The sequence below is a fragment of the Geotrypetes seraphini genome, chromosome 2 (assembly GCF_902459505.1).
Source record: "Geotrypetes seraphini chromosome 2, aGeoSer1.1, whole genome shotgun sequence".
NCBI lineage: Eukaryota > Metazoa > Chordata > Amphibia > Gymnophiona > Dermophiidae > Geotrypetes > Geotrypetes seraphini.
Window position 1 is genome coordinate 496,592,320 of NC_047085.1, and position 71,933 is coordinate 496,664,252.

Sequence of the window (71,933 nt, forward strand, 5' to 3'; positions counted from 1 at the left end):
ATTTAAAATGAATGCATATAGTCTAGTCAAGTTGGAATGTTTGAATGTAAATTTGGATAAGTCAGTAGTTCCGCAACTACAGAGTACCCTCCCTTTTGTTTGGACAGAGTCTCATATACAATATTTAGGGATAAAAATCCGATCTGATCTCTCACATTTATGTCAATTAAACTATGGGAAAATATTACAAGACTTGTCACTCATAGGAAATGGCTGCCGTGAGCTCCCGTCTTAGTCTCGAGAGACTACAGGAACTCATGGCAGCCATTTCCTAAGAGTGATCTGCATGGGGCAGGAGCATAGGAAGATCGCTCCTGCCCCAAAAGCCCGCTAAATCACCAGGTAAGGTCCAGGATGCCGGGGGGGAAGGTGGGAGGGAGGCGGAGGTGGGTCAGAGCCGGCCAAAAAGTTATTCACGAATTTTCAACATTTGTGGGCCAGCTCTGCTCCTAACCCCCGCGAATACTGAGGGAGAAGTGTATTCCTTCGATGCCTCAGATCATTCAGGGTATAAGGCATGCATATTACCTTAGTCAATTAACAGCTATATGTAGAAATCAAGTAACTGACTTTCAGAAGAGATGGGAACTGGTGGAGGCCTGGTTTAATAATTATAATGGTGATTAGATATTCATTTTTCATATACACAGCAGATATAAATTCTCAAAACTGACACATTTCAATCACTATATTGAAAATAAAATCATTTTCCCTACCTTTGTTGTCTGGCGACTATTTTTCTGTGCTTTTAACTATAGGCTCCTTTTACGAGGTGCGTTAGGGCCTTAACATGCGGAATAGTGCGCACTAAATTGCCCCGCACGCTAGCCGCTACCGCCTCCTTTTAAGCAGGTGGTAGATTTTCAGCTAGCGCACGCTAATCTTCTGTGTGCGCTAAAACCGGTAGCGTACCTTCGTAAAAGGAGCCCTATGTTTCTAGGGCCTTCTTTTCCACTGACTGTTTTTCTCTCCTTCTTCACTTTCTGCCCTGCATCCATCTTTGGCATTAACTTAGCACAAAAATTGAATGTTTTCTTCTCAAAATCTACTTTTCAATGTCTTACCTTCCCATCTCTCTCCTTCCCTCCCAGTTTCCATGGTCTCACATCTCTTTTCTTCCCTCCTTCACCCCCAATAGTCTCTCCTTCCCTTTCTCCTCCCAGTGGTCCGACATCTCTCTCCTTCCTTTCCCTCATTCCCAGCCTCTCCTTCCCATAATCTGGCATCTCTCTCTTCTACTATTATTATTATTATTATTTCTTTAGCGCTACCAGACTCCACTCCTTCCCTTCCCTGGTCTGGTATCTCTCCTCCCCCTTCCTCTTTTCTGCCCCCTGCAGTCCAACTCCCTTCCCTTCCTCCTTTCTGGCCCCCCTCCCAGTTCAACATTTCTCCCTCCTTTCTACCAGTCCAGCATTTCTTTCTCTCTTCCTCCTGAATGCACCTTCTCCTCTGGTCCTTCTTCCCTCCCCCAACCAACATCTCTCTCTCCCTCCATGAGTTCAATTTTTCACTCTCTGCCTTCTCCCCCTTCCCCCCGAGTGTAACATTTCTCCTTCCCGCCTTTCAGTGGCATACCTAGCATATGTGGCACCCAGGGCCCATCATTTTTTTTACACACCCCCATCTGTATGAAAAACATGATTTTTAGTAACAATCCACACGTCACACAAGAGTGTACCTAGGAAATGGCAGCATCTTACATACTGCAGTGAGCAGTACGTCAATAAACCCATTGTAAAACTAAACAAGCCAGACTAGTACAGATCAATCCTACACAGTCAATCCTAACAGAAAACCATATCTTTTCGAACACAGAACACAGAAAACACCTTCACCTAGTATGTAATCACAAACTAACCTCTCCCCCTTTTACAAAACTGTAGTGTGGTTTTTAGCCATGGTGGTAACAGCTCAGATGCAAACGCTAAAAAACACTCTACAGTTTTGTAAATGGGGAGATAGAATAAAAATATGTAGACAAAGATTAAACTGAAGCACCAAGAAGCTGGACTCTGCATACAGTGCAACACCACAGAAACAGCAATGCAACTCCCCTAAAGCAAAAAAAAAAAAAAAAAAAATAGAAATTTTTCTACCTTGTCTTCTCTGGTTTCTGCTTTCCTCATCTTCTTGTCACTCTCTTCCTTTCATCCACTGTCTACCCTCTTTCCAGTGGCTTACCAAGGGGGGCAGTCCACCCCGGGTGCAAACCCTGAGGGAGTGCTCCCGGCCATGAAGCCGTTGGCATCCGGTCCCCCCCCCCGACGTCCGGATTCTCCCCCCGCCCCTCTGCACCGTTTGCGGTGGAGAAGCAGCCTGCAGCGGGATCGCGATGCCAACAATCCCTATGCTGCTTCAGCGCTGCTTCCTCTGCCGCGGTCCCGCCCCTCCTCTGATGTCAGAGGAGGGGCGGGATCGCAGTGGAGGAAGCAGCGCCGAAGCAGCGCAAGGATCGCTGGCATTGCGATCTTGCTGCGGGCTGCTTTTCTACCGTAGGTGATGCGGGGAGGCCAAGGGGATGAGTGGTCCTTCAGGGATGGGGGGGCGAGCGATCCTTCGGGGTGGGGCGGGCAGGCAGGCCTTCAAGGGGTGGGGATAGGCCTTCAAGAGGGGGGACAGGCAGGCAGGCCTTCAAGGGGGGGGACAGGCCTTCAGGTATGGGATGCAGACCTTTAAGGGGGGGACAGGCCTTCAGGGGAGGGAGGCCCTGGTGTAGAAGTACACAGAGGGAAGGGGGGGTTCAAAGAGATGTGAATATGCCGGACTTTGGGTGGGAAGAAATAATGGGTCTGAAAATAGAGGAGAGAGAGAGAGATGATGGACCATGGTTTTTAGGGAGTGAAGGAACAGAAAGGGAGAGAAGTGGAAAGGGATGGTGTGGAGGGGGGGATAGAGATATTGGATAGAAGGGTAGTTGGGAAAAGAAAGGGAGAGATGGTGGACCCTGGGGTGGTGGGGAAGGAGGGAGAGAAGCTGGATGAAAGGGTAGTTAAGAAAAGATGGATCTGTGGAGGGAGATGAAAAAAGGAAAGATGCCAGACCTCCTGGGGAGGGAAGAGAAACGAGGAGGACAGAGATGGCAGATGGATGGTTAGCATGCAGAAAGAAGGAAGAAGGAGCACCTGGCAAGCAGTTATCAGAAGACAAACAGAGCCTTGGACCAACAAGATTGGAAAAATAACCAGACAACAAAAGGTAGAAAAACTAATTTTATTTTCTGTTTTGTGATTACAATATGTCAGATTTGAAATGTGTATTCTGCCAGAGCTGGTGTTAGACCGCAAACGTGAGCTAGGATTTAACAGAGAGAGGAAAAGTCCTTTTTGTTTCTTTATTTTATTTACACCACAGCGCCAGTGTGGTTAGGAGAAGCCAAAGGGGGGTGAAAAAGCTATAAAATAAACCCACCAGGATGTTTGAAAAAAACACCCAATTGGGCAGGAAAATCGAATCGAAAAACCAATTCAATAGGCTGAATCAAATCGAATTTTTTTTCCTGAATTGGGCAGCACTAGTTTGCATTACTGTCTTAGACTGTAGGACCTGGGACTGGGGAGAGATGGCATCCTCAGTACTTTATAATGCAAGTGAAATGAGGATTTGGTCAGATTTTTGAAGGGTCTGCACTCTGCAGAAGAAAAATATTGTATAGGCCGTGGACATGAGACAGCAGGAAACGGGAACTTTTCTTCCTTCTATTTTTGTGAATGGCAAGGCTGAGGATGTCAGAGAGTTCAGTTAAAATATGTGCTTTATAAGAAAATATAATAATGTGTTTTATAAAGTTTATAAGCATTGCTGGCCTACCCGGTGAGGTGTTCCTAATGGTGGTGGTGGTGGCAGCGTGTCAATGTGTTGAGAGGAAGAGGTGGTCTGGGAAATTCTGCTGAGCAAACTCCGGGCCCATTTCACCCCCCAGTTAGTCCACTCCACTCAACTGGTTCACATACTGAGTGGGTCTTCGGGTGTTGTGCCTGGGTAGTTGTTTTGGGATCTCTTCCAGTGGTTTGTCAGTATCTCCTTGCGGTCCAAGGAAGGAAACTTTGTTAACCTTAGCATTGACCTTTAGAATATGTTTGTAACAGCGCTGCTTGTGTGGCATTAGGCTATGTAGTGATCGAAAGAAAAAACCAGACCTTTGCACATTTTTGCACTATATGGTGGGTGTATGAGGATATTCACATTTCCTGCACAGCTAAGTCCTTGTGAAGTTACCTTGTTCTTTCTGTATTTGACATCTAGCAAGGTCTCTGTTTGGAAGGAAAGATCTAAGCTTAAAAATGAAGTGGCCAGAAGTTATGGTAAAAACAGGTGGAGGGGCATAATCAAAAATACCGTCTAAGTCCCTTTTTGGCCTAAGGCCTTAAACGTTGAAAGCAGAAGCAGGGAAAGTGTCCATAACCAAAACATCCTTGTTTTGATTATGGCCTGCCTCTACCTTCAGCTGTTTAAACGCCCAGCCAACCACTACGTCTACAAGTACACCCCCACGACGTCTACACTTATGCCCCATAATGAACCAAAAAAACGCATAAGCCCAAAACATCCAACACAAGGGTTTTTAGGCGAAGGAGGAGCCAGTCCTGCTCTGCAGACGGAGGGAGTTGCAGCAAGGTCCCGTGATGACTGCGGCTGCCGGTCCACCCCCCTCCACCTCCCTCACATATCTCTTCCGAAGCAGCGGCAGCAGTAGTCATCATCGCGGGACCTTCGTGCACTTCAGTGCGGCTGCCGTATTTATGCTCTGGAATAAATACGGCAGCTGCGCTGAGGTGCCGTTTTCAGCAACGAGCTTCCGGACCCGTCCAGCTGTGCACCCCCTTGGAGCGTGCATCTGGGGCAGACCACGCCTCCCCTCCCCCGCGGTACGCCACTGCCGCCTTTCCGTCCTCCACATCCATCTTGCCCTCTCCATGAGTCCAACACTTTCTGTCTCCTGCACGCTTTCTCTCTCTCTCTCCTTGACTCTTCCCTCGAGTGACATCTCTCCTTCCCACCCTCAATCCAACTTGCTCTCTCCCCAAGCATCATTTCTCCCTCTCCTCCACCCCATGTCCATTTCTCCTCTCATCATTCTCACTCATCTTGCAACAATTTTCCTTCCTTCCTTCCCTCCTCCCAATCCCACTCACAGCTAATATGTTCTCTCCCCATCCACCATCTCACCCTCCCCTCCGGTGTGTAGCATCTTTCCTTCCCCTCCTCTTCTGCCAGGTCCAGCAGCACCTCTTCTCCCTTCACTTTCCCTGCCCCCTGTCTAGCAGCACCTCTTCCCATGTCCAGCAGTACCCCTTCTCCCTTCCATCCTCCCCCTTCCCCCTGTCCAACAGTACCCCTTTCTTTACCTCCTTCCCTGTCCAGCAGCACCCTCTCCTCTCTCTAGCGCCAGCTCACTGTGTGCTTTTAACTTCGCCATAGAGCTGCCGCGAGGATTAATTTAGACACGGTTTTCATCAACAACCTTGGGGCATTTGCTAGGCCGATCCGCCTCTGATGAAAGAGGAAGGTGAAATCATCGAAGCGGGTCAGCCTAGCAAAGGCCCCAAGGCTGCCTGATGATATCACGGCTTAACTAATGCTAGCGACAGCTGTGTGGCAAAGTTAAAAGCACACTGAGCTGCCGCTGTAGTCTGACGGTGGGGAGAGAAGACGAGGAAGATAAGAGACCCAGGAGATATGCGACGGCAGCAGGAAGTTGCTAGACATGCAGTGCCGGCTTCGTATTGTGTGTTGAGAACCTCTGGCCCTACAGAATGTGCAAGTCAGCTGGCACCGATGCCTCTATTCCTCCCCAGTATTCTGTGGCACACTTGAAATCTCAGGAGGCACACAGTTTGCGATACACTGTTCTAAGAGTAACCTTTGGGGGGATGCATGCTGATGACTAGAAGGTCCATGGGGATCAAGTTACTAGGACCCAGATACACTAAAGTCAGTCCCTCCAGCTTCAAGGCCTGCCTATCCAAAATGACAGATGATGCACAGGGAAGACTCCTCCTGCTTCCAATTTCTGAAAAGGTAGTGGGCGGGGGGGGGGGAGGAGTTCGGGGGAGCATCTACTGGCAGGAGGGAGTGGGCATCACTCCTGCCTTTTTTGGAAGGGGAAGGGGGAATGTAGGAGATGGTTCAGGGGAGGCCTCTTAACATTTTTCTCTCGCGTGGTGGGGAGTCGGCATAGCAGGAGGGAAGTGGGCATTCCTCCTGCCAATTTTCATTGACACGGTAGGGGGGGAGGAAGTCGCATCATTGTAATGGGCCAACCTAGTAAAGGCCCTGGGGCTGTTGATGAAAACTGCGTCTAAATTGGTAATCCTCGCGGCAGCTCTGTGGCCAAGTTAAAAGCACACTGAGCTGCCGCTGCTGTTCCAGGGGTGCGGAGAAGACGCGGAAGGCAGGAGTCCAGGGAGATACGCGGTGAGAGGCAAGTCAGCTGGCCAGCACTTCTCTTCCTCCTCTGTGAGCTGCAGCACACTTGGAATCTCAGGAGGCACACAGTTTGCGATACACTGATCTAAACATAATATAGTCCCCTGATAGCTCCATACACTTCATGTAGGAAACTAGGAATGAGGCTTCACATAGGATTCAGATCGGGAAGAGGCGACCCTAATGGATGGTCTCTCACCCTTTCATTGAGTATCTTAACTCCCTTAATTACTTAGCTAATGCTTTGCAAGGTTACAGTTTCATCATGCATTTACAGTGCGGATTATAAAAAGGTAACTCACTTGTGTACATATCTAATGTGATTCTCAAAGCTACTATCTCACGTGACATATGAATACATCATAACTGTTACAATAAAGTGATTCCCTTTTGTACACTTCTAATATGTCTAAAAGCTTATTATAGCATGTGACATTCCAAAGGTTATAATGCATGCTCCTTAAACTCAGCGCGTGATAGAGGCCTGCTTTTGCACGTAGGCAAAGTCTGTTTGCTGCCCATATAAGGAATACTTAAATAAGATAAGGGTAAACTTGTGTCAGGTTAATATGTGACAAGAGTCTTGTGACAAGAGAGGGGAGGGGGAATGCCTCAGCATTCTGTTACAAGGTGCTAACATTTTCCCTTTTAGAATGGCTACTTGGCAATTTTTTTACAAGGCTCAGATCAGTGTGCCAATATGGCCCTACAACTTCATCAACTTTTCCTGCAATGACTTTAACCCTTTTGAAAAGAATTATTCTGCTTAACCTTCAAACCAGAATGTCACAGCTTTCTTGACGTCTTCATCACTTGAAAACCACTGTACATGGAGAGATTTCTTCAAAACTCAGAACAGGAAATAATCCAAGGGAGCCAAGTCAGGACTGTAGGGTGGATGGTTCAACTGCAGAAACCCACATTCTTGCATGGCATCCTGTGATTACTGTGACATGTGCACTGGCGGATTGTCGTGAAGAAGCAGCACTGCTGAGTTTTCATCTTTAGTGCTTGACTCCCGCAAAGCGATCATTGTGTTGGAGTAACTCTCCCTGGTTATGGTTGTCTTGTGTGGCATGAACTCCAGAAGTAAAAAGTCCTTCATCAACCCATAAGACAGTTGCCATGAATTTGCAAATTTGTGCTTCCACTGCATTGACTCCATTTTGGACTCAGAATCTCTGTAATAGACCAACGTCTCATCTCCAGTCGCCAAATTATGAAAAAAATTAATTTAATCTTCATGGTGCATCTCCAAGTTCTTCTTACAGCACTGGAGCCACATGGCCTTCTGACATGGCATCAGCATTCTTGAAACCCTTCTTGCACTAACCTTGGATATGCCAAACTTTTCATGAACTGTACCTGCCGAGATGCCTACATCTTCAGCTATTTGGGAAGCCTTAATTCGTCTGTCTGAAAAAATTAAATCCTTGACTTACTTGCACATGTGCGTGTGTGGAAGTTGCTTGCTTTCCACAGACTGTCCAGTGTGAGGGTAATCTTCAATGGACTCTCTACCCTATTGTTCTTCAACTGCCGGTCTGCAGGCTGGTGTCAGTCCGCAGAAAATTTCTGCTGGTCCGCACAGGGCCGGCGAGATCGAGTCAGCAGCTACATTTCCTACCGACTGCGGTAGTGTTGGAAGACTGCTTTTCCTTCCAGCCTTGAGCGATCATGACAGGCTGCTGATGTCAGGGCCTTCCCTCTGTGAGTTTCGCATGTTCAGAAACAGGAAGTTGAAACAAAATAGGCGGGACTCAGAGAGGGAAGGTCCCGACGTCTTGATCGCCGCCCCTGCCGAGTTGCTGAAGAGGGCCGCGGGGAAGGTGCAGGTGGAAGCGAGAGAGCTGCAGGTACAGTGCAGGTGTAAGGGAGATGGTCAGCGTGTACGGGAGCAAGATCCTGGGGAGCCTTCGACAGTGGCTGACTCCCCTCCCAGCAGCTCTCGTACTTGTCAGGGCAGTGATTCACCGGCAACTTCCTCTTTCCTCAGAGGCGGCAACGGACCCAAGGCTGCCTAATTAAATCGCTGCTGCAGGCAAGTACTGAGAGCTGCTGGAAGGGGAGGAAGCCACTGTTGGAGGCTGGGAAGCTGCTGGATAAAGGGAGAGCTGCTACTGGACCTGGAGGGAGGTAGAAGGAGAGATGCTGCTGGGAGGGGAAGAGGGAAAGGGATGGGAAGAGAGTTACTGTTGGATAGGGGGAGAAGGGAAGGGAGGACAAAAGGAAGGAAACAGCTGGCAGGGAGATTACAGGAGGGGAAGGGGGTCAGGGTGGAATGGAGAGATCAGATGAGGGAAAGGGGAGAGAGAGGAATGAGAAAGTAGAGAGAGATTGATGCTGGAAAGGGGATCAGCATAGAAATGAGAGAGGGATAAAGATACTAGATCTGGTTTAGGAGATAAAAATGAAGAAAGTAGTGAAGCTGGAATGAATCATGTAAAAAGGAGAGAGGAGGCACAGGCTAGATGGAAAGGGGAGAGGGGCATAGAAAGAAGTCAGATACATATGGAAGGGGGTGAGGGCAGACAGTGGATGGAAAGGGCAGGTGCTGGATTGAAGAGACAGGGCAGACGCTGGAAAGAAAAGAGTGAAAAGATGAAAGCAGAAACCAGAGGCAACAAAAGGTAGAAAAAAATAATTTTATTTCTATTTTGTCATTATAATATATCAGATTTGAAATATGTATCCTGCTAGAGACATAACTGGGGACTGCTAAGCCCAGGCAGTGCTTCTTTAGCTTTCAGCTGACTTAGGGATCTCTTGGACCAGGGATCACTCCCCTAACACTATTCCTGTCATGTGTTACTGCAGTATTCTGTTAGCATGATATTTCTATGTAGCATTCTGTAATAACTTGGCTTGTTCAGTTTTCTTGATAGTAAAGGGGATATATGTGAAGGGGAGGGGAGACAGGGGTTTTGTTGGTCCTTGCTCTGTATATTTGTATTTATAAAATCACAATTGTACAGAATATTGTTTCTTTTTATACTTTAATAAAATACATTCAATATAAAATCATAAGTGCGGCTTGTGTAGATGGGATCAAATGGTTTGCGGGGACCGAGCTCGCGGAGTCGGGGGTGGAAATGTTTTGGGTTTTTTAAATTTCATTTTTAGTACTTTACCGGTCCACAAAATAATTATTTTATTTCTGCCGGTCCACGGGTGTAAAAAGGTTAAAGAACACTGCTCTACCCCACTTAAACTGCTTGCTTCAAAATTTTACTTTGTAGGATGATGGGATAGATTCACCATAAATTGCAGTCATGGATGTCCTTTGCCTTTTTCCCTTCTTTTGTGAGAAATTTTATCACTGAATGTGCTCCAAATCTAGCAGTTTCTTACTTGATTCGCAAGAGGACTCTCTTAACATCCTGTTTCTTGGAATGTTAGACTCGCACTGAAAAACCTTGAGACATGTCAACAACATGCACTGACTTGTTTCAATATGCTTGATACCTTCTTTCATACTCATGTAGATAAATTATAGAATGTCCCTGGTACAGGCAGTCCCCGAGTTACAGACTCTCGACTTAAGTACAACTCGCACTTAAGAACGCTGTTGCGGCTTCATTTGATTTCACTGAGCAGTATTTCCAGAGGCATAGACTCCTACGCTTCTCCCTGCAACAGATTCAGGAATGATGCACGGTCACATTAAAACGGTGTGTGGTTGTGGAGGCTGCATCTTTGAGGGAACACTGGCAGGGACAATTGGCCCTTTTGTCAGCTGGGAGCAGAGGTAAGCAGCAAGAATCCTAAAATGTACTGAAAGGTCACTTTGGGCAGCCAAAAAACCTAGAGACTTGAAGAAGGCACAGATAGTTTATTAGCATACGTATGCGACTCCCGAGCTCCAAGCTGGCTTCAGAAGTGCTGAAAACAGGACGTTACAGAGATATTTATACATTCTTCTGGCTATACAACTGAATTGTAGAAAAATCTTTTCATGTGTTACTTTTCTTAACAATCATTGGTCCTCAGCTCACACTAGCAGGTCACTAGCAAGTCACATATCTAGGCCCTGCAGTCTTTCTGTTGCATGTCGTTTATGCTGAGATAGCCATAAGAAGTTAGAATGTCCAAGCTAACACCCAGTATAGGCAGGCTAGAACATGAGATAAGTTAGGTCTGCAGCTAAACATAATTCAGCATTTTATTAAAGAGAAAACTTAGTTCAACACTTAAGAAACCAGTCCCAGACTCCTTCAGTACTTGGAAAACCAGTCCCAGACTCCTTCAGTACAAGTTCTGAGTTACATACAAATCCGACTTAAGAACAGCTTTAAAAACCGTAACTCGTTCTTAACCCGGGGACTGTCCGTATCCAGTAAACTCAAAGGCGTGGGCAGCTTATTACTTGGTAAAGTAGTCGCCAAGGATCTACAAGGTAGAAAGCATCTTTTAGGGCCTGTAGAGCTGTGAAAGACTTGGTCTTGGATGGTTTACAAGAAGAAGATCTATCAATATACAAGTCTTGGATTTGGTTAAAATCCCCACCCAATATCAAAGAACAAGAACTAAATTCAATTAGCGCTAGTTGAATGTCTCTAAAAAAATCTTTAACCGGTGATCTTTAACCGGGCCATAAATATTGAGAAGAACAAAATCCATTGAATGCAACGTATGTGGAAAGCCAAATTAAAACAAGATTCTATCTGCTGGAACTGTTTGAAAGAGGAAGGAACTCTTGATCATATGTTCTTCCATTGTACTTTGGTCTGTTCTTTTTGGTCCAAAATCTGGAACACCATACAATCTATCACCAACTGCTCAGAAGAGATTTCTATGGACATTATAATCCTTCGATCTCAACACCCCTGTTTCGCGCAATCAAACTGTCCTCCTAAACTCATTGATACCATGTTTGTGACTGCTCTCATGCATATTCTGAAAAATTGGAAATCATCTTCGTTATTAGATTATACGTTTTGGTGGAACTCTCTATGTATGTACTACAGATTTGAATCATATGCATATGAAAATAAAATTTCACTCCGTAAATCCATAAATCTGAAAAACAAAAAATCACCCTGGTCATTCTTAGATTCATATGTACACTCTATACTCCTGTCTTCTTCTCTCTTTAATATATATATATTTTTTTCTTCTCTTCCTCTCTCTTTCAATTTTTACTTTATCCCATTTCATTTTCTTTTGTCATACATCTCCACAAACAAATCCAATACTTTGAGCTTTTCTTAATAATATGGTCCTTTATAAGTAACTGTATATTAATGCAAAATGTTATACTACTCTTATGTATTTGAATTGCTCCTTGTATTTTTTAAAATACTGAATAAAAATTTATTGAACAAAAAAAAAAAAAAAAAAGAAAGCTTATTACTTGGTGTTCCACAATGGAAATCACCCAGCAGGCACATCCTAATATCATTTATTCAGAGGTAGCGGATTTTCAGGTTCCTTCCCGGGCGCCCGGAGGCTCCACAGAGGGCGCTCGTGCATCCGCGCGCCTTTTGCCGGCCAGGGCAGCCGGGAAGAGGAAATGAGGCCCTGTTCCTCCCCGGAGGTGGGAGCCATTAGCCGACTAGCGAGAAACGCAGCGTGCTGCCATCCAAGCTGCTCCGGGAGCTAAAGTAAAGCCGGGACCGGTCGCCTCTTTGTTTTTAACTCTATTTTCCCCTTTCTTCTTTGAACTCTTTGCCGGCTTGGGAAGGGAGGAAAGGAGGCGAAAAAGAGAGAGAGAGAGAAGACATGTTCCCGTCTAGGGTAGGACATTTTCTGCAAGGTGCCGCTGCATATGGACAGGAAATGCAGGCGAATGGTGCGGAGGGAGGGGACAGGGCCTGAATCGGGGGAGCCTGCACGGGAGATATCGACTGATCTTTACTGAAAAGAGGGGGTGGTGCGAGGAAGGGTGGGGGGGGGGTTCGTTTATGCGTAGTGGGGAGATGCGATATTACCGGACCTAGCTTTGTGTTTTCGGATGGAAAATTGTTGTCTTTTATGCATTTTAAGGCGTCGCAAAAGGGGAGGTGGGCAGGGAGGACAGAAAGCACCCTGAAACTGTCTCGCACCGTCCGAACCGGGGAAAAAAAAAAAGCTTGTGCAGCAGGCACGTCGGTGGATGTTTGTAGGGCCGGCGCGAGAGCTTGCCCTGGCTGCACGTGGGACCCGGGCTCCTCTCCTCCCCCATCGTCCCGAAAGCTTCTCGCGCCAAGCAAGCTCTGTGGCGGGAGCCGCCTATACCCTTGGCAGCTCGTGAGCCGGGCGCGCGGAAACATTGTAGCAAAACAGTGAAGCCATTTCTTGTGGTATTCATTAAAAAAAAAAAAAAAGATGAGCGGGAGTGGCGCCCTACACACGCTCTCACCATCCCGCCAAGGGGAGGACGGAGGCCTGGGGCTCATCTTCCCCCGCGCCAGTACCTCCTGTTTTAATGTTTTCCAAGCAACGTGCCCCCTTTTCCCACCCTAGCGGTAGTTCGATTATTCCCAGGCATCCTGTAACGTAGGGAGCGGGTTTGGTTTTCCCATAGCTGTATGTACTGGATTCTTTTAAGCGCCCCTCCCCAGTCAAGAATTGATCTATCCCAGAAGACAGCTTGAGATTCCCTCTACCCCTCTCTCGACATAACCCCCCCCCGACCCTCTGCACCCATCTCAACACAAAAGTGATGACCCCCTTCTTCTGCCTCCCACACACTGCTAGGAGTCAGTCTATTCTTAACCTTGAGCTACTACTGAAAAAAGCTTGAGCTAAATTTTACATGAATAAATGCAATAAAAAAAAAAATGCACAAATGTAAGCTGCCCCTAGTGGTATGCTATAGTGCCTCACTGGGGGAGGGGCAGACAACCAAATAAGGTCTTAGAAATTTATTTAATTGAAGTTAGTGACATTAAGGGATCCTTTTATCAAGGCGCGGTAGGGGTTTAGCACGCGGAATACCGCGCATTAAACCGCCTGCCGTGCTTACGCCTCCATTGACCAGGTGTTAGTTTTTTTGCTTGCCGCGGGAGTTAGCACGTGATGAAATGTCCGACGCGCTAACCCCGCTAGCACGGCTTGATAAAAGGACCCCTAAGCTTCCGACTTTAGGTTTTAGTTGATGTCTCTAACACACCCCTGATATATTAGAAAACCCCACAAACAAACAAAAAACCCCACCACATCCCTAATACTCTTACCCCATCCTTTGCCTGCCTTGGATTCAACATACTCTTGTAGCCTTTTCTTTGCTGGCTTCTTAACTTTACAAACATTTTGATTCAGCCAAAATAGCCATTAGAACTTGTGCTGTGAAAACACTGATTTTTTTGTTGTTGTTGTAATATCCTCAAAGAATTCTTGATTAGTTAGAAAATAAACCCATAAATGTATAATTCATTAATATCTTTAGAATAGAAACCCACACATATGATAGGTGTACAAGCCACAATAGCAATTCTCTTGAGCCAAATGCACCAAAGACCATTCAATTCCTATGGACTTTAGTGCACTTGCTGCGCAGGGAATCGCTAGGATAGCTCTGTAAAAGGAACCCATAGTACACTAAAGTCCTGACTGGTCCCAAAGTAAATTGAAGTTGATTTATCGTGGAATTTTAGGACTAATAGTTGTTGATTATCCCACTGTATTTAGTTATTGACCATACAACTGTGCTAAAGTAGGGGTGGGCAACCAGTGCTTATTGCAAGGCTGTGAAGTCAGTAAGCCAAACCTTCAATTTTTTTACTGTCCAAATTCAGATATTAGCCTTTACATTTTTTGTTCTGGATCTCAGATACTGGTTAATGTTATGTTTGCCAGTATTTTAGATCAGGATAAAAAGAGGAGAGTAAATAGTGGTGTGCCACAGGGATCTGTACTGGGAACAGAGCTATTTAACTTATTTAAAAATGAACTGAAACTACGAGTGAGGTCATTAAATTTGCAGATGACGCTAAACTGTTAAAGGTGGTTAAAATGCATGTGGACTGTGAAAAACTGCAGGAAGACTTTAGGAAATTGGAAGACTGGGCGTCCAAATAGACAAATGCAAAGTGATGCACATTGAGAAGAATAATCTAAATCATAGTTATCTAATGCTAGTGCCTACCTTGGGGGGGTCAATGCTCAAGAAATAGAACTGGGTGTCATCGTGCACAATACGCTGAGGGAGAGAGATTGAGGTCTAAAAAATCCTGAGGGTACAAGTGGATTGGGGTTTTTTTTTCTTTTTTTTTTCTGCATCATCAAGATTTACAAAGACTAGTGGTCAGTCAAAGTTATAGAGTAATACTTTTAAAACCAATAGGGGGAAATCATTTTTTCACTCAGAATAGTTAAGTTCTGGAATGTGTTGCCAGAGGATGTGGTAAAAGTAGTTAATGGAGCTGGTTTTAAAAAAAAGGTTTGCACAAGTTCCTGGAGGAAAAGTACATAGTATGCTGTTGGGGGAAGCCACTGATTGCCCTGGATTGCTGGGAATGCTGCTACTATTTGGGTTTTTGCCTGGTACTTGCGACTTGGATTGGCCTTCGTGAAGACGGGATACTGGGCTAGATGGACCATTGGTCTGACCCAGTAAGGCTATTCTTATGTTCTTATAAAATGATAAATTTGCCATACCATATAATGTAAGGTTGTTGTTGTTTTATTTTCCTGACACTGACTCTACCCAAAATTGCCTCAAGGGCACATGTGCATAATAAATGCATAAAACAAATAAAACACCAAATCGAAGATTGGCAGGAGGAAGACCCTCCCCTCTCCCCGGGCAGTAGGAGAGATGCCCACTCACTTCCACAACCCCTGCCACTCCTCGTACCTTCCCCTTCCTAACAGCTGGCTGGAGGTGTGTCTACTCCTTCCGGACAGCAAAATGGCAGGCCTTCCCCTCCAGTGCATCTGATTCACCAGAGAGGAGCCTAGGACTCTGATTGGCCCAGGTTGTTTAAGGCCCCTCTTATGGGGTCTTAGGCATCTGGACCAATCAGAACCTTAGGCCCCTCCCAGGTGCATCCCAGGATGCACTGGGGAGGGAAAGGCCTGCCATTTTGAAAAGGCAGGCCTGTTGGGTGGAGGGATTAAGCATGCCTCTGGCAGCCATCATTAACAAGGTGAGGGGGCGGGGTCATCAGAAGTACAGGGGGTGGTGGCGAGAGGGAGTGGGCATTTCTCCTGCTTTTGGGGGGGTGTCATGGGAGTGCTGCTTGGTGGCAGGAGGGAACATTTCTCCTGCTGAGGGAAGGTGTCAGGGTGTTGCTTGGCGGCGGAAAGGAGAGGGCATCTACCCCGCTGCTGGGGAGGTGTTGTGGGGGGCATTACTTGGCAGTGGGAGGGAGTAGCCATTAGGTGATTGCGATGCGGCAGGAGAGAGTGAGCATCTCTGCTGCCGATCTTCAATATGGGGTTTTGTTTTTTGGTTTTTAAATTTGTGTGAGGAGGGGGAGTCTGATCTGTTAAACCTTACTTTCCTGGTAATAAAACAGGGGAAACAAAACCACAAATACATAAAATAAGGAGTGGAATTGTCCTAATGAGACTGGTGAACACAAGCTGTTATGAAAATGTCCATCCGTGCTACAATATAAAGTATTATACAACTCCGGAACGCCCAGATCTTTTGGCTCCAAGCATTGCCGTATAATACTTTATATTGTAGCACTGATTTGTATATCCACATATCCAGAATATCATCTGAGATTACCCAGAAGACTCCTGAGGCAGGCCAGTTTGGCTGAAACATGTACATGTCGAGCCATTGAGTTATTGGATGAATAAAGTCATTTGAACCATTGGATGAATAAAATGACATTTTCATAACAGCTTGTGTCCACCAGTCTCATTAGGACAATTCCACTCCTTATTTTATGTAAACCTTACTTTCCTGTTAGTTCCTGAGCCAGTCACTGACCAGAAAGTAAGGCAACGACAGCTCAGACCTGTTGGCAAATTTTGGCCGCAAATGTGGCACAATAAGGTTAGAGAGTCACTCGGCGATTATAGAGAATTGCTTGGTGTGATCATTTTAATATTAATGACCTCATTGTACTACATTTGCATGGCAGTATCAGAGACTACTAGAAAACTCGGAAAAGACCCTGGTAAGCTGTTTTGATAATCTGCCACTAAAATACATGCATGTTAAACCAATTGGAATTGGTTTTGCGAGCCGTTAGAGGCAGATTTTAGTTTTGAGAATCTGCCCCTGAGTTTTCAAGATTTTCACAATAGAAATGCATGAGATCCATTTTGTACACCCTTCCACTGGTGTATACAAATGGGCTGTAGTCTCTGAGGCCTGGGTTCACCTGCTTTCTGTATTAAAAAGCAAGCGTGCTTGGCTCTTCATAAAGCTGTAGAACAGAGATGGTCAAAATGATCAGGTTTTTAGACTATATCCCTAATGAATATTCATGAGAGGATTGCATGCAAATATATTTCATAAATATTAGGTAAATACTGAAAACCAGATTGGTTTGCGGATATCCAGGATTGCAGATTGAGTTGTAGAAGATGTGGTGGTGGTGGGGGGGGGGGGTAGGCTCACAAGTATTGCAAGAAATAGTTTTTTCACAGAAAGGTGGCTGGATGCATGAGATAGCATGTTAACAAAAACAATATCAGAATTCAAGAAAGCTTGGCATTAATCATGGGGGTTGTGGGGGGAAAAGAGGGGAAAGCAGGAAATTGAAGAGGGCCTTGCCATGGGCAGATTGGGTGGGCCTTGCAGTCTTAATCTGGAGTTGGGATTGCTGCAGCACTTGCAGTTTTCTTACATGGACCCTGTCACCCAGATTTTGCTTTTCTTTCAGGTCTGTTCAAGTTGGAGGAGGAAATGACACTTACAAGCTCTTAGGATCTCCTGAGACCGGCCTCCTTGCCCCTTCCGTTTTGATGTAACAATAACTGCTGTGAGAGAGCCGTCCACATGTCTTCTGAGGGAAGCTTTTCGCACTGGAGGACAAAGACTAGATCATTTCACCGCCAGCAGCAGGATGCCGCTGGTGCTGCTTCTAGCGCTGCCTCTGGCGTTGCCTCCAGCTCAAAAACCTCAACCCCTTCCCCCTCAACTTCCACCACCCCCACGATGTTGTCTTACTCCTTAGCTAGGGCTTTTGTGCAAGAACTTCATTTGCCCTTCTCCTCCCGGAGTATCAGGTCCACCTCTTCTCAGTCTACCTCTTCTCAGTCCACCTCCTCTTTGTCCACTTCTTCTCTGTCCACGTCCTCTCTGTCCACCTCATCTCTGTCCACCTCTGCTGCTCCTGCTACTGCTGCCCCCAGCACTGCAACCCCCACCACCACTCCTACCAGTTCTGTTTTCACTTGTCAGTTGCGGCTTCCTATTACTGATTCCATGTCGGCAACAGGCAGGAAGAGGAAAGCCAATTTTTCAAACGAGGAGACAGAGACCCTGGTGCAACATGTGGTGAAGCACTTCAGCGCCCTGTATGGCTCCGAGGCTTTGCGGACAGAGTCCACCCGCAGGAACCAGCGCAGGAGCCAGCTTTGGAATCAGATCCAGAAGCATGTCAATGAACTGGGCTACACCCCTCGCAGCATCGACGACCTGAAACACAAGTGGCGGGACCTCCGGCTAGACGTGAAACGGAAGATCACCTCCAAACGTTCCACCAGTGGTGGCAGCAGCGGGACTCTAACTCCCAACGATTCCCGTCTCACACCCATGGAGAAGCTTGTGGCCTCTACAATTGGGCATCATTCTGGTCTTGATGGAGAGCAAGATGGCATCTACCTTGACCCAAGTAAGAGCAGAGGAGGGAGGGCCTTGGCATTTTTCCAATACTGGCCATCAGGGAGGGCAAGTTAGTGTGCTTGTTAATATGAGAGAGGCATCCTACCAGTGAAAACACCCTATACCACCCCTGTTCAGTGCTATGCCATCTGGGGAGAGATTTTCTCTGCTACAATCTTATTGAAAAGTAATAATGATGCACCGTATTGTGGTATTCAGAGATGCTTTATGACAAGTTAATGGGGCTCTTTTCAAAAAAGAAAAATATTCAAAAAGTGGCATAAAAGTGCAGATGGGTGTTTTCCTCATCCAACCCTTCCAATTCGCTATTTTCAAAACCTGTTTTAAAGACAGATGAATCTCAAGGGGGCATGTTAGAGGCATGGTATGGGCGAGACTAGGGCGAGTTTATGACATGGCAGAAAGACATCCAGAATCAAGCATTTTAGAATATGACCAGGGCATTATTTGGACGTTTGGGGCTAGACCTGTTTTCAACAACAAATAAGTGCCAAACAGGTGCCCAAACTGACCAGTCACTGACACCGCCCCCCTCCACCCAAAAATGTAAATGAAACAGTACATCTACCTATGTGACTAGGGTTACCATATTTTTCTCCTGGAAACCCCAGTCACATGACCCCACCCTGTTCTGCCTCCATTTCCGCCCTAAGCCCCGCCCCCACAAGACCGCCTCTCTCCTTCCGGACGAGCTGCAGCGGCTTCTGGAGGGCCCGGAGCATGCGCAGATGTATGCGACGTCATCCTCGCATGCTCAGAGGCCCTCCAGATGTGGCCAGAGCTCGTCGGGGCTTTTTTACACAATCTGAACATGTTTGGGTTTTCCCGGATGTCTGGTAACATAGTAACATAACATAGTAGATGACGGCAGATAAAGACCTGAATGGTCCATCCAGTCTGCCCAACCTGATTCAATAATAAAATTTTTTTTTTTTGGGGGGGGGGTGTTTCCCCTTCTTAGCTACAGTGTTTCTGGGTTCTGAGCAGTCCTATTAGAACAGCAAGCAGGTCTCTGAAGTAGCCTGGTGGTAGTGCAGCGGACTGCAGAAAAAGGAACCCAGACCCATATCCACTCTAGCTAATACACTTCTGGTGGAGCATGTGAGCCCAACAAAACCTACTGGATCATAATATATAGGTGATACCTGCAGGCATAAAGGCTATTTTAATAATAATAATAATAACTTTATTTTTATATACCACAATACCACAAACAGTTCAGAGCGGTTTACAATGTAAGAGACTGTACATATACAGCGAAGATACAATGTAAGGGAATGTACTATGCAGTTGAGAGCAAATTACAATGCAGGGACTGTACATATTTAGCATAGGTGTTAATACTGCGGAAAGCAAAGCAGAATTACAGTGCAGGAGTCTGTACATCTACAGCAGCGATATTTATACAGTGAAAGAAACGGTACGAGAGAGATCGGGGGAGGAGAGGTGGGAGGGTTTGGTTATTTGGAGGGGAGGGGTTCGAGAAATTTATCATAGAGGTAAGATTTGAGAGATTTCCTGAAGTATGAGTAAGATGGGGCAGATGAGATGAGGATGGTCAGGCAATCTGTCCATCTGCCAGCTTGGAATAAGAGAGTTCTATTAAGGAATCTTTTGTAGGTGCATCCCTTTAGGGATGGGTAGTAAACAGATAGGCATTGCGTGTGCGAGTGGTACCTGGGAACGCAAAGTGGTGAGAGAGATATATCGGGGATAAGCCAGTTAGGGTTTTGAAGCAGAGGCAGGCGAATTTGAAGATGATTCTCGCTTCTAGTGGCAACCAGTGAAGTTTTCTGTAGTAAGGGCTGATATGGTCTTACTTTTTGAGACCATAGATTAGGTGGACGGCGGTGTTTTGAATGAGTCTTAGACGTTTGATGGTTTTCTTGTAGGAGCCCAAATATATAATATTACAGTAATCCAGGGTGCTTAAGATTAGGGATTGGACCAGCAGTCTGAAGGAGAGGAAGTCGAAGTAATGTTTGATGGTGCGGAGTTTCCAGAGGGTATGAAAACATTTTTTGACCTGGGCATTGGTGTGGTCTTCGAAGGTCAAGCAGCGGTCTAGGATGACTCCAAGGATTTTGATGGTGGGATTAATAGGGTAAGTTAGACCGTTGAGTTGTAGGGTGGTGGTCATTAATTTGTGATTGGGGCTTGCAAGGAAGAGTTTAGTCTTTTCTGGATTTAGTTTCAGTTTAAACCGAGTTGTCCAGTGTTCGACCATGGTGAGTACTGATGAGATGTGCTGTTCTGTTTCTTGTGATAATGAGGAGGTGGAGATGACAATTGTAATGTCATCTGCATAAATGTAGGATTTCAGTTTTCGGCCTGACAACATGTGTCCCAGTGATGCTATGTAGATATTGAATAGGGAAGGTGATAGGGGGGAGCCTTGTGGGACTCCACAGGGGTTGGACCAGGTATGGGAGTAGGCTCCCTCATTGTGTAGTTGGTAGGTGCGGTTTTTTAGGAAGCCTGTGAGCCAGGTTAGTACCTGTCCCGAAATGCCTATAGAATCAAGGCAACTAAGCAGAATGTCATGGTCTACCAGGTCAAAGGCACTACTGAGGTCAAACTGGAGTAACAGAGTGTTGTTTCCCTGGGAGAATAGTTGGAGGAGGTAGTCGGTTAGTGATGCTATGACGGTTTCCATGCTGTAGTTAGTGTGGAATCCAGACTCGGAGTCATGAAGGATGTTGAATTTCTTGAGGTGTGACATGAGGTCCTGGTTGACAAGGCCTTCCATAATTTTGAGGAAGAATGGTATGTTGGCAATGGGTCTGTAGTTGGTGGCTGTGGAGAGTGGTTCTTTGGGTTTTTGATTGTTGGGGATATGAGGATGTGGCCGAGTTCCAGTGGGAAGTAGCCGGTGGATAGGCAGAGAGTGACCCAGTTGAAGAGTTCCACTTTGAAGGGGAGGAGCTATTTTCGTGATGGAGGGTGGGCAATTATCTAGGCAGTTGGATTTGGAGTATTTGGAGTATAGCTCTAGAAATAGGTTCCAGTCTGGGTTTTCAAAGCGATTCCAAGTCATGTCGGCGGTAGTACCTTCATTGTTTGGGGGAGGTAGATGGGTTAATGGGCTGGTGTTTGTAGTGGCAAGAGAGGCTTTTAAGTTAAGAATTTTATTGGCGAAGTAGTTGGCTAGGTTTATTGGGGAGGGTGGAAGATCTGTGGGGGAGCTTTTATATGAATTGAGGTCAAATAAGGAGTTGACTAGTCTGAAGAGTTTATTGCTGTTCAGGGATGGGGTGTTGATTGATTGGACGTAGTATTTGGCGCGTTTCTCTTTGATCATTCTTTTGTATTCAATAACTTTTTTTTGCCAGGAGTGTCTGTCAGTGTCTGTGCTGGATTTGCACCAAATTCTTTCTAGCTTGCGCACTTCTCGTTTCAGAGCTAGAAGGTTGGCGTCAAACCAGTTGGCAGATGAGCGGTGTTTTTTCTTGCAAGGTTTCAGTAGAGCCAAGTCATTTAGAATCTGGATGCTGAAGTTATTCCAACCTGGGATGAAGTTGGGTCTGTGATGGGTGTTGGGTTGTAAAGGGACCAGAATTCTTCAGGGTTTAGTTGACCTCTAGTCCATATTGTTTTTTCTTTGTGGGTAGTTCTTGGCGGCTTTTGGATTTGTTTTTTGAGCCAGCGTAAGTTAAAGTTGCATCGGAGGTGGTCTGACCAAGGGGTGGTAGTCCAGGTTTCATCTTTGAAGCTTATGCTGGGGGAGGCAGGGATATTGGGGAGGAATGAGATCAGGTCTAAGTGATGTCCTTTAGTATGTGTTTTGGTTGGGGGTGGTTTAGAGAATCCCAGGGATGTTAGGAAGGAGAAAAGATCAGAAACGTTGGAATTTTCTGCCTGCTCCAGGTGTAGATTTACGTCGCTGGCGAAGAATAGGAGCATCAGTCTTGATCAACAGGATTTAGCCCTCCTTGACAGCGAAGTGTGTAGAGAGCCTCATTTACATATTCTTCTGCTCTGCCTTCCCTCACCCTGGGCTGTGCAGGATCTCTTCAGTCTTTCTCTGTACACGCGAGGTTGTAGGAGGTTGTCTGTCCTGCCCAAGCTTCTTTTCTAATTATTGTTCAGGTTTTTTTAACCAGCTGCAGAGGCTCTCAGTTCCCCTGAGACATCTCTGGCTGCAAGAAAACACAGACTCAGGTTAAGAGGTCTGTAGCCCACAGGCACCTGCTTTGCTTGATTCCTGTGTGGCATGCCTGCTTCAACAGTTTGGAGGCTCAGGGACTGTTCCCTTGGGAGCAAGCTCACCCCGGTCTCGTCTGCAGTGGATATGAGCGCAGGCTGTATTGGTTTTCCTGGTTTAGGGCCAGCTGCATTTCCCCCCCCTCCCCATGGTGTCACATGGCCTTCAGTGGGGGTCTGAGGGTTTACTCCCATGAGGGGGTCTGGACGGCAGTCCGAAGAAACAAGCTGTTTGGATGTGTTTAGGCTTGTCTGAGGCAGAAATCCTAATATTAATTTGCCACAAGTCTTTTAAAGTCATTTCCTGTTTATTTTCTTCAGAGCCTTCCAGACCCTCAACCAGTGGTATGATTTGAGGCATTTTTTCATAGGATACTACCTGGGTAGTCTGGGGCTCTGAGGCTTCCTTAGAAGCACTAGTACCAACTTCGGGTGCCAGTTGAACAGGATTTAAAGGAGGGAGAGGAAGAATTCTTTCAGGAGAGCTAAGTGAGGCTCCTGAAATTTGTTCTGATCTCTTAGTCTGTTTAGTATTAACTTCAATAAATGTCAGTGCTTATCCATTGGGCCTGAAGATACAGGAATCGGGACTTTAACTTTTGCTTTATGTTTCCCCATTAGAAGAAATTTTTTGCAATATCATTATAAACACATGAATCAAAGGGGAACCCACTTACTAACCTCACTCCAAGTGGCTCCAAGGAGCCTGGCGTGCCCCTTGGCCACGCGCCACAGAGGCTGCAGCGTTTTGAGTCCGATGGCAGGGGTCTTGCTGATGGTGTAGGTGCCCTTCTCAGTGCCTGCCCGATTTGCAGTATTGTTTGGACCTTTAAAACGCTGGGAAGACAGGGAAGCTAGCAGGTAATAGGCAAAAAAGCCCCTCTCTCCAACTCCAAATGCCTCAGAAGTGTGCTCTCTCTCCCATAGCCTATGTCAGTTTCCAGATAGGCACCAGGAGTGTGCCATTGAGATTGGAAGCTTAACTGCTGTTTCAAGGGGCAGAGACCCATCTATTAGCTCTCTCAACAGCCTGTGTAGCAGGTGTGGACAATGTACGAGCAGTCTTTGTTGACAGATACTGGATCCTGTCAATTGGTCTCTCTCTCAGGGTGCCTTTGACAATATAGTAAAGCGTTTGCAGTGTCCCACATTCGATCTTATGGCATCAGCCAGCAACAGGAAGGCAGCTCGGTTCTTCAGTTGAAGATACGAGCCTGAAAGGTGGAAGTATGGATGCTCTGTGGCTATTGATAGGAAGAGTCCTCTGAAGAATAAGGTCCCACCTGGATCAGGTGATCCTGGTTGCCCTGGACTGGCCGAGGTGGCCTTGGTACACAGATCTGGTGCACCTTTAGAGGGGCAAGGATCTCAAATTTCCTTGTCATCTGGGCCTTCTCTCTCAAGGCCTGGTGGCCCTTTGAGGGCCACTATGATCTTATGGCTTGGCTCTTGAGCGTGTGGAGTTAGCACACAAAGCCTATTCTGACATGGTCATAGCCACTCTGCTGAGAGCGATGAAGCAATCTACTGAAGCGGCTTATGCGAAGACCTGGGAGTGTTTCCAGACCTAGTGTGGTCAGAGATACATGGACCCAACCAAGGCCCCAATTCCATTAGTGTTAACTTTTTTTCAGGAAGGTCTCGGAGAAAGGCCTTGCAGTGGGCTTTCTCAAAGTGCAGATTGCGGGTTTCTCCTGCTTCAGGGGACATTCAAGTAAACGAATGTTGACTTCATATCAGATGCATACAGATTTTTAAAAGAGGAGCCTTACATCTTCACTTGCTGGTGTGCTAGCCTTTTCTGATATGGAACCTTAATTTGGTCCTATGAGCACTCGCTAGAGCTCCATATGAACCCCCTGGAAAAGGCACGTTTGATGGACTTGATGATCAAAACTGTGTTTTTAGTAGCTGATCTCAGTCAGAAGGATGTCAGAGTTACTGGCTCTGTTCTGCGGGGAGCCTTTTTTCAGCATCTTGGACACTGGTGTTTTGCTAAGAACCGTTCCTTCCTTTTTATTGCAGGTAGTTTTCGAGTTTTCACATGAACCAGGAAGTGCGTCTCCCAGCCTTTTTGCCTTCTGGAGCAAGAAAGGAGAACAAGATTCTGAAATCCCTGGATGTTTGGAGATTTGGAAGTAACAAATAAGTTTCAACTTTCCAATCATTTCTTCGTGCTCCTAGGGTCTGCACAAAAAAGGTAGGCTGGCGTCAAACGTGACAATTTCCAGATGGATTTGGATGGCGATTTCTTCAGCTTATATCAGGAGCGTGGCCTTGAAAGCATACTCAACAAGGGACATTGCGTCGTCCTGGGCGGAGACGAAATGAGTCTTGCCTGAATAAATTTGTAGGGCGGCCACATAGTCCTGCCTTCATACTTTCACCAAATTGTATAGGGTGGATGTCACAGTCAGATTGTATTTCGAGTTTGGTTCCGCTGTACTGGCAGCAGGCTTACCTGTCCCACCCTAAGATCCAGGGACTGCTCTGGTATGTTCCATTGGTCAAGACTAATGTTCCTATGCACTAGACGATTACTTACCTTGGTAGTAATCTTTCTAGTAGATAGGGACATCAGTCTTGTTGCCCCCCTGTTAGTCGGTTAGCCTGCTTTACATGCCTATATGGTCAGATGTCTTGTTTACCTCCCCTGTCTAATGCAGTTGGGGTGGAGAAGAGATTTAATGCCTATAGAATAATAATTATAAGTGTTAAATTCTAGAATTGTTGATGCAGGTTGCATTTAAGTAGGTGGCATGTTCATTTCGCTTCGTTATGTGTTACAATGAGTTAAGTGTGTTTATATTTTGTAGTGTCTTTGAGAAGAACAGACTTGTGTTGTGTCAGAGAGGGTCCCCCATGTCCCCTCTCTCTTTTACACACTCTAGGGCTGACTAGTGGCTTTGATACAGACTGAGGAGATCAGAATAGCACGAGAGAGGGGAGGCGGAGCAGAAGAATATGTAAATGAGGTTCTCTATACACTTCGCAGTCAAGAAGGGCTAAAACCCATTGGTCAAGACATATTCCTATGTACTAGACAGAAGATTACTAAAGTAAGTACCTAATCTTCCCTTGTTGTGGTTTACAGTTGGGTCCAGTAGGTTTTGGGTGGGTTTTGGAGGACTCTCTATAGAATATAAGGGCTATGGTGAGATGTGTACCTGTGATCTTTTATGTGAAGTTCACTGCAGTGCCCCTTGAGGTGCCTCACCATTCTACCTCGATGTCTGTGTGACCAGTCTACTAAAAATACTGGCCCTTCCTACATCCCAATGGCTTGTTTTGTGTGTTTTCTTTTAAGTGTTTTTGTTTGGTTTTTTTTAACGGTTAAAATAAGACTCTCTTCTGAAAAATGTCCATTTTTGAAAGCAGGCATGTTTGGTACTGGATTTTTGTGCATCTTCCGCAAAACATCCAAACAGGATTTGGACATTATATTGAAAATGGCCCTCCACTTAGGATGCAGTGGTAATGAGGCCCTTGGAGCACTATCTCCTCCTCCACCTCCTGATCTTGCATCTGCCTCTCCCCTTCTCTTGGAACCACCCTCCGCTCTACTTGAGAACAGCAAGTGGCAGCTGTGATTCACATCTGCTGTGGCACTGCAGGCTTTCCTCTGCTGCCTCCCACCAGAGAGGAAACGGGAAGTGATGACATGAGGGTGGGATGCAGAAGAAGGAAGCCTGCAGAGCCAGCACAGGCAGCGGATGTGAATTGCTGCCACTGGTGGTTCTCAGGGAGGAGAAGGGGGCATTGCAAGTGGGGGTGAGGGAAAGCAGAGAGATGCAGGTCAAAAGGTGATGGTATTGGACCCATGTTTACTCAGTGCCCACCCAAGATGACAGATCTGGCAATGCCTCTGGCATTTATTATTTATTTTCTTAGTTCTTTAGCCCATCCTAATCTAATCTAATCTTCAGTTTATTTCCCGGATCATTTCCCGAAGGACCTCGACTCGATTTACAGTTGATTAAATTAGAATAACATAAGAGCAAGCCTATGAAGGAGAGGCCTAAGAGTAAGATAATTATCAATTCAAAGATGACATGGAAATTAAAATTAAAATATAAAATAAAAAATTAATTAAAAGATTAGGATAAATAGTTGTTACGGCACTTCAGCAGGTAGACCTTCCAGGTATAGGGTAAACCAGTGTTCTTCAACCTTTTGACACCTATGGACCGGCGGAAATAAAATAATTAATTTGTGGACCAGCAGTTGAAGAACACTGGGCTAAGTCGTGCCCATCTCCACCCCAGACCCCGCCCACATAATAGTACTAATTGTAACCATTTTTTCCATTCATTTTTCATATATATATATATACAGTGTGCTTTGTGTATTTTAATTTTGAAGTTAACCATTATGTGTTGTTAATACAATTATATTGTATGTATATATATATATATATATATATACATGAATGTTAGGTATGAATTTCTACATTTCTAAATTTCCTACATTTCTGGTAGGAATGAATGTTGAAAAGCATACAGTGTGCTTTGTGTATTTTAATTTTGAAGTTAACCATTATGTGTTGTTAATACAATTATATTGTATGTATATATATATATATATATATATATATATACATACAATATAATTGTATTAACAACACATAATGGTTAACTTCAAAATTAAAATACACAAAGCACACTGTATGCTTTTCAACATTCATTCCTACCAGAAAACATAATCCCATGCAAATGCAGGACCAAAAACTAAAAGTACTAATATTTATAAACAAACCCTAAGATGCAAGACTCTCTGCATGCAGTACAACCCCCAGAGAAAAACAAACAAATGCGTTTCTTCCTGAACAGACAGCAGATATAAATCAATCACTAAATAAAAAAATAAAATCATTACCCCCCACCATTGTTGTCTCTCTCCCTCCATGCTGTGCCTTGCCTTCTGGCCTGCCCCCCCGGTTTTATCTTTAGAAAAAATTAAAAATTGGTTGGCTCAAAATAAATTAGCTTTAAATATATCCAAGACAAAGGCTTTATTTTTCCCTTCAAGACAGGATCTAAAGCTTTCCACTTCATTTTCAATTGAAAACACAACTATCGAACTAGTACCATCTCTTAAGATCCTAGGAGTAATAATTGATGCTAAATTCTCTTACCAGGAACACATCAATAATATTGTCAAAAGTTGCTTTTATCGTCTGCGTTTAATTCGCTCAATGTCTAAGTACTTAGAGCCAAAATCATTAAATATTTTAGTCCATTCTCTCATAATTTCTAAACTAGATTATTGTAATTCATTGTTATTAAATATTACATACAAGGAACAAAGACGACTACAAATAATACAAAATATCGCTATTAAAATAATCCATCATGGGAAAAAATATGAACATGTAACTCCCTATTTAATAGATTCACACTGGTTACCTATAAACCAAAGAATAACATACAAAATAGCTTTATTAGTATTCAAAACAATAACTACTAATGAACCACAGTTTATTGACCGTTTTCTAATTCCACACACCTCAAATCGTCTTCTCCGGTCCAATACTCAAGAGCTATTAATGGTCCCTTCACTAAAAATAATAGGAACTAGACGCCACGATATCTTCTCAGTCAAGGCGCCGCTTATCTGGAATACACTCCCCTTATACATTAGAAATATTAAAGATCTCAACTTATTTAAAATTAATTTAAAAACATTCCTCTTTAAATCTGTATTTAACCTCTAAAAAAAAAAAAATTTTTCTTTTCTCTCTGATAATTTAAAAAATTTTTGATTTTACTTATATCCCAACCCTATTGTTTTACCCTTCCCCCTCCAACTCTCTTCTCCTCTATCTAGGAAACAAAATATTGTAACTTTTTTTCCCTAATGTTCTTTCCCAATCCTATCCAGTTTTGTCCGTATTGTCAGATAAGAAAGCACTGTTTTTAACTTAAAATAACAATTATATTAATTTTCTTTTTTTAATGTTTTTACCCCAATTGTATTTTCTTATGTAATTCGCTTAGAAATATTAAGCGAACCATCAAATTTAAATAAACTTGAAACTTGAACTTGAAACTTCAGGCCAGTCCACAGTGCGATCAATGTGGCGTCTTTGGGCCAGCTCCCTGAGTGCTGCATTGCACAAAGCTGTGGGCAGTGACTCCTCGCGCGCGTCCTGCGCCTCATCTGGAAGCCTTCCCTCTAACATTGCGATGTCAGAGAGAAGGCTTCCGGTTCAGGCGCAGGACGCGTGTAGGAGCATTTTCCCATGGCTTTGTGCACTGCAGCAGTCAGGGAGCCGGCCTGAAGATGCTGCGTTGATCGCACTGTGGACCGGCGGCTGAAGATCAATGTCTTCTGCCCAATGGACATGCCGGCCCTGTGGATCGGCAGAAAATTTCTATGGACTGGCGGTTGAAGAACACTGGTGTAAACAACCAGGTTTTTAGAGCTTTCTGAAATTGTAAAAACTGTCCTATCAGTCTGGTAGAATCAAGAAGGCCATTCCAAATTTCAACCAGATTTGCTTAGCTTCCCAGCACAATTAATTCCTCTAGAAGACGGATATGATAGTTTATATATTGTTGTGGTCCTTGAATAACAGGCTCTGGTAGCATTCCAACATAGAGGTATAGAAGGGTCAAATATTCCATAGAGGAATTTAAAGATAACACATGCACACTTGAACAGTATCCTGTAATGAACTGGTAGCCAGTGAAGTTTTCTCAATAAAGGGAATACATGATCATACTTCCTCTTTCCAAAAATAAGTTTAGCTGCTGTGTTTTGTATCGGCTGCAGCCGGTCTAAACTACCCTGTTTGATACCCAAATAGACAGTTACAATAGTCCAGCTGAGCGAGGACAGTGGACTGTACCAGCAATAAGTAATGTTCATGATGAAATAGTGATCCGACTTTCCTCAGCATATGCAAGCTTAAGAAACATTTCTTTGCCAAAGAGTTTATCTGATCGTGAAATGTAAGAGATGAGTCCAGAATAATACCTAAAATTCTGGAGGAAAAATCTAGGTGTAATGAGATGCCAGATTTCAATGTAACATCAGCAGGAGGTTTTCTAATCTAGGCCCGATCCAAAATGGTTTGATCTTAGAGGTATTCAGTTTCATTTGATGGATGTCTCCCACATCCTCCCCAAAAAAGCCCAGAATGTTTCACAAAAATACATTCACCATATCTACAACTGGTAGGATGTAGCTCTTCTCATAGTCCAGCCTCTTAAAGTTTGTGCACAGAAAACAAAGCTGTGATTCTTGTGTTTGTCGTCTTGAACGCAATAAGAGGTACACAAAGGGTATCATTTTCTAAATGGTTAGCATGCACTCTTTACTTCTGTACCCCGAAGTATCCAGCATATAGTAATGGTGTTAATCAGTGGTCTCAAACTCAAACCCTTTGCTGGGCCACATTTTGGATTTGTAGGTACTTGGAGGGCCTCAGTAAAAATAGTTAATGTCTTATTAAAGAAATGACAATTTTGCATGAGGTAAAAACTTTTTATAATTTATAAATCTTTCCTTTTGGCTAAGTGTTAATAATAATATTGTAATTTATCCCAGGACAAGTGGGCAGATATTCTCACATGTGGGTGGCGTCATCCATGGAGCCTGGACAGCTTTGCAAGCAGACTTGCTTGTAGAAATTCAGAAAGTTTGCGACTGCCGCACCGCGCATGCGCGAGTGCCTTCCTGCCCTGAGTAGGGCGCGTCTCTTCTCAGTTTTCCACGGAGCCGAGAAGTCCTATTTCGACGCTCTGCGCTAGACTCAGTTCTACTTCATGCCTTCTCCCACAGTGGCTCGTGTTTATTTCTTTTTAGGGTTGCTGTATATTTCTTGCGCGTTTCATTTAAAAAAAAAAAAAAGAGAGACTTTACATTTCTTTCAGTCATGGCGGGGCCTGCCTCATGGCCTCAGCCGGCGGGTTTCGACTTAGCTGCGGCTATTTTCCCGTATATGTCCTGGCCAGTAACGGGCTTCAAGAAGTGTAGCCATTGCAAGTGCACGATCTCCCTCACTGACCCACATCGATGGTGTATTCAGTGTTTGGGACCTGACCATCGTCCGGAGTCATGTGTTTGCTGTGCTACCCTTCAACCTCGTGCCCACAAACGTCGAGTTCAGGTGGATCTACTTGCTCCGATCTCGACCTCAAATCCGATCAAGCTTACAGGAGTTCCCCCTTCTGTCTCGACCTTTGCTTCAACTTTAATCAAGCCATCTTTGTTCGGGTCCTTGTCCTCGAGTAAATCTGCTAAGTCTTCTCCTGATGAGACGCTTGCCTCGTTGCCTCCCTCAGGTCAGGTACCAGCAGTGGTTATCAAGATACCCAAGAAGCATGTCTCCAAGTCAAAGAGTAATTCTTCCTCCTCTTCCTCGGAGACTATAACCACACCAAATGTACTAGATCCTCAAGTCTCGATGTCACATTTGGAGGCTATGATCCAGACCATCTTGGATCGTCAGTTTGGTCATATGCTTGCCAAATATGCTCCTACATCGACTCTGCTTCCTGCAGTCCAGCCTGATCACTTAGCAGTATCACAGGGAGTCGAGTCCTTGGGAGTGCCTCGAGAGGATTCTTCACACTCTATGCAAGGAGTTGAGTCTTTGTGAGTGTCTCGTCTGGAGCAAAAACACGCTACTCAAGGAGTCGAGTCCTTGTCAGTGCCTTGAGATACCTCGACACCAGGCATTCAATCCCTTTTGGTGTCTCAAGCTCGATCTCCAGCCCTCCCTCCTGCAGAGAGGGAGGGAGAGAGTAGACACCAGCAGCAGACAGAGCGAGAGAGAGAGGACACCAGCAGCAGGCAGAGAGAGAGAGGACACCAGCAGCAGGCAGAGAGAGAGAGGCCACCGGCAGAAGACAGAGAGAGAGGACACAAAGCAGACACAGAGGGCACTTACATACGTAACATCAGTAGGTCACACGTAAACTGTTAATTGTTATCTTAAAGTAGGAACGACAGTGGAAGCAGAGGGAAACCAGAAGATGAGCTTTCCAGTGTTCTGCACAGACTGTCATATGTATGACTACCTTCCCTCGGGGAGACAGTCATATGTATGCAGTCGGTGTCAGGAGCTGAAAGGCTTGAAGAAGGAAGTTAAGCGACTAGAGGACAAGATAAAGACTTTACACTACAGAGGACTCAATCAGGACAGCTGAAGACTTCATGAATGAGGAGGAGGTCAGGGAACTCGAGAAATTCATTGAGGAAGCCTACAGGAGGAGGGTGGAAGAGAACAAACTCCAAATGGAAGATGAAATTATACCAACACCAACATGGAAGGGAGAACAAGAAGCAGATGACCTCAAAGAAGACATCCACAAAGGAACACCGCACGAGGGGGAGAAAATGGTAAGTCGATGCCAAGATGAAGAAATGGCGAAACACACCGAGGACATAGAAGAAGAAGAAGCAAAGCACTCCAAGGACATTGACCTGAGACCGAAGCGAAAATTAAAGATAGGAAAGTCAGCGATCCTAGTGGGAGACTCGATCCTCAGGCATGTGGACAGCCACATAGCAGGAGGGAGAGAAGATCGACTGGTGACCTGCCACCCAGGAGCAAGAACCAAGGACATCGTGGACAAAATTGGAAAGATCCTGGAAGGAGCGGAGATGGAAGAGACCACAGTAATGATCCACATTGGGACGAACGATGTCAGCAGGAGAGACTACAGAAGAAGCACGCTGATAGAACAGTTCAAGATTCTGGGAAGGAAGCTGAAGATGAGGATTCAGAAGATAGCGTTCTCAGAGATCCTAACGGTACCGAGGGCAGATGTGAAAAGGCAGGAGGAACTACAATCAATAAATGCGTGGATGAGGAGATGGGGGGAAGTGCATCAACTATTCAAAGAAATATGAAAAAAAAGAAAAATTTTAATGTAGCCTTACATTTCTGGTGTCTGGCTTCCCCCCGGCCTCCCCGCACTGTTTACCTTCGAGAAACAGCCTGCAAACAAGATCACGGTGCTAGCAATCTTTGTACTGCTTCGGAGCTGTTTCCTCTGCCGCAGTCCCGCCCCTCCTCTGACGTCAGAGGTAGGATCGCAACGGAGGAAACAGCTCAGAAGCTGTACAAAGATTGCTAGCACCGCGATCTTGTTTGTAGGCTGTTCCTCAAAAGTAAACAGTGCGGAGAGGCCAGGGGGGAAGTAAGAGGCCGGGGGGGGGGGGGGGAAGCTGGATGCCAGGGGGGAACCGTACGCCAGGGGGGGAAGTAGACAGCAGCACTTCCTGACTGACTATCCCCCCTATAAAGCAGGTGCGGCAGTGGCCGGCCAGCAGGAGCAGCGCTGCCGCTCCTGCTTTAGGGGGCCAGGGGGGAAGGTCAGCCGAATCGGGAAGCCAATTTTTTTTTGTTTGTTTGTTTTGAATCGATTCACCCGAAGTGAATCAGTGAACCAATTCGAATCGTGAATTGGGCAGCACTTGTAAAAGGACCCGTAAGTGGCAAAGCTATACAGATATGCTAAAAACATTCTAAGATCAAGTACAGAAAACACCATATTTTCTAATGAAATTATAAGGCATCATAATTGCCTATATTCTAATCTTTTATGCTAAAATGTATAATATAAAAAAGAAAACCAATAGCAAAACCTTATGAATTTGTAGAGCATTACACGTTGACATACATGCCACCTTAGAAAAACCAAAATGATATTCAGTTAGAGAAAATTACTTCACAGGTATAAAATATACTTGGATATATACAATGTCCATCATCGGACAGAATTACTGTGAAAATCTGTGCAGCTTTTCAGTGGTACAGTCAAAGGAAGTTGAGAAGGAAAGATGGGAAGAGGAGGAGCAGTGGCTGTGCTCTTCCGAAGAGAGGAGTCAGCTTATGTTGGTTAATTACAGGGATCACCAATAGCTTAGTAGGGTTGTGCATTTGTCATTAGAGAATGACACGGGAACATATTTGCCCCCTTCCCCGTGAGTTTTGTCCCTGCCCCCCATCCTGTAAGCTCTGCCTTAACCACAAAAGCCTCAAGTACTTACGATTTTAAAGATAAGGACAGAGCTGGCAGGGATGGGGCAGAGACAGGAAAATAACTCAACGGTATGGGGAAACGAGATTCAATGGGGACAAGGAAAAAATTTGTCCCCGTGTCATTCTCTATTTGTCATCACATAGTTGATTCATTTGGGCGCCAAAAAAGCCTCTGTGTACAGATTGCTTGTATGTGAATAGCCGCCAGGCCCGGGATAAAAACAATCCACCACTGCAAGGTATTTTAAAGTCATCTGCCATGACCTCTTTGAAAAATAAAACAAATATAAGTGATAATTAACATTTTATTTGCATACAGTGTGCTTTGTGGGGGTTTTTAAAATTTGTGGTTACCATTATGAATTAATAAGATTATATTGTGTGTACATAAAAAATGAATGGAAGAAATTGCATTACAATTAGTAAGTACTATTATAATGGGGTTGGGGTCAGGGGCGGAGCTTGGGCTGGGGTACTCAGTTGGTATTTGTTAGACTTAGGGGGTACTTGGCTTGAAGAAGTTGAGAAAAACTTGTCTAGGTAACTATGGAGTTCATTCAGTAAGGGCCCATTTTACAAAGCCACAGTAGCAATTCTCACTTGGGAAATGCATCAGAGTCCATTCAATTCCTATGGGCTTCAGTGCATTTGCTGTGGCAGAATTGCTATCACAGCTTTGTATAAGGAACCCTAAGGCAGGAACTACTGTCTGTGCTATGTCTTAAAAACCAGATTGCTGGGGATGCAAAGCATTAACTGATTCAACATGGAGTTTGAAGTTGGTTCAATACCACTCTCTCAAGTACAGTAGTTTTGAAAGAAATGGAAGGTTTGATACTGGAATAAGAGGATCTGCATTGCTTTTTTCAAGGGTGGCTTTAATGCTACTGGAACACTGCCTAAGTGTCAAACCTTAAAAAAGAAAGTCATATTGAGCATTGGAAAATACAGTAATCAATAACAATTAACTAATAAAAATAGTGCACATTTAATTTTTTCCATCACCAAATTTCCCCATCCTGCCCTGCCCCATCCAGCCATTTTTTCGTGCCACCTGGCTGGAAAAAATTTCTGGGGAGAACACTGATGTTGCTTTCCTATAATTATTGTAGTTCTATCTCAGTCCCTTTTGTATCAAGTTAGTCCTTGTCCGATTCTGTCTAGATTTTAACCTGTAATATAATGACTATTTTTTTTAATCATGTACCTTGCTTAGAAGTTTCATAGGCGACATTATCAAATTTTAAATAAACCTGAAACCTCCTGTCTGGGAAGGAAGACTGGCCGAGTTGTATCTAGGAATCCCTATTCTGGGAAGTGCAGAGAGCCTGGGGGACGGGACAGGGGAGTCCTCAAACTAGAAAGCTGCTGTAATGAACTCAAAACACGTCTCTTTGTCCTTAAAAATTGCAGGTACTCCAAGACAGTCCATCTTCTTGCAGTGCCGGCCCCCCTCAGGAATTTGCGATCTCAGCAGAGGTGACAGACTGAACAGTGCAGGTAAGGGGAGTAGGGTGGGCCTGACTCTTATATAATTTTTTTTTTAACTTTTTATTAAATCTGCTTAAATACAATACAGCTGGTGCATTTTGGCTGTTTCATGTCCCAGCAACTCAAACAGTGGAGTACAAAAACTACCCCTCCCAAAGCATCATAAGCAATACAAGCTCAGTAATTTGTCTCAACCCGTTCCAGAGAACCAACATACAAAGTTGCAGAACTCTCCATAATAACAGAGAGTTCCTAGTTTTGTGAAATTGAAGTTCCAAAATGGTTCCCATACACCTAAAAACCTCTCCCAACTGTTCACGTTCTTCTCATTCATGGCCACTTTGTCCAACATCACCATTTCAAACATTTTTATTTTCCACAGACTGTCAGCCATGGCTGTACCTGCTTTAAGAGCTCAGATCGGTGGGATATATGATATAAGCAGGAATTTATACTACCTTTCACACTAAAGAGCTTACTCCACGTGTTTCCGCATGTGTTAACAACAAAGCTTAATTGTGTAGCCCCTTCCACTTCCTGAAAAATACTCGGAAAGAGACTTGGGAGTACTTGTAGACAAGTCAATGAAACCGTCCTCACAATGCGTGGCGGCGGCGAAAAGGGCAAACAGAATGCTAGGAATGATTAAGAAGGGGATCACGAACAGATCTGAAAAGGTTATCATGCCGTTATACCGGGCCATTGTATGCCCCCATCTGGAATACTGCGTCCAACACTGGTCGCCGTACATGAAAAAGGACATAGTACTACTCGAAAGGGACCAGAGGAGAGTGACTAAGGGGCTGGAGTAGTTGCTGTATAATGAGAGGCTAGAGAAACTGGGCCTCTTCTCCCTTGAAAAGAGGAGACTGAGAGGGGACATGATCGAAACATTCAAGATATTGAAGGGAATTGACTTAGTAGAGAAGGAGAGATTGTTCACCCTCTCCAAGGTGAAGAGAACAAGAGGGCACTCGCTAAAGTTAGAAGGGAAAAGATTCTGTACAAACGTAAGGAAGTTCTTCTTCACCCAGAGAGTGGTAGAAATCTGGAATGTTCTTCCGGAGGCTTTTATAGGGGAAACCACCCTTCAGGGATTCAAGGTTGGATAAGTTCCTACTGGAACAGAACATACACAGGTAAGGCTAGACTCAAATTGGGCACTGGTTTTTGACCTAAGGGCCGCTGTGTGAGCGGACTGCTGGGCACGATGGACCACTGGTCTGACCCAGCAGCGGCAAATGTTATGTGTACACTAGGTGAGCTTTGGGATGATCAAGGGGTAATATCATGGGATGTTTTGCAGGAGGAATATGGATTGTTTAATTCTGAATCCTTTTATTACACCCAACTTAGTGATCTGCTGAACAAAAGGGCTAGAGAGGAATTGTCACCCACCTAGTGCAGGCTTTACAAAAATCTCCACAACGAGAATCAATACCTTTATTATATCAAGCGTTACTGGGACGGGCTAACCCAATAATATATTAAACAGCTTAAGTGGGAACAGGATATGGGAGAGATTGTGCCTCCTGAAGCTTGGAAACATAGCTTTAAAGCCTTGTTGAAGATCTCCCTAGTTAGTAATATGAATGAAAATGGTCATAAAATACTTTATAGATGGTATTATACACCTCAATGCTTGAACAGGATTTATAGTTCAACTAGAAAGGATGGGAGTTTTGTACAGGATTTATGCTGACGATGTTCAGTTTTTCTTTAAGATCCGTAAATGGGGTAATGAGCTGATTCAAAAGCTAAATGGTTATATACAAAAGATTAATGAGTGGATGATGAGTAAGGGATTCACGTTGAATTTAGGAAAAACCGAAATTATGATTGTCGGAGAAGCAGAAGATTATTGGCCTAGGGAAATAAATTTGCACGATAATGTAATAATGATTAGTGAAGAGATAAGAGCACTAGGTGTTCTCCTAGATGCGAAACTGACATTTAATTCACAAATATCCAGAGTAGTACAGCGTGCATACTTTGCTATGAAAAAACTAGCGCAGTTGAAGAATGTGTTGACAAACTGGGATTTTAGATAAGTGTTGCAAACGATGGTATTATCCCAGTTGGACTTTTGTAATGGGATATAGTTAGGAATACCCTCTGTATGTGTCGAGGGTCTACAAACAGTCCAAAATTCAGCAGCATGAATGTTATGAGCATATTTCCCCCAATTCCGGAAAGATTGCATTGGTTGCCTGTCCATTTTCAGATTTTGTTTAAAATCTTGAAAATTGTCCAGCAGGGAATTATAGACTCATTGCCTGACTATTTGACAAAATGCCTGATAGGACAGAGTACATTAAGGGGATTCAAAGAGGGATTGGACAAGTTCCTGAAGGATAAGGGGATTGAGGGATATAAATAAAGGTAGAGATAGGATCATGAAGGGTATAGAAAGAAGAAACATGGGGATTAAAGAGTCTTAGACAAAGGATCACTTACAGGTCATGGATCTGATGGGCCGCCGCGGGAGCGGACTGCTGGGCGCGATGGACCCCTGGTCTGACCCAGCAGAGGCAACTCCTTATGTTCTTTCATTGTATACACTGTCCAGAGCACTGAGGTCAGAGAACCCGTCGGTTACTTTACACGGGCCGAATGAATTCAGTGCGTTTATGAGCGGACAAAGAAATCGTGTTTTTCTATTGCTGGGCCCGTTCTCTGGAATGCCCTAACAGGCCTATCGAGATTTTGTGGCAACCAGCTACATTTCGAAAACTATTGAAAACTCATTTTTTTTTTGCTCATGCATTTTTACGCTAATTGCTCCCTACATTGAGCAGAATATGTGATTTTTGTTGAGACAGTGTATGATAAAATTTCTAGTAAGTTACCTCTCTTTTTATTGTTTTTACTCTTGTTCGCTGGAAGAACTATGAGACCTGTGTGTTTTAAAAGATTAAGTATGTTAAATTGTGAGCCGCTTTGGTTTGATTATCGGCACTTGGACAACCTTTTTAGGTGGCCAAGTGCTGACGTGGGCGGGTTTTTAAACGTGTTTAAGTTTCGATATGAGCCTCCTAGCGTATGGAATCCTCTAGGGACTAACAGAAAGAAGACTATCAAAGGTATAAACCTAATCTTCCATTCTTTACATAATGCTACTCGTTCAGTTTATGAGCAACACCTATCCATTCTGCCATTCTCTTGTGCCCACCTTGAATCTACCTGCCTTACATCATTCAATGGTCAACTACTTGGCAGCTAGGCTTCAATGCTAAAAAATGCAAGATAATGCACCTGGGTAAGAGAAACCCGCGTAGAACTTATGTACTAAATGGTGAGATCTTGGTTAGGACCACGGCGGAACACGACCTAGGGGTAATCATTAGTGAGGACATGAAGGTTGCCAATCAAGTGGAGAAGACTTCCTCCAGGGCAAGACAAATGATGGGGTGTATCCGCAGAGGTTTTGTCAGCAGGAAACCTGAAGTTATGATGCCGTTGTACAAAGCCATGGTGAGGCCTCACTTGGAGTACTGTGTTCAGTTTTGGAGACCACACTACTGGAAGGACGTGCTGAGGATCGAGTTAGTTCAGCGAACGGCCACCAGGATGGTCTTGGGGCTCAAGGATCTCACGTATGAAGAAAGATTTAAAAAATTGCGGCTGTACTCACTTGAGGAAAGAAGAGAACAGGGAGATATGATTGAAACATATAAGTACATCACAGGACGCATCAAGTCAGAAGATGATATTTTCTGGCTCATGGGACCCTCGACCACCAGAGGGCATCCGCTGAAGATCAGGGGAGGGAAGTTTCATGGCAACTCCAGGAAGTACTTCTTCACCGAAAGAGTAGTGGATCATTGGAACAGACTCCCACTCCAGGTGATAAAGGCCAGCAGCGTGATGGATTTTAAGAGAAAATGGGATACTCACGTGGGATCTTTAAGGAAGTAAATTCAGGGGAGGGGATACTTGGAATGGGCAGACTTGGTGGGCTATAGCCCTTTTCTGCTGCTTTTTTCTATGTTTCTATGTTTCATTCTTTTATAGCTCACCACTTCTTTGGAATGCCCTTCGAGTCCCTTGCTATAAGGAAACATCATTAAAATAATTTAAAATTTTGTTAAAAACTCACTATTTTCCCCGGGTAGGTGTTATTTTTTTATCTACGCCGCTTTGGGTGGCAGAGGGGTTTGTGCCTGGTCGCCTGAATCCGCGATTTAAAATTTGGGCCCTCCAGGGCCTTGCGGACCTGGGGGATTTTTTTGAAGAGGGTCAGATTGTTTCCTACTCAAACTTACGGGAGGCCTACGATTTGGGGGAGCTGGATTTCTTTCGATATCGCCAGGACTGCGACTTTCTTCGGCGTAGGGCGCTGGGCGAGTTGTTGATCCCTGAAACTTTGTTGGAATGGGCCATGGGTGGCAGTTGTGGTCGGGGATGTGTTACTCGCTTTTATAAGACACTTCCCAAAATGTCCCCCCCAATTAAATATATTCAAGTTTGGGAGACTTTGTTGGGGCGGACTTTTGCTGCTCGATGGTGGGCCAATCTTTTCAAACGCTGCGCTCCTCAATTGCTAGCTCTTTGGTGGAAAATGGATACAAGTTGCTCTGCCAGTGGTACCTTACATCAGTTCGCTTGCACCGTATTTACTCGCACACCTCTGACTTATGTTGGAGGCAGTGTGGGCAAAGAGGTACGTTTTTGCACATTTGGTGGACATTGGGTGGACTATGGTGTTCGAAATCCTCACGGAAATTTTTCATAGACCTGTTCGTAAATCTATGGGCAGTGCTTTATTGCATATGCCTCATGGGGCGTTGCTGCGCTCCTGTCAGACCTTGGCTTTTCATGTGTTTACAGCTAGCAGACTGTTATTGGCTGCACAGTGAAAGCAGGTTCACCCACCTACTAGGCAGCATTTATTGGGAAAATTAGCGTTTATTTTTCGTATGTCTAAATTGACAGCTCATGCATAATTGCCTCTCAGTTTTTGAAGGTTTGGGATCCATACATCAAGTGGTCATCGGCCTCCTAGTGGGCTCACCCGGCTAATTTGGTGGTCTCTAGTTGGTTTTCTGCGCACAAATGGGATGGGGGTTGGGGTGGGAGGGGCTTTGGATGGGGGTTATGTTCTGCTTTGGACTGTTTTGTCTCGTACTGAAGAATCCCAGTATGACTTTTGGTGGGTTCATAGATATAATTGCGGAAGACAAAGGCGCGCGCCGACAACTGAGCATAAGACGGAGGCGCACACCGAAGAAAATTACTGTTTTTAGGGTCTGCGATGGGGGGTTTTGTTGGGGAGCCCCCCTACTTTACTTAATACAGATCGCGGCAGCATTGTGGGGGATTTGGGGGGTTGTAACCCCCCACATTTTACTGGAAACTTAACTTTTTCCCGAAAAACAGGGAAAAAGTGAAGTTTTCAGTAAAATGTGGAGAGTTATAACCCCCCAAACCCCCCACAACGCGGCGCGATCTGTATTAAGTAAAGTGTGGGGGGGTTCCCCCCCCATGCTCTCCCCGTCGGAGCCCCTAAAAACAGTAATTTTCTTTGGCGCGCACCTCCGCGCTGCACTCAATTGTCTGCGTGCGCCTTTGTCCCGGCGCGCTTTTGACCTGACACCCTTTTGGTGGGGTGGGGGGCTGTGAGTGTTAGGGTGGTTGTTTGCCTTGTTCATGGTTATGTATCTTTCTGCATTATCTCAATAAATTTGGAAAAAAAAAACAACACCTCACTATTTTCAGTTGGCCTTTGGGAACTCTTAAGGACAGTCGCTTTCTCAGAAACTGTAAGCTTTTATATTGTATTTTATTTATTATTTTAATTAGTGTGAGTGTATTTCTTGGCTGAGCGAGTTCTTCTGTTTCAAATTGGTGTTCCTTTTCTGAATTTTTGTTTTATTAGGCACACTGCTTTGGCCTACTTGTCAGTAAAGGCGGTATATAAAGTTTAAATAAACATAAACATACATGACCAAGATTATCTGCACCCTGACCACCTCAATTCTACCTTCAGCTTTCAACAGAGGGTCCATGTTTAACTTGGCATCTTGATTTGTACAAGCAAATTCCTTATTCCTGTGTTCTGCTGGTCTTCCAAGTTTAGCCTATGATGCTGCAGAATACGTAATTGTCCCGCTGCAGGTTCACAAATGCCACTCCTGTTCTACAGCAGATAACTCCATGTGCCCTGCAATTCATAGTCTTGGTGAGATTTTGAGGTATCTGTAGCTGCCTTTGTCTCTATAGATCTCTAGACTGGGAAGTTGCCCAGTGGACATCATGTCTGAAGCCAGGCAAAGGAATTATGAGGACGCAGTCAAAATGAGAAAAGAGTAGGGGAATTATTTGGTTTTTTGTTTTGTTTTTTTTTAATTTGTTTATTGAAAATTTTTCAGAAAACAATACAAAATCTCAGAGGAATAATAAATACAAAGCCAAAAATCCACATGAAACATATCTTCCCAAACCCCCCCAAACTCCAAAGAACATAAAATAAAAAGTTGTACCGTAACTCTTCAGTACAATGCATAAAATCACAGCCATCAAAACCAAACCCCCCCCCCCGTCCCATCCCACCCCAGGGTCAAAAGTATACCTAATAGCAGTACAAAAGGTTTACAAAGAACAAATATATGGCTAACCATTGGTCATGAGGGACTTTCACACCACCTAATAAAGGGATCCCACACCTTAAAAAAGGGAGTAAAACGAGTCTGAGTCAAAGCTGTCAATTTAGACATACGAAAAATAAAGTCTACTTTTCGCAATAGGTGAGTCCGACCTGGGGGAAAAGACTGTTTCCAATGAGCTGCCAATAAAAGTCTAGCAGCAGTAAAAATAAAACAAGCTAATTTATGGGCTTTAGCAGTCAATGGAACCAAGGGGAGATGTAAAAGAGCACTACCCATAGATCGAGTGGGGAATTATTTGTAAAGAAGTAATTATGAGGCCACATGTCGGCCTTGATAGTTCACAAGGTGTCTTCTCATGTGTCATTCATGAGTTAGCCCAGTGATTCCCAAACCTGTCCTAAGGGGAATCCCAATCCAGTCAAGTTTTCAGGAATATCCACAATGAATATTTGTGAGATCAGATTGCACACACTACCTCCTTGATATCCAGGTCTGTCTCGTGCATATTGATCGTGGAGAACCTGAGAACCTGACCGGCTGGGGTTCCCCAGATCAGGTTTGGAAATCACGGAAATAGCCCCTACATAGATCGTTGCTTTGCAATCCGATCCACAGAAATCTTGAGTTTTGTTCATTTTTAGGAGGCAGCAAAGATGCAGGCGTGAGATTCACATAACCAGAGTGGACTATCTTGCTAGGGGCAGATTGCACTGTGTAAGCCAGCCCTAGCGAGAGAGAGCAGCTGCAGCAATTTTCCCCTCATCCTCCACTCCCCCTCCCTCAAACCAAGGAAGCAGCATTGAAAGTAAGTCTCAGGGGAGACCCCCTTACCCCACACAGCATTTTAAGAAGACTGATTAGGCAGTATACAAATTTTTTAATTAAACTTGAAACTTATGTTGGCCAAGCATAGAATAAAGACTGGGGAATTTTTTGAAAGATCAGCTTTGGTTATAGTTATACTTGATACGCCACCAAAAGTGAAATACATCTCAGCACTTTACAAATTTAAATAAACCACAGAAATAAGCAGTAGTTTAAGGTAAATTTACAATCAGTAAAACAGAGTCAATAGAGGGAAAAGAGAGAATATTTGCGCTTTTAAGTCCTGTCCCTTCTCTTCCCCCCTCCAAAAAACTAGGGAAGACATTCCCAGCTAATTGAGTCAAACAGGGTAAAATCGCTATCAAAGGCTTCCCTAAATAGCTCAAGTTATAAAACTAGCTTTAAAGCATCTAAAAGATGTTTCTAAACAAATCTAGAGGAACGGTATTTCCTTTTTCAGTCTCCTCACCCAAATACCCTTAATAGTGAATCCAGTTTTATTTACTGTTGCATTCTGTTTTGTTTTTCAATACAGCGTTGTCAAGGCCAGAACCCAGAGTTCCAGAAGTACCTGTGATCTCCCCGGCCGTAGTTGGTATGACTCAAATCTCCTTTAACATGGCTGAGGAAGGGCATAAGGAGGAGTCTCCTGATGGAGATGCCATGCTGACTGACACAGACATCGACATCAAGCCCTGCCCCGATACAGACATCAAAATAAAGATCTGCCCTGATACAGACATTGACATCAAGCCTTGCCCCGACGCAGACATCAACATCAAGATCTGCCCTGACACGGACACCGAAACCGACACGGACATTGACATCAAGCCCTGCCTTGATACAGATCTCAACATCAAGATCTGCCCCGACACCGACATTGACATCAAGCCCTGCCCCGACACCGACATTGACATCAAGCCCTGCCCCGATATCAAGCCCTGCCCCGACATGGACATTGACATCAAGCCTTGCCCAACTCCCTGGCCTCCTGTGGAAGAGGATGCCAATGCTGGCCTGCTGTCAGGAGCTCAGGATGTGCCCTCTCGCTGTGACTCACAGGGCTCGATGATCTCCTCACCAGAGGATTCTCTAGGCCATCTCTCAACTCATGCAGACTGGAGTCAAGAAGCCAGTGCTGAGAACCCTACTCTGGGCCTACTGCATGGATCAGCTGACTCCCTGAGGCTGAAGGAGGAAGAGGATGAAGAAGAGGAGGAGAGTGATGTGGGAGGCAACGGTGGCCAGGAGATGGAGCTGGGCTCCCTGCCTGGAGGAGTGTTGGCACCACCCACGTGGCAGGAACATCAAGAGGAATGGGAGCAGCAGTCTGGCTCTCCACAGCGTAGCGAGAACGCCCGGGAGGACTCTCTGCCTTCCTCGGCCTCACAAGAGGGTGATCATGTGCTAGCGTCGGCTGCGGCCATGCCTGAGAGGGCAGACTGCTCCTGCATGAGGGAAGAGCGGAGGACAATGTGGAGGGCTAACGTGAACCGGCTGTTGGAGCTGGAGGAGCAGTGGGACCAGCTCTACCATCAGGAGCTGGCCATGTGGGAAGAGGAGCGAATTCAGCAGCGTGAACAGCGGGTGCAGGACCGGGAGCTACAGCTGCAGTTGCTGACTGTTCTCACTGACATCCGGGATGAACTCAAACAACTGAGGGAGCAGCGAGCGGCCAGCCAGGGGAATCACGTAGAAATTGGCCCTTCTGGAGAGGTACTTGGCATACCACAGACTTCACCTGTTGCTTTTGAGCAGCCTGCCATTCCTATCCTGAGCTCACTGGACCAGGAGCAGCCTGCCCTTTCTGTCCCCAGCTCCCCAAATCGGGAGCCGCCTGCCGTTTCTGTTCCCGGCTCTCCAGATCGGGAGCCGCCTGCTGTTTTTGGCCCAGGCTCCCCAGATCGGGAGCCGCATGATACACCCAGCCCAAGCTCTCCAGGACCAAGGCGGCCTGCACCACCACCACCAGTGGCTCGTGGGAACTCTGTGGCTTGGTCAGGAAGTCGGTCGCGAACCAAGGGCCGTTCTCGTGGGCGCTCTCGGATACATTGAAATCCTATGGTATCATGATCAAGGACAGACCTGTGCTTTTTTGTAAGCTGAACCAAATTGAGTGAAGAAAGATGAGAGAAAATATAATGTAAGTAAGTATTCTCCCCCAAACTCTTGATTATCTTTTAAAATTTTTGTTTAACTGTCATCTCCATGAAATCCTTGTCAGAGAAACTGAGGAGGTTGAAGGGGAGATGACAGGTGAAATAAGAGACGCGAGTCAGAATTATTGGAAATGACCATCATGGCTACAGTATGGATTTGAAAGACAGAATCAGACTTTGCATTGGAGCCTGTTTTTTATACTGTGTCTTTTTGTTAGAAATGAACCCATCATACATGTAGGAATGGCCCCTTTCTAGCTCCCTTCCTTCACTAGCTGACATGTTTAGCTGAGGGATAGGGGAATATGGGGGCTGTCAGCAATTCCTTATGCCCACAGGACAGAGTATATGGATCTGAACTGAATGGATTACAAGAGGAGAATCTTTTTTTTTAACATTTTCTGCCCTGGAACAGTTTTTAGACGTCAGCTGCATTGCAGCAGGAGATTGGGATTCATTAGCACGACAGCCTATGGGGAAGAAACCCATGCAAGGTCCCAGGACACACACAGCCTGTTGAAGACTTGTCTGCAGGCAAGTTTTTAATGTGAAATCTTAAGTGTATGTTTTTAAGAAGGTCAGTTTTATTCACAAATAATTCATGGACGGTGACTTAGAAAGTTTTAACAATTTGGACAGTTCTATTAAAGAATATACCCCCAAAGCATGTAATTAAATTTTTTTAAACACAATTGGCAAAATAAATGCATTTTACTATGGACAGAATTAAACCTTTTTAAAGTTTTCTTTTATCCCTCTTCATGTATCCGTCTGCCACCTCTAACCTCCAATGGTATGTCTGGTACTGCCTTACTGGGCCTCAGTTTTCCAAGTGTGCTGTCTGGGGTTCTTGCAGAAGACTTTTCAAAGTGCCGCCAGGTGGTTTGTGTTGTAGGGAAGAACCTTGCATGCCAGAAACGCTTCACAAGAAAAGGGGGTGGGAAGGCTGGATAAATGCAAATGATTTTCTAGTTGGTGGTTCTACCGATTCACATAATGTCTTGAGTGTTTGTAGATCAGAGATGTTAATATTTTTCAGTCTAAAGACCACTTCTTGGGTGATCTTTTTTTCTTTTTGTTAAGATTTCTAACAACACTATGTCAACACTGAAAATTGATACCTTTAAGGGAAACAGAAAAAAGACAAGAGGGGGGAAAATAATTTAAGTCGGTCCACATAATTAAGAAGAGGATAACAGCAGAGGGGGAAAAAAAGACTTACTGTGCCTTGTAAAAATTTTCACACCCTTGTATTTCTTTCACATTTTGTTGTCTTAAAAAAATAAAATAAAAAAATGCTTAAAAGTAGTTTATTTCACTGATCTTCACTATATACTATATTAATTTCAACACAAATGAATAATTATAAAAGTATTCAAGAAGTAAGAGTAAGAAACTAGACTTGATCACATATCCTCACATCTCTTGATTTGCTATTTTGTTATTAACACCCCTCCCTTTTATAAAACCGTTGCACGGTTTTTAGTGCCAGCTGTGGCGGTAACAGCTTCGACGCTCATAGGAATTCTGCGTACTACAGTTTTGTAAAAGAGGGGGATGTAAATATTAAGGCCCAGATTCTGCAAAGTGCATCCCGATTTTAGGCAGCTGTAGGCGTCCTACAGCTGTCTAATCAGCCAATCGTGTCGCACATGTTTTTTTTTTTTTAAATGCTCCCCAGGCAGGCCGCCTATATTGAAGGCACCTCCGGGAGCCTAGGGAGGCCCGCAAGATCGCCTAAGGGCCTTAGGTGAACCTAGGCGGCTCTAGTGTCTCCCTGCCGGAGGACACTCCCCCAGACCCCCCCGCGCTAATGCCCTTCTATGCTAACACCCCCCCCGATGACCCCCATAACCTCCCCCCCCCCAAAAAAATAACCTTTACATTGTTGGCCAGCCAGACGGGTCTTGCTGCCTTCCAGCCTGCCTCGTCAAAATGAGGCGGGTCCGGCCCATCCCCGTTAAGCCTAAGGCCTGATTGACCCAGGCTCTGGACCAATCAGGCCTTAGGCTTAGTGGGGATGGGGCGGGCCTGCCTCATTTCGATGAGGCGGGCCTGCTGGCCAACAATTTAGAGGTTAGTTGGGGATGGTGGGTTAGGGGGTCATTAGTGCAGGGGGGTCTGGAGGGGGGCGTCCTCCGGCAGGAAGGGTTGGGCACCCTCCTGCCGGTGATCGGGGGGAGGACAGGCGGCCACTATACTTATTGTGGCAGGGAAATCCCTTGCTGCAATAAGTATAGCGGCCACGTCTACTTACAATGTAGGCCAGTATTTTGCTGGCCTACATTGTAAGTGTCCCTCCCTCTACTAGGGAGACGCGTAGGGGCGCCTAGGTTCTTGTGGGCCTGCCTGTGGAGCATTTTTTTTTTTTTAAATGTGCGTCCCGATTGGCTGATTAGACAGCTGTAGGATGCCTACAGCTGCCTAAAATCAGGATACACTTTGCAGAATCCGGACCTTAATGTGCCCTTTCAAAATGCTCAAGGCAAGGTATGTAAAAATGCTTAACATAATACAAAATTACTACTTAATTTAAACATCAACAGCAGGGTAGAGAAACAACAACAAAAAAAAAGGTTACTTATCTGCAATGAGGGCTCTCTTTGGACAGTAGGATAAAACAGCCCTATGCTGGTGACGTTATCTGACAGCACCATCGATGGATAAAAGTCGACTTCCCTATGAGGAAAGGCTAAAACGGCTAGGGCTCTTCAGCTTGGAGAAGAGACGTCTCAGGGGTGATACGATGAAATAATGAGTGGAGTGGAAAGGGTAGATGTGAATCACTTGTTCACTCTTTCCAAAAATACTAGGAGTGGGGGGCATGCAATGAAGCTAATAAGTATTAGATTTAAAACAAATCGAAGATAATATTTCTTCGCACAATGTGTAATTAAACTCTGGAATTTGTTGCCAGAGAATGGGGTGAAATCAGTTTGACGGGGTTTAAAAAAAGGTTTGGATAGTTTCCTAAAAGAGAAGTCCAATAGGCCATTTATTGAGATGGCTTGGGGGAAATCCAGTGCTTATTCCTAGGACAATCAGCATAAAATCTGTTTTACTACTTGGGATCTTACTAGGTATTTGGGACCTGGGTTGGCCACTGTTGGAAACAGGATACTGGGTTTGATGTCCTAGTATGGCAATTCTTATATTCTCTGGGCTCTGGAAACCTAGAGACTTTTCTGAGCATGTGGTAGCCACTCTCCACCACACTGTCCTCTTGTTTCTGCCTTGGTGCATCCTGTTGCTTTAGCTGGCTGCTGGGAGTTGTGGCTGATTTTCTTACTATCCATGGAGAATCTCCGTAACAGATAACACTGGCCAGCACTCATTTTGGTACCTCAAATGTTCTGGGTATATTTGACCTGCTGATTCCAAAAATAGCACCGGTTTTCTCCTATCAGCTCTAGTTTTTGAGACACAGAACATGCGCCTTTTACCACTCTTCATTCTGCTTGTCTGTTAAAAAATCAGGATATTTTAATGTAGTCTCCAACCTGCTGATGACCACCACAGACTACAAGACATTCAGAAAATAAATAAAAACTATACTTTTCAAGAAATTCCTGAAACAGCCCTAACTTCACGTACTATTAACAATGCTAAAATAGACAAAGAATCCACTCTTACTACCCCAGCAATAACAATTGTGCCTCCATTGTAACCCCCGTCTATATACCTCTTATAAGCTGTACTAATTCCAACCCCTGAAAATGTCAAAAGATCTACTCTTTACCAATCTAGTAAATCAACTGTTCTTCCATTGTTTATAAATCTTTTTTAACCGTTTATAAATCTTTTATAAGCCACCTTGAACCCCTAATGTAATGTAATTAATATCTTTTAAGCATGTAGGAAACATATTAAAAGAAAAGTGTACAACATGAAAATCTACTTATTTCATACCAAAAGCACATGTTTATGATATAAACTTTCCAGTCATTCGACACTCAAGAAGCTCCTTTTGTAAGATTTCTGAGAGTGGGATCTGCCAGGACAATCCCGCGTAAGATTCCAACAATAGTCTGGCATCATTGTGCATCCCATCTTCCTTCCATTGTTTTTATGCCTTGGTGAAATCTTTTACCTTGCTCTTTGCTTATGTCACCAAGGTTCTCTGGAAAGCGATCTTAAGTGACTGTGCAGATGATGGACTTTAACACACATGTTACAGCCAATGAAATGAAAGAGCATATCCTCTACTAATTGTGTGTAGTTGTCTGCCTTCTTGGTTGCCAAGAAAGTTTTTCACAATAAGAACAAATGAAGATCGGGCACATGATTCGATTTCATTCATTGATGCTATGAAATGTGGGTCATTTATAAGCTGTCTGATCTGTGGACCATCAAAAATTCTTGCCTTTTTTCCATGGTAAGTCCAGGTAACATATGCACTATGTATTCAATGCACAAACCGTCTTTATTTAAAGCCTTTACAAATTGTGACATCAGGGCTAGCTTTATATGTAATAGTGGCAGTATGAATCTATTTTGTGCTACTAAAGGTTCATTGATTACATTTTGTCCTCCCAACCACCTATATTCCCTCGGAGGCCAATCTTATTATTATTATTTTTTTATTATTTATTTATAGAATTTTATAATATTACCAAGCATATACATCTTGTACAGTAAAGTGAGATCAAACAACATAATAAACTAAATTTCCGAAATTAAGATATACCATAATACATAATTCAATTTGAAAATAAAAATAGATAAATGAAGTAATAAATGATCTAATTGATCACACACTAGTCCTCCATGTATTGGATCCAAGATTTAAAGAGTAGAACAAATATAAATCAAATAAGTTAAAAGGAAATCCATGTCATACTACAGTGCGGGGAGCTAACCTTCCATGGGCGCTGTTATTCCTTTCTCAAGACGTTTCGCTGAGAGAAAACTAATCAGTTGAGACGGCTCTGTAAAAATATACTTCAAAGACAAATATCTGACTACACATTTACATGGGTATCTCAGAAAGAAAATACCCCATATTTGAATCACTCCAGGTTTTAGAAGTAGAAATTCTTTTCTTCTCTTTTGAGTCTCTCTAGAGACATCAGGAAAAATCTGAATATGATGTCCCAGGAAGTCTTTGGTCCTATTTTTAAAGAAAAGTTTTAATAGCCAATCCTTGTCTGGAGCCAAAGCCACAGACAACAAGAGAGTGGCTGGAACAGCCAATTCTCTATCCGATTGTTCCAGAATTGCGGAAATGTCCAATGGTCTGTCCCGGGATTCCTCAATTTTTTTCTTCTTTGGATTGGGGCTTGGCAGGAAGATAGTACACTCTTGTAAGAGGTGGTAAGGAGCTTTCAGGAATTTCCAATATTTCCATAAAATACCTTTTCACCATTTCTCTAGGAGAAGTTGACAAGATCTTTGGAAAATTTATAAATCTCAAATTGTTAACTCGGCCATTATTCTCCTGAGCTTCCAGCTTCCTCCTGAGTATTATATTATCTTTAACCAGCAAATCTAGGCCAATCTTATTTTGCCTAATGTTCATGTTTGGCTCTACTATCCCAAAGGCATAAAAAGCAAGGATACTTGTATTGCCACCATATCTAAGAAACTGGAGCTGATGCGGTCTATCCAATGCAATTTTCTAAATTGGCACCCCAAATAACCCCAGGAACAGGTCAAAAAACCCAAGACACCAAGAACATTTTTTTTGGTCTGTGTATTCAATGTTTGATCACTGATTGTATGTTTTATAACTTTGGTATGTAGCCTGTGGGTATGCCCATTGTCTTAATTGTAATCTGTACTGGTTTTAGCTATTTGCAGAGTAGAAGAAAAAGGTTTTTACCTTTCTGCTTTCTTTTCTAGTAGGTGTGTCATTCTAGTAGGGTATATTCTCCCCATGCTCATGAGCGCGCAGAAGGAATCCATTCCAGGTTTTCAGTGCTTCCTTCTACCAAGGGCTCTACTGCCCCTTCAGTTTGTACCAGAGCAGGCAATCGCCCTATATAGATACACATAAGAAGGAGAGGAAATGGGGAGACTCCCTGAAATACAGTATTGCAGTGGAGCTATCCAAACTTCAGAATAATCATACAAATCAGAAACATTTCTGGAGTTCAAACATTCCCCAATGTGCTATAGCAGTACATTATTCTTTATACCCTTGACGGCTGACTGACATCAAAATCTCAGCTTTGCCTTGAACCATCTAATTGAGAAAATAGGCAGGCTAAAACTATAGCAAGCTGTATCCAATAGCATCAGATTTCCAGTAGCTTTTCAGCCAAAAGTGGAATCATTGGTGGAGTAGGTGACTAAACAAACCACCTTGCCTAGTGAAGGAGGGGTAATGTTAAAAGGATCCTCAAGACCACAAAGTGGATTTGCTCCTCAAAGGATCAGAGTGTCATCGTAGACAATACGATGAAATCTTCTGCCCAATGTGCGGCGGCAGCGGCCCAAAAACCAAATAGGATGCTAGGAATTATTTTAAAAGGGATGGGTAACAAGACTAAGAATGTTTTAATGCCCCTGTATCGCTCCATGGTGCGCCTCATCTGGAGTATTGCATTCAATTCTGGTCTCCTTATCTCAAGAAAGATGTAGGTTCAAAGAAAAGGTTCAAAGAATAGCAACCAAGATGGTAAAGGGGATGGAACTCCTCTTGTATGAGGAAAGATTAAAACAGTTAGGGCTCTTCAGCTTGGAAAAGAAACGGCTGAGGGGAGATATGATTGAAGTCTACAAAATCCTGAGTGGAGTAGAACAGGTACAAGTGAATCAATTTTTCACTCCGTCAAAAATTACAAAGACTAGGAGATACTCGATGAAGTTACAGGGAAATACTTTTAAAACCAATTGGAGGAAATTTTTCACTCAGCGAATAGTTAAGCTCTAGAACGCGTTGCCAGAGTATGTGGTAAGAGCAGATAGCGTAGCTGGTTTTAAGAAAGGTTTGGACAATTTCCTGGAGAAAAAGTCCATATAGTCTGTTATTGAGAAAGACACGGGGGAAGCCACTGCTTGCCCTGTATATCGGTAGCATTGAATATCACTAAACCTTGGGTTTTGGCCAGGTACTAGTGACCTGGATTGGCCACCGTGAGAACGGGCTTCTGGGCTTGATGGACCATTGGTCTGACCCAGTAAGGCTATTCTTATGTTCTTATGTCAATTTGAAGCTTTGGCCCTATGGATTAAGGTGGCAGCTGCATCTTCTTTTGTGGCATGTTCTTAGACTTGATAGATGGGGAAAATCCCCAAATTCTCTCTGGGGGAATTATATTACGGATGCTCTGTATGATCTTATCAGAGTTATGAGAAAGGTCATGGCCTATGCTATCTCCGCCCAATGGATGCTCTGAATCAGACAGTGGGCAGATGATACCTCTTAAAGCTGCGCTAAGCAGGCTTCCCTTTCAGGGGCAGATGCTCTTTGGCAAGGGTCTAGATGACGTGATGGCCAGTGTGATGGACCATTGCCCCAAGTTCTTACTGGACAGCAGACCCCAGATGGCCAGGAGTTCAGGTTAGGGCAATTTTTGAGGCTCCCAAAGATTTTGTATGATTTGGGAGGCGAAATGACACAAAGCAAACCGATCATGTATCGATCGGTTTGCGACCACTTAACTGTCAAATTTCCCTCCGGCCTGATTCACTTACCTCTCCTGCGATCCGCTTGGAATCCTTGCGTGTAAATGAGTTGAAACGCATGCAAATTGGACAGCGACCTGATTCACTACACCAAATTTCCGATCCGACTGGGCTGGCCGATCACCTGAAGAAGCGACTGCTGGGAACCAGTCGAAAACGTCTTTCTGACTGGAAGCCCTGCAATCTCTCCTGCCTGCTTGCCCCGAATGCTGCCCTGCTATCCCTGCTGCTCGCCCTCATGCCGCCCTGCTCTGCCTCAATCTTCCCCTGCTGCATCGCTGTTCTGCCCTTCCCCGAAGCTCTCCTGCCCTTCCCCGCCCAGCGAGCCCGTGGTTTTAACCCACGGGTTTAAAACCACAGGCTCCATTTATCTTTTTGTGAGGGTGGCAGCTTGGAAAAGTGGGACCAGCTTTTAGGAGCCACGCGGGTTGGGGGTCAGTGGAGGTGACAGCGTTTCCACAAAGTCAAAAGTTAAAAAAGTTAAAAAAAAGAAGAAAAAAAATCACTGCTCCTATGGTTTGCGCATGAGCGCAGATCACGCATGCACGAGCAGTGCAGGCAGATGGAGGCATTCCTCCGATCGCCCTCATCTGCATGTTTAAGTTTACTGAATCAGTCGGACCTGCTGGGATCGGGACCCGATCGGGCAGGTTAGTGAATCCAGCCCAAAGACCCTTCAGGGATTGCATCAGAGATTCAACCGGGGCAGAAGACAGTAAGCTTTGGGCTTTCACCCCTCACCAGCCAATAAGAAAGCACAGTGAGGCCAGGGGCCAAATTCCCCCAGATAGGGGGCAGACTGTTGACATTTTGGTTGCTCTGGTCTCAGATTGGTGCACATCGCTGGTTGCTAGATGTAATCTGGGAGGGGTACAAAATCAAATTCTATACCCCCCTGCCAGACCGCTTTGTACCCTCTGGCCGACCAGAGAGAAGTCTCAAAGCTCGGGCTATGGTAAAAAGGCTGCTGGCTCTTCAGGCCATAGAGCTGGTCCTGGATGCAGATTTGGGCTCGGGCAGATACTCCATGTACTTCATCATGCCAAAGAAAGACTCAAATGACTGCAGACCGATTCTAGACCTCAAGTTGGTTAATGAGGCTCTGAAGGTACCACATTTCTGCATGGAGACATTCTGTTGCTCATAGTCGCAGTGGCTCAGGGGGAATTTATCGCCTCCCTTGATCTGATGGAGGTCTATCTTCACATTAACATTTTCCCGGCCCACATGAGGAACTTGCGATTTTCATATGCTGGAACAGCATTTCCAGTTCTCTATGTTCCCCTTCGGCCTGGCTATGGCACCTCATATTTTTACCAAGGTGATGGTAGTGGTGCACCTCCGAAAAGCTGGGAATCAGATGCGCCCATATTTGAACAATTGGATCATCAGAGCTCTGTACAAGGAGGAAGGTAAACTGGCGGTTTTGAGAGTGGCGCAATTCCACCAGGACTTGGGTTTCAATAGTCAATCTCAAGAAGAGTCAGCTGATACTTATTCAGCCCTGGTGTGCGGAGAAGGATGTAGAGTCCTGTTGAGCTCCGATTTCGGTAGTCCTGGATTTTTTTGCAAGGGGGGGACTTTTGGTAGGTTCTCTCAAAGTACAGATAGCAGGCTTTTCCTGTTTCCAGGCTCAGGGGGAAAGAGGCTGCTTGGCCTCTCACCTAGATGTCACCCGGTTCATTATAGGGATTCTAAGGTTGCGCCCTCCGATGCGTTACCCTTTCCCTTCCTGGAACCTTAACCTCATGTTGCAAGGTCTCAGTACTGCTCCATATGAGCCCTTACGGGAGGCTTCCCTTTTGAATCTTACAGTTAAGACAGTGTTCCTGGCGATGATTACTTTGGCGAGACAGGTTTCCAAGTTACAAGCTCTTTCCTGCAGGGAGCCATTTCTTAGGATTATAGAAGCTGGGCTCTTAATCACGGTTCTGTCCTTTTTACCGACTAGTCTCATCCTTCCATGTCAATCAGGAAGTCCGTTTGCCCGTTTTCTGCCCTATGGGGTCTAAGAAAAAGGATAAAACGCTGTATTTGTTGGATGTCAAGCGAGCTCTTCTTTGGTACCTCGAGGTTAGCAATGAATTTTGCCTTTCGAATTGCTTTTTTGTTCTGACGTGTCATGCTGAGAAAGGGAAGTTGGTGTCCATTTCCTCTGCAAATGTGGGCTCTGGTAAACAGCCACAGATTGTGTTGAAAGCACACTCTACTGGAGGTATTGCTGCATCTTAGGTGGAGACTAGGGCTGTCTCGCCTGAGGAGATTTGTAGAGCGGTCTACCTTTCATACCTTTGCCAGGTTATGTAGGGTGGATATAGCGGCCAGGAAAGACACAGCTTTTGGGTAATCCATTTTGAAGGCAGGCTCGAGTCCACCCTAGCCTCTGGGGACTGCTTTGGTACATCCAAAGTATTCAAGACCACTAGACACATTGCACTAGAAAGAAAGATCACTGTATTTTCATTCTATAAGAGTCGCGAGAACTGGCTGCAGCCAGTCGGGGAGTGGCGGCAGGAACGCGAACAGCATGCGCCTGCCCGAACTGATGAAGAGCCGTCCTGCAAGGGAGACAGGCAGTAGCAGAGAAAGCTCCAATGGACTTCAAAAAAAGGTACTGGGGTGCCTATGGATTTTTCGCTCTATAAGACCCTGTCCCGGCCTACCACTAGACCACCAGAGGGGGGTACAGGGCAGGGTGGTGGGAATTTTTTTTCTTGGGTTTTCTTCCTCTACAGGTGGGTGCGTCTTATACAGCAAAAAATACGGTAGGTTCTTGGTAATCTTTCTTGTAGATGTGTCTAGTGGTCCTGAAGCCCTGCCCTGTAAGTGAGCTTTGCCCACCTTCTGCCTTAAGATCAGTCTGGTTCTGAAAAATTTCTGTCTTGCAGAGGAGCTGAGAAGAAAAATAAATATGATGCAAATGTAAATCCTCATGGCCATACAGTCTAGCTTCATTCTTTGCTTGATAGCAGGTAATGCCAATAGCTATGAACTCTGTACATAATTAGTGCTGGTTGCATAAGTTTGAATGTTATAATGTTATTTCCTATGTTTGTTACAGAGTAGAACAAAATTGTAGTGTCTGAGACCTAACATAGTAAATGACAGCAGATAAAGACCTAAATGGTCCATCCAGTCTGCCCATTAGTTATATCCATGAAATACATAATTAATTTGATTGCTTTTGTACAAACTGAGAGAGCAGGAGGAGCTCCCTGGGAAGGAGGTGGAGTGAAAACAGATTGACCGTTTTCTGCAAGCAACTTATTAGTTCAGATTCAAGACCCTAGCATTCAGGACACATCTACAAGAAAGAAGATTACTGAGGTAAGAACCTAATCTTTCTAGTGCAATAGGTGTGTCATTCTGGATAGTAGAGACATACAAAAGCAGTCCCAGAAAGCTAGGGTGGAACCTCTGCACCTGCTTGTAACACTGAGGACTCAAATACAGTGTCCTCCCTTGCTGCCATGTCCACTCTATTGAACTTGGAAAACATATGCAGTGTGGACCAGATTGCTACCCTATTAATCTCTGGTGAAATCACCCGAGTTATCGCCTACAAAGAAGCCACACTTCTTGTTGAATGCGCTTCCAAAGAGAGTGGCAATTGTTGACAAGATGGCCATGCAAATCCATTTTGAACTGGTCACCTTAGATGCTGGCCTACATAATCTAGCCTGACTGGTGAGCACAAACAACTGGTCAGACACTCGGAACTCATTGATGACCTCAGAGTCTGATCCCTTACAATTACATCCCTTATAAATATCTCTGATACACCCACAGTAGCTCAAAGCATTCACACTACACTACATCACGCTGTGCATGGTCATTTATTTCTCTTTATTCTGAGTAGCTTATACACACACTCAGAGAGATTATACAAATAGAAATTAACAGTCACATTCACTAAAACAGTACAGATCTTTCAGGAAAATTATTACATAGAAACATGATGGCAGATAAAGGCCAAATGGCCCATCTAGTCTGCCCATCCACAGTAACCATTATCTCTTTCTTTGAGAGATCCCATGTGCCTATCCCAGGCCCTTTTGAATTCAGATACAGTCTCTGTCTCCACCACCTCTTCACTCCCTAATCTGTACCGTTCCCTTGGGTTTTTGCAGCCCAAATGCATGACCTTGCATTTCTTAGCATTAAATTTTAGCTGCCAAATTTCAGACCATTCTTCAAGCTTTGCCAGGTCTTTCTTCATGTTATTCACACCATCTGGTGTGTCTACTCTATTACAGATTTTTGTATCATCTACAAAGAGGCAAATCTTACCCGACAACCCTTCAGCAATATCGTTTATAAAAATGTTAAAAAGAACAGACCCAAGAACAGAATCTTGAGGCACACCAGTGGGAACATCCCTTTCCTCAGAGCGATTTCCATTGAACACTACCCTCTGTCGCCTTCCACTCAACCAGTTCTTGACCCAGCTCGTCACTTTGGGACCCATCCCAAGGGCACTCAGTTTATATATTAGATGTCTGTGTGGAACACTGTTAAAGGCTTAGCTAAAATCTAAATACACCACATCTAGCACACATCCTCTGTCCAATTCTCTGGTCACCCAGTCAAAGAAATTGATCAGATTTGTCTGACAAGACCTACCCCAAGTGAATCGATGTTGCCTCCCGTCCTGTAATCCACAGGATTCCAGACTTGACCATTCTCTGTTTTAAAAGTGTTCCATTAATTACCACAGAAGTCAGACTTGCCAGCCTATAATTCCCTACTTCCTTCCACTTTGTGGAGAGGGACCACATCTGCCCTTCACCAGTCCTCCGGTACCACTCCTGACTCTAGAGACTCGTTGAAAAAGTCAGTCAGTGGATCTACCAGAACTTCCCTAAGTTCCTTCAGCACCCTAGGCCCTATTGCTAGCTCCTCATGAACACAACCCTCTGAAAATCGATCAGGGTCTATTACTCCTCCATCCCTATTCACGTTTGTCTTTGGTCCCACTCCCGGCGCTTCAGCCATGAACACAGAACAGAAATATCTTTTAAGCAATTTGGCCTTTTCATTATCAGCTTCTACATATTCCTCTCCTTCACCTTTGAGTCTCACTATGCCACTTTTGCACTTCTTCATATCACTAATATATCTAAAAAATGCCTTGTCTCCCCGTTTTACCGTGTCATTGTATGATGGGGCATAGAACAAGTAAGAGGCCCCTGTGCCATCCAGAGACATTAGTAACCATGGAGATGTGATCTATAAATAATGTCCAAATAAAGTCCTGTTAACAACATGAGAACTGGCCCAATCCAGAATTTGGCTATGCATATGCAGTCTGAGCTAATGACTATGCATCTTTTTTTTTTTTTTTTTTAACTGAAGAAACATATAGAAGTAAAACTCCAAGTGTTACTAAGGGGGAGGTCTTCCACTCACCATACAGGGACTTTGTGTGGGAGGGGGCAACACCTCCCAGGAGAACTCTATTCTCCTGTTTCTCTGACAGGATTACAAGTTCTGTCTCTCCTTTGTGATCAAAGCTCCCGGGTGAGTATAAGCCCTCAGGTAAGTAAATCACTTAATACCTCTACACCAGGGGTAGGGAACTCCGGTCCTCGAGAGTTGTATTCCAGTCGGATGTTCAGGATTTCCCCAATGAATATGCATGAGATCTATTTGCATGCACTGCTTTCAATACATATTCATTGGGGAAATCCTGAAAACCCGACTGGAATACGCCTCTCGAGGACCGGAGTTCCCTACCCCTGCTCTACACGGATGGGAAAAGGGGGCAATGTCTGGAAAGCAGTATAGTGTATTCTAATGCTTGAAGTATGGGAAACAAGATTCTGGATCTACAAGCTGTGATGGAAGAAGAGGAGTTGGATATAGTTGTGATCACAGATACATAGTTCACAGAGAACCATGACTGGAATGTAGTTATACCGGGCTATAATCTGTTCAGGAAAGGCAGGGTAGGAAGAGAAGGAGAAGGAGTAGCGTTGTATGTTAAAGAACATATTAAAGCCACACAATTGCAGGATCTACAGGGCAAGGAAGAGGCACTGTGGATCAATTTGGAAAGAGAGAATGGTGAATATATTTATATTGGTGTGATATACAGGCCTCCTTCACAGACAGAAGAAGTAGATAGAGATTTAATAGTAGACATTCAGAATATATCTAAAAAAGGGGAAGTCTTGCTTATAGGTGATTTTAACATGTCTGATGTTGATTGGGGTATCCCTATTGCAGGGTCTTCTAGAAGTAGGGAGATTCTGGATTTTCTACAAGGAGAACTGTTCCAGCAGTTGGTAATGGAACCCACACGGGATGGGGTCATACTGGACTTAGTGCTTACAAACAGGGAAAGTGTTTCTGATGTTAACAGTGGGTGATCATCTGGCATCCAGTGATCATTGCATGGGTATAGAGAAGGCTCATTCAAAAGCAAAAATTCTAGACTTTTTAAAAAACTAACTTTGTTCGGATGGGAGTTTATGTCAAGGAATTATTGTCTGGATGGGAACATTTGGAAAGAGTGGAAATGCGGTGGGCAAAACTTTTTGTGAGGCAAGTAAGTAAGAGGAAAAGAAGGCCACTTTGGTTCTCAAAAGTAGTAGCTGAGAAGGTAAGGAATAAGAGATTAGCTTTCTTAAACTACAAAAGATCACAGAAAGAGGAAGACAGGCAAAAATATCTGGAAAAGTTAAGAGAAGCTGGTCTTGTAGTCAGGAAAGCAAAGATGCAAATGGAAGAAAAAAAAAAAGCTGACAAGGTAAAACAGGGAGACAAGACATATTTTTAGATATATTAGTGATAGGAAGAAATGCAAAAGTGGCATTGTGAGACTCAAAGGTGAAGAGGAATATGTAGAAGCTGATAAAGAAAAGGCCGAATTGCTTAACAGATATTTCTGTTCTGTGTTCATGGCTGAAGCGCCGGCAATGGGACCGCAGAAGTCAAATGTGAATAGGGATGTTTTACTGTGTTGGCTGTTATTTTTTTCCATTTGCCTCTTGCTTTCCTGACTACCCGACCAGCCTCTCTCAACTTTTCCAGATATTTTTGCCTGTCTTCCTCTTTCTGCGATATTTTGTAGTTTATGAAAGCTAACGTCTCTTTTTTCTTACCTTCTGACCTACTACTTTTGAGAACCAAAGCAGCCTTCTTTTCCTCTTACTTTTTAGTCTCTTCTCGTTATTTGCAGTATTATCCCAGGACAAGCAGATAGCATATTCTCTACATGTGAGTGATGTCACCGACGGAGCCCCCTAGCGGACGTTTTCGCAAGCAGACTTGCTCAAAGACCTTCAGGCTTGCGATTGGCCTGCGCATGTGCGCGTGCCCCTCCCGCCCTGCCTAGGGCATGCGTCTCCTCAGCGTGTCCTCAGTTTTCTGTTTTCCGTGGAGCCAGAAGCACTGCTCCCTTGCTTCGCGCAATCTCATTGTCCCTCTTGCACCGTGGCTTATTTGGTTAGTTTCTTTTGAGTCACTGTGCTCGCATCTTTAATTTTCTTTATTTTCATTTTTTTCAGTTCGTATATTTTTGACCGGGTTCCCGGTCTTCCTCTGGCCGCCTGGTCTCGCGGGGCTGTGGCCCTCCTTTTTCTTATGTCCCGGCCTCGTTCCGGATTTAAAAACTAAGTGCAACCAGGTTATGTCCATCACCGACCCTTATCGTTGGTGTGTGGAATGCCTGGGTGCAGAGCACCGTGCTGAGTTGTGTCCCTGTTGTGCGACTTTACAACCGCAGGCTCTTCATCGACGGGTGGCCAAGATTCTCCAATTCTTTGGCCCCATGGATCCTGCGGGACTGGCCTCGAGCTCGGCCTCGACCTCGACACCCTCGTTGGACGCCTCTTCCTCGAAGTCTTCGTCGCCCTCAAAGGCACCAGCCTCGACCCCGGCCCCTCCTGCTACTCTGGCTTTGGGTGAGTCTCCTCTTCCCTCCTCAGGTATGCCAGCGAAGAAGCCTACCTCGGAGTCTTATGTCAGCGCCGCCTCGTCGGCGTCTTCGAGACATCAATCTAAGCGTGCCTCCTTAAGTAGGGAATACTCTTCCTCGAGGTCGCCCCCAAAGGAGCGCACTGCTGCACCTCCGACCCACCTACCTTTGGTCTCGGTGCCTATGTTCGAGGACATGCTTAAGGCTATTATTACCACACAGTTTTCCGACTTTGACGCCTTTGACCTCGGTCTCGACTCAGTCGCGGTCTGACCATCCTGAGCGTCCTCTCGTCTCTTGAGGCCTCACCCGTAAAACTCGTCGGATTCCCTCGAGCGAGTCTTCCTCCCCTGAGTTGCCGGTGACTTTTCAGGGGTCCAGGCCGAGAACCAGTTTTTCGGGGCTCGCCTCTTCTAAACGGCCCCGATCTTCCCCGCCCTGTCGGGGCACATCTCCAACCTTGAGACCACCCAGACACTTGCTTGTCCTCGAATTGGACTCTAGTGTATCGAGGCGAGGCGATTGCCAGCTTCTAAAGGGCCTGCTTTGAAGCCAGTTGGGGATTTTTCCTATACCCCGTCTTCTCCGAGGCTTCCCCAGCGATTTCCTCAGACCCCGGGGTCTTCCCCAGTCCATCTGGCACGGGGCCGTTCCTTGACGCCCCCTACACGCTTTAGTCGAACCTCTTCGGTCTCCTGTTCACAGGATTCTGAGGCTCCGGCTTAGTACTCCAGGGAAGTTTCTCCCTCTTTCTCTGCCGCACCCCAATCTCGATCAGAGTCTCCCCTGGAGGATGATTCTTCTCGTACCTCCTATTCTCGTTTCATCTCTGACATGGGCAGAGCTCTGCACTTGGATCTTCAGTCTGACTCCCGCTTTACCCAGGAATACCTGGCGGAAATGGGAGTTGACAATGCGCCTCGTGAGACGCTTCGCCTTCTGTTGCATCAGGTTCTCCGGAAGACGTTTCTCTGGAACCTGGAGACACCTTATGCGGTCACAGCTATTTCCTCCAAGTTGGAATCCTGTTACCAGACCCCTGGGTTTGAGAGTGCTCAGCTTTCCCACCAATCCTTAGTGGTTGAGTCTTCCTTGAAGAAGTCTAACTCCTCGAAGGTTTACGCTGCCATCCCCCCAGGCAGGGAGGGACGTACGATGGACAGATTTGGTCAGAATTCGATGATGGCGAACCGTGTCCTTAACTACAATTTCATCTTCACGTTCTACCGGTTCTGTATAGATGCCCTCCGCTTGTTCCGGGAGGTCATACCTGAGACTTGGCGTCAGGAGTTTCGTCTCCTCGAGGAGACCCTCTCCCAACTCCACCTGTATATGTTTCAGGCCTCTTACGACGCCTTTGAATTGTCCTCGAAAGTTACAGCCTTTGTGATCGCCATGCCTTGCCTCTCTTAGCTCCGGATTGTGGATATGGATCCGAATCTACAGGATCGAGTTGCCAATCTCCCGTGTGTGTATCATGAGCTCTTCGATGATTCCATCGAGGCGGCCACGAAGCAGTCCTTTGTGTCTCTGGTGAAACTTAAACCTAAGGCCCCTCCGGCTCGACAATATAAAATTCTTCTCCGGAGGTATCCACTAAAATCCACTCCTGCTTTCTCTAGGCCTCCTTCAAAACAGCCACTGCAGCAGCAGCATCGTCAATCTAAGACCCAGCCGCCGGCCCCGGCGAAGCCCGAGCTGTCCTTTTGACAATTCCAGTCCGAGCCTTCGGGCTCCCTTCCTCCTGGAGCCTTCCCCATCGGGGGTTGTCTCCATCATTTCTATACCCAGTGGGAAAGTCTTACCACCGACAGTTGGATATTGTCTATCATCCGGGAGGGGTACTCCCTCCACTTCAGTCGCGTACCCCTGGACCTGCCTCCAAGAGAGTTTCCTTCTGCTCAGTCTCATCTTCCTCTCCTTCTTCAGGAAGCTCGGGCCCTTCTTCGCCTTCGGGCGGTCGAGGAGGTTCCCACGGAACAGTGGAACTCCGGATTTTATTCCTGGTACTTTCTGGTACCCAAGAAGACGGGGGATCTGCGTCCGATCCTGGACCTCTGTGCTCTGAACAAGTTTCTGGTCCGGGAATGATTCAGAATGCTCACCCTTGTCACGTTGTATCCACTCTTGGACGAGGGGGACTGGCTGTGCTCACTAGACCTCAAGGAAGCGTACACGCACATTCCGATACACCCGGCCTCTCACCGGTATTTGAGATTCCGGGTGGGGGATCTCCATCTCCAGTATTGTGTTCTTCCCTTCGGCCTGGCGGCCTCTCTGAGGGTTTTCACGAAATGTCTGGTTGTGGTAGCTGGGGCCCTGTGCCTCTGCGCCTGCAGGTGTTTCCCTGGTTAATCAAAGCATCCTCTCGCACCAAAGTCCTGCGAGCGACGAGACAGACCATCTTGCTCCTCCAGAGTCTCGGCTTCGAGGTGAACTTTCCCAAGTCTCACCTCTGCCTGTTCCAGTCTCTCAAGTTCATCGGAGCGGTCCTGGACACGGTTCGTCTCCACTCCTTGCCTCAGCCTCGTCAGGCGGCCCTTATCCGTTTGTGCCGAATGGTGACCCATCTGCACTCGGCGCCAGCTCGGCTCATGATGGTCTTCTTAGGTCACATGGCCTCCACGGTTCACGTGACTCCTTTTGCCAGACTTCATCTCCGTATTCCTCAATGGACTCTGGTGTCCCAATGGACCCAGGATTGGGATCCTCCCTCTCATTGCATTGTCGTGACTCCCTTGTTGAGGAGGTTTCTCCAGAGGTTTTCTGTTCCATGCTCCTTCTCCGCAAAAAGTCCTCACGACGGACTTGTCAACCTATGCTTGGGGGGCTCATCTGGATGGTCTGCACACCCAGGGTCTTTGGTCCCGTGCCTTTTGTCACATCAATCTTCGGGAGCTTTGAGCAATTTTCCTCGCTATGAAAGCCTTTTGTCACCTACTTCGCGACCAAGTGGTGCTAGTTCGCACGGACAACCAGGTCACCATGTATTATATCAACAAACAGGGGGGGAACGGGGTCCAGGTCCCTGTGCCAGGAGGCAATGCGGCTCTGGGATTGGGCCATCCGCCGCAACATATTCATTCGAGCTGTCTACATTCAGGGCCAGCGGAACAGTCTGGCAGACAAGTTGAGTCGTCTGCTGCAGCCTCACGAGTGGTTCCTCCACTCCGTAACCCTGCGTCAGGTGTTTGCTCGTTGGAGGACTCCGGACGTCGATCTGTTCGCATCCCCCCTCAATCACAAGTTGCCCTGCTTCTGCTCCAGGGTTTACCCCCTCTCAGGATTGAGGCGGATGCCTTCCTTCTGGATTGGACAAACGAGTTCCTGCATGCGTTCCCTCCATTCCCTCTGATTCTGAAGACTCGTCAAGCTCAAGTCTTCGCATGCCACCATGATTCTGATTGCTCCTCGGTGGCCCCAACAACCGTGGTTCTCCCTTCTGTTGCAACTCAGTTCTAGGGAGCCTCTTCCTCTGCCTGTTTTTCGTTCTCTACTTACGCAGGGTCAGGGTTCTCTGCTCCATCCCAACCTTCAGTCTCTTTACTTAACAGCTTGGTTCCTCGAAACTTAATGCCCTCGTTCCAGTTCTCCCAGCCTGTGCTGGATGTCCTGGAAGCGTCCCGAAAGGAATCCACTCGCCAATGTTACCATCAGAAGTGGACCCGCTTTTCTTCCTGGTGTGCTACTAGGCAGCTGGAGCCGCTGTCTGCCTCCTTGTCAGATGTCTTGGATTATCTGTTGCACTTGTCTGGCGCTGGGCTAAAGTCCTCTTCGGTTTGAGTCCACCTTAGTGCCATTGCTGCTTTTCATCAGCCGATTGACGGGAAGTCTATCTCTGTTCATCCTGTGGTTCCCCACTTCATGAAAGGACTTTTTCATGTTCATCCGCCTCTTAAGCCTCCTCCGGTGGTTTGGGATCTTAACGTGGTCCTTGCTCAATTGATGAAACCCCCGTTCGAGCCGCTAGCACGGGCTCACTTAAAGTATCTTACTTGGAAAGTTGTGTTTCTTATTGCTCTCACTTCTGCCCGTCGGGTCAGTGAGCTTCAAGCCTTGGTAGCGGACCCACCTTTCACTGTCTTCCATCATGATAAGGTGGTTCTCCGTACCCATCTTAAGTTCTTGCCTAAGATTGTTTCTGATTTTCACATCAACCAATCTATTGTTCTTCCTATGTTTTTTCCGAAGCCCCATTCTCACCCTGGGGAAGTGGCTCTACATTCTCTTGATTGTAAGCGTGCGCTGGCCTTCTACTTGAAGTGCACTGCTCCTCACCATTTGGCTCCCCAGCTGTTCCTCTCTTTCGATCCTAATCGCTTGGGTCGCTCTGTTTCTAAGTGGACCATTTCTAACTGGTTGGCCGCTTGTATTTCTTTCTGTTATGCTCAGGCTGGTCTCTCCCTGCCTGGTCGAGTCACAGGCCACAAGGTCAGGGCGATGGCGGCATCTGTTGCTTTCCTCCGCTCGACTCCACTTGAGGAAATCTGTAAGGCTGCCACTTGGTCCTCGGTTCACCTCTCACTACTGTCTGGATGCTTTCTCCAGGCGTGACGGCCACTTTGGCCAGTCAGTTTTGCAACATCTATTCTCCTAAATTGCCAACTCTTCCTCCATCCCTTTCTGGTTAGCTTGGAAGTCACCCACATGTAGAGAATATACTGCCTGCTTGTCCTGGGATAAAGCACAGTTACTTACCGTAACAGGTGTTATCCAGGGACAGCAGGCAGATATTCTCGCAACCCACCCACCTCCCCGTGGTTGGTTTCTTTGCTTGCTATCTGAACTGAGGACACGCTGAGGAAATGCATGCCCTAGGCAGGGCGGGAGGGGCACGCGCACATGCGTGGGCCAATCGCAAGCCTAAAGGTCTTCGAGCAAGTCTGCTTGCGAAAACGTCCACTAGGGGGCTCCATCGGTGACATCACCCACATGTAGAGAATATCTGCCTGCTGTCCCTGGATAACACCTGTTACGGTAAGTAACTGTGCTGTATGGTTCCCAGAACAGTCTTTGAACCATGAAATCACGCATAATAAAACACCTTGCTTATGGGAAAATAGAGATTAGGTTTCAGCAGTACATTTTGCACCTCAAAACTGTGTAAAGTGAATAATAGATCCTGTAGGGAAAATAGGATTAGGTTCCTGCATGGGACAGCATTTGACACAAACTATACTAGAACATTTAGAATATTGCAAACATTTTTTATTTGAAGTGTTGCTTATAGAAGTAACATTCTTAACCAAAATAATTGCACAGAACAGTCCTAGAAAATAAACGTATGGTATTGCACAACCATAGTAAGCAATTAATCTGCTCATCACCATTGCACCATGTTTTCTCACCATCAGAAGTACAGTAATGCTGTTAAAAACAATTGCACACAACAGTGCTGAAAAATACAGTAGTGTACTGTATGGTATTGCACTACCATGGTAAGCAATTAGTCTGCTTATTAACCCAAACAATGTACCGTGGTTTCTCACCATTATAAAGTATAAAACGCTGTTAAGGAAAAATTGCACACAAAGGTTACTGATAAATAAATACTGTATATAGACAGGCTGGGACATGCTTATCGTGCTCACCATTAGGACAAAAATGGTTTAGGATGCTACAGCGCAGACTGAGAAATGGACATATATAAAGAGATGGTATGCTACCATTATGAAAACATTGCTTGATAAAAGCCAGCTTTATACAGTATACCGTACTGTATCACTCATGGTGAACATTTATCAGATCAACCGCTGGCGAGGGAGAGGCTTGTATCTCCAGAATGACAGTAGAAGACGGCAATGCTGGTAGGTCGAACTCAGTCTAATTAACCTCTGGCACATGAGTTGAGGCTGGAAGGTCAACTTCTGACACAGGTCATTGTTTGGGTTTCCTGGGTGAGGGGAAAGAGTAAACCACCCACTAACCCTTTTCTTCTTCAGGTGGAGGTAGCAGAAGCTTAAGGGACTGATGGAGCCTGCTTTAGGTGGACTCCAGCCAGTTTGGGCCCAGACTCAAGGACGCACATGGGGCAGTCACAGTTAGATAAAGACAATAAAAGGAGACCTCTGTAGCACACGTAACAAAAGTCATTAAGCTGTGCTTACAAAAGAGGGGGAGGGGAATTACAGGAACAGTGCAGTTGAACAAAGCAAGTGTGAGTATAGTACAAAAACCCCCCAATGAATTCAAAGGAGAACCAGAGCTGAAACTGCTTGCCTGATAGGCCAATAATTGCTTCTAGCTAAACCAGTGGTTCCCAACCTTGTCCTGGAGGACCACCAGCAAGTCAGGTTTTCAGGATAGCCCTAATGAATATGCATGGAGTAGATTTGCATGCTTGTCACCTCCATTATTTTTAAATCGCTCATGCATATTGATTAGGACCGGAATAGGAGTCAGAGGTCCACACTACTTTGCAGCATCTCTTCGACATCCCAGCATTAGTACCCGGTCCAGATCATGGATCAGGCTTCGACAGACACTCTATAATTCATCATGCCAAAGTACAATCAGAGGACTGGAGGCCTGTTCTGGATCTCATGTCCATTCCTTTTTTCCGAATGGAAGCCATGAACACGGTCATTGCTGCTGCCTTGTGGCGTTCTAGTGTCCTTGGATCTCGCAGAGGATTTCCTCCATATTCCAATATTTCCGGAGCATCACAGGTTTTTGCATTTCCCTGTTCTGCAACAACATTTCCAGTTCACAGCTTTATCCTTTGGCTTCGCGACAGTGCCCCACGCTTTTGCCAAAGTGATGGTAGTTGTGGTGGCTTTTATCTGCTGGCAGGGAGTCCTGGTTCCTCCTTTTTGGACGATTGGTTGATCCGGGCTCCGTTTCGATATGAGTGCAAAAGTGCAGTGGAGACAGTACTGTCTCTGCTACAGGCTTTAGGTTGGATTGTCAACTTCCAGAAGAGCCAGCTGACACGTCCCAGTCCTTGGGTTGTATGTTTATTCCTGAGGCACGCGGACACAAACTACAACTCCAAATCAAAGATTTTCTGGACTGTCAAGTTCCCTCTGCCTGGCCTTGTCTGCAGGTGATGGGGTCCATGACAGCCTTCTTGGAGGCAGTCCCCTGGGCCAGAGCGCATGTGCGCCCTTTACAGGAGTCCCTCCTGTCTCGATGGTCGCAGCGTCATCCCCTTAAGTTTCCGTTCCCTTGGACGGTACCAGCTCGTAGCAGTTTGGGCTGGTGGCTTCAGGGGGAGGTTCTCCGCAAGGGCAGGTTTCTTCAGATCTCAAAGTGGATGACTAGTATGACGGTTGCCAGCCTGTCGGGTTGGGGTGCTCACTGTGGGGGACCACTCCATTCAGCGGCAGTAGATTTTTGTCTGAAGCATTTATCAGTCACTCATCTGGAGCTCCGGGCAATTCAGCTGCAGTTACTCACTCTCCAGCCCATTCTGGGAGGAACAGCAGTGCGAGTATCCTCCGACAAGGGGACACAAGAAGCACTCCCATGGGCCAACAAGCTCCCATGCTGAGTCACTGGGCGGAATCCCTTCTTCTGTCCCTATCGGCGGCCCGTGTGGCTGGAGTCAATAATGTGCAGGCAGCTTTCCTCGGTCAATCAGTCCTAGTTCCGGGAGCAGGGTCCCTCTTGCGGACAACTTGCCGTCTGCTTGTGGAGCATTGAAGGTAGCCCCGCTGGGGTTGTTGGCTTCAGCAGAGGACTAAGATCAGGTGTTTATTGAGTCGTAGAACAAAGCGCAGTAGTAACTTTTTCTTCCACTGATTTACGACTTGGAGGGACATCGGATCCGACATATTTCGCTAGTGCTTTTTCAAGGATCCCTCCAGTGCCGCTGTTGTCATCCGACTATCCCTTGCTTTTCAGAACAATGGTAGAAACAAAGGGCTCCTTTTACTAAGCCACGTTAGGGCTTTAACGCGTGGAATTGTGTGCGCTACATTGCCCCGCACGCTAGACCTTAATGTCAGCATTGAGCTGGGGTTAGTTCTAGAAGCGTAGCGCGCGGTAATTTCCTGCGTGCGCTAAAAACACTAGCGCACCTTAGTAAAAGGAGCCCAAAGTTACTACTGAGATAAGTACATTGATATTATTAAACATATTTGAATTAAGCTCTATCCTAAGAAAGTTACTAATGGATAAGGGGCATCTTTTAAGAATTGAGAATAAAGATTAAAGAATTAATAGTTTAATTTAAAGGCCGGTGACGAATTAACACCCAAAGTACCCCACTAAAAATGTATGGTTATGGTGAAACGGAGGCCTTAATTAGAGTTAAAGAGATACATTTGGTAAAGCTGTAAAGAGAAAGTTAAACTCGGAGGATCTTCAAATAATATTGTTGATATCCATACAACTCCCGAGTATAAAAATTTTTTGAAACTGATCATCTAAGGAAGAATGGGGTAAATAAGAACATTGGAATTTGCTGCTGCTGGGTCAGACCAGTGATCCATCGTGCCCAGCAGTCCGCTCCCCCGGTGGCCCCCAGGTCAAAGACCAGTGCCCTGAGATAAGCCCTACCTGCTTACGTACTGGTTCAATAGGAACCTGTCCAACTTTGTCTTGAGCAGTTTGTTAGATTAATGTACAGGGAATAAAAGCTTGTTCTCTGCCTTATGTTGTGTGTCGTATTAACTGGCAAACAGATACCCAAAAGAACCTAAAAGCAAAACACATGCATGTCTTCGTATGTGTCTCCTCTCCCCCAGCCATGTAGTATCTGTGTGTGTTTGCCCTCCCCCCGACATATCAGATTTGTTTCTCTCCATCCCAAATAAGCCATCCAGAATCTATTCTCTCTGTCTCCCCGTCCAATGATGTCCCTCTGTCTCTCCCTCCAACTTTCAGCACTGCCTATTTCTCTTTTCTTCTCCCCATTATCTAACTGCCGCTCTGTTTCTTCCTTCCTCTCTCTTTTCTCCCATTTCCTTCCTCCAACATTACCCTCTCTCTCTCTTTTTATTATCTCCCACCCAAAGCAAGAAAAACAAACTGGGATATTTCCCCTTTCTACTGCCTGACCAGCTATCTCACTGATTCAGAGTCTGTCAAGAAACAAAAACCATGTCAGAGCTGTCAGTGGCACACAGCTCTATGATCCCGTGCATGGTTTCTGTTGACTGCCACTGAAGTGGGGAGGCAGCAGAGTGAGATGATTCATCACGACTGTTTCAGCAGCCTGTGATGAAACAACCGTGATGAATCCTTCCATTCTGTCATTGCTGTGTCAGCGCTGAATTGTCCTCTTTTGTCAAAGCGGGCACAGGAGCAGGGAGAGGTGCTGGCGGACTGCAGATAGGGAGGAGGCCATGCTGAATTGTCCCCTTCAAGGAGCAGGGAGAAGTGCTGGCAGATCGAGCAGAGGGGGAGGGAAGAAATTTGGTGTGGGGACATCACCCAAGAAGTGCTGGATTGCAAATTGTCCCTCTCCATCGCCACTGAAGACACAGGAGCAGGGAGAAGTGCTAGTGGATTGGGGACAAGGAGGAGAGGGGGGAGGGAAGAATTTTTTTTTTGGGGGGGGGGCATTGCTAAAATTCAAAGGTACCCTGCTGTAGCTCCCAGACCCAATGAATCATCACAGCCATTTCATTGCGGGACGCCGATTCAGCACTGAAACGGCCACGATGAATCATCCTAAGCTGGAGGAAGTGGGTCACAGACAGGCATTGGGGAGGGGAAGCTCACAGATTGTTTTTCATGCTGCTTTCATAGATTGGGAAACAGCAGTCCATGATGAACAATTAATGACAGTGAGGAGGGGAGGGTTATGGACTCCCCAGCCTCTTCTACCAGTGTTTCCCAGGATGGTTCTGGAGTATTCCCTTGCCAGTCCATGTTATCAGGATATAATAGAATCAGTGTTTGCAAATCAAGTTCATGCATATTAATTGTGGATATCAGAAATCTTGACTGGCAAGTGGTCCTCAAGGATGATATGGGAAACATTGTCGTATATGGGGTGCCTATGTAAGTCCCTTAACTTAGTACTTCTCCAATCCTCAGTGCGCATCCAGCCAGTCAAGTTTTCAGAATATCCACAATGTGTTATGCAGGAGATATAGGGTTACCAGATTTTCCAGAACTAAAATCCAGACTCATGGCAAAGGTTACATAAACAATGCATCAGTTAGGGAAGGGGGGGGGGCTCCCAGATTGCAAAGGCGGAAATGCAAAGTCAGGATGCTGTTGAAGAGGTAGGAAACCTGCCGATTGTCTCTGATCTTGGAAACCATTTTGCAGGAAAATTTTTTATATTTAGGATTATGCCAAAAAAGCAGATTTTCAAAGCATAGGCTTGTACTTTATGTAAATTATGGTTGCATTCCTGTGATGCATGATTGCTTTACCAGCTCCTATTCATTCCTCTGACAATTCATCACTGTACCTCAGGCTAGCAGCACTTCGATGAAGCAGTTTCACAGCCCAGGCTTTCTGCCTCTTTTGTTTAGCTATGAAGTAATTCTTATTTTATACAACACAGTTCAAGATATGTCTAGAGCCAGCCAGCCAGCCAGCCCGCCAAACTGCAGCAAAATATAACCTCACTGTATTGACCTGGCCTATTTGAACACCACTGCTTGCTGGCTCAGTCGTCTCAATTCCCTCCCCTCCTTGCCTTTTACATGAACCAACTTTACAAGCCATGCTCGAGAGATGAAATTGAAAAAAAAAAAATGTAATTGTTCACGCCAACTCTTCATTTGAGGAATCCGGAAACAAGCATTCCACATTTACTTGAGCTGATTGAAAGATTTGGGAAATTTTCAGGATACAAGATAAATTAGAGTAAATCTGAGGTTCTTCCTTTAAACGTTCACTGTTCCAAGGGATTATTTGAAAAGTTCTCTTTCCTGTGGAAGGAAGGAGGTATAAAATATTTAGGTATTTGGATCCAGAAAACGTTGGAAGAAACGATGCAGGTAAATGAAAAATCCATATTGCTAAAGGTTTCAGAGTTGTGTGAGCAATGGAACCTGCTACATTTGTCTTGGGGGGGGGGGGGGAGAGTTCAGACTGTAAAAATTATGATTCTGCCTGTAGTTTGTTACCAAATGGGTATGTTACCGGTGTACTTTCAGGGGTCTTTTTATAAAAAAACTGAATAATATTCTTACTAAATTTATTTGGCTGGGTAAAAAAAGCTAGAATTGCTATGGTATCTTTACAAAAACCGATTGTGGAGGGTGGGGTAAATTTTCCCAATTTTTATAGATAGATACCTATATTATGTGTCAAACAATGTATTGGATCCTCCCAGAGCTCATGGAACATCAGCCGGATTGGTTATATCTTGAATGGAAAATTATGTCCCCTATGCGACTGTCTCATGTTTTAAGTATCAGACTACCCAGATATGCCCAAGACAATATAATTTTATTGGATACATGGAAAGCAATTAAATTTATTGATAAACTAACAGATGTTCCTATAATAAAATCTACTTTACAGTCCTTATGGTTAAACTCCAAGATTCAAGTGGGCGGTGCTGGGATCGCCTGGAAGAATAGGATGCAGGCCAGTATTCGAACATTGGATGATGTTATATCATGAGAAACTGCTGGATTTTTCACGACTGCAACAATCATTTGGCATTTTAAAATCTAACCAGTATAGGTGGCTGCAGTTGAAGCAGGCTATTTAGAGTGGGTATCCTGAATGGAAAAGTTTAAAAACTTATAGCTTTCAGATCTTTTGCTATCAGACAGATTTAGTAGGCTACCAGGCCGCTCAGTGGTATAAATTAATTTCAGAATTTTTGAATAAGAAGCCAAAAAATAGTCTTAGAGACATTTGGAGCATCGAGATAAAACAGTATATTTCTGCATCTCGATGGCCACGAATTTGGTCTTGGAGGTTAAGATGTACAGCGTCAGCATCTATGAGACAAACATGGTTATTTTTGTTGCATAGGATTTTTTGGACCCAAGTTCGGTTACAAAAACTTGATAATTCA

The 71,933-nt window shown here is 45.1% G+C and overlaps 1 protein-coding gene across 3 annotated transcripts; it reads left to right on the forward strand.

Annotated features, from left to right (window-relative positions):
• The first annotated feature begins 11,919 nt into the window (after positions 1-11,919).
• LOC117354437 lies at positions 11,920-45,753 on the forward strand. 3 transcript variants are annotated; one of them, XM_033931974.1, is made up of 4 exons: positions 11,920-12,032; positions 17,199-18,152; positions 34,776-34,862; positions 42,822-45,753. In XM_033931974.1, the coding sequence occupies exons 2-4, from the start codon at positions 17,315-17,317 to the stop codon at positions 44,339-44,341; spliced, it is 2,445 nt and encodes an 814-aa protein (XP_033787865.1). In that variant the 5' UTR covers positions 11,920-12,032; positions 17,199-17,314; the 3' UTR covers positions 44,342-45,753. The 3 variants fall into 3 exon arrangements, with proteins under 3 accessions (XP_033787865.1, XP_033787864.1, XP_033787866.1); XM_033931973.1 differs by having other exon boundaries at positions 11,925-12,165; XM_033931975.1 differs by lacking the exon at positions 11,920-12,032 and adding an exon at positions 14,906-14,964.
• The last annotated feature ends 26,180 nt before the right edge of the window (positions 45,754-71,933 follow it).

Excerpts from the sequence above, each read along its gene's own strand:
- LOC117354437 (XM_033931974.1), top strand. The coding sequence starts at position 17,315 with ATGTCTTCTGAGGGAAGCTTTTCGCACTGGAGGACAAAGACTAGATCA. Across the intron at positions 18,153-34,775 it reads TGGCATCTACCTTGACCCAA|GTACTCCAAGACAGTCCATC; the intron begins GTAAGAGCAGAG and ends TAAAAATTGCAG. Across the intron at positions 34,863-42,821 it reads TGACAGACTGAACAGTGCAG|CGTTGTCAAGGCCAGAACCC; the intron begins GTAAGGGGAGTA and ends TTTTCAATACAG.